General features: G+C 42.1%; 1 protein-coding gene across 1 annotated transcript; it reads left to right on the forward strand.

Moving 5' to 3' along the window:
* Nucleotides 1–7,623: 7,623 nt before the first annotated feature.
* On the forward strand, nucleotides 7,624–55,850 carry NFE2 (nuclear factor, erythroid 2). Its single transcript, XM_082244935.1, has 3 exons — nucleotides 7,624–8,276; nucleotides 51,099–51,272; nucleotides 54,458–55,850. Exons 2-3 carry the CDS (start codon nucleotides 51,228–51,230, stop codon nucleotides 55,502–55,504), a joined length of 1,092 nt encoding a protein of 363 aa, XP_082101061.1. The 5' UTR covers nucleotides 7,624–8,276; nucleotides 51,099–51,227; the 3' UTR covers nucleotides 55,505–55,850.
* Nucleotides 55,851–72,089: the final 16,239 nt, after the last annotated feature.

Genomic DNA, 72,089 nt, shown 5'->3' on the forward strand with positions numbered 1-72,089 from the left:
GAGGAGGGGTTTTGAGTGAAGATTAGAACATCATCCGCGAAAAGCGATACACGAAGTTCATGGTCACCTATCAGGATACCGTGAAGTGGCACGGCCTCCAACAGGTATCTGGAAAGAGGTTCTAGAGCCAAATTATAGAGTAGTGGGGACAAGGGGCATCCCTGTCTCGTTCCCTTGAAGAGTCTAAACTCGTCGGTGAGAGAACCGGCCACCCAAAGCCTGGCCGCGGGGGAGGTATACATCGCCTTGACAACGTGCGTGAAAGGTCCCGAGAAGCCAAAAGAGGACAGAACCTTGGAAAGCCATGCAAAATTCACGTTGTCAAAGGCCTTCTCCGCGTCCAAGGTGATGATCGCCAGATCTTTCTCCGAGTACACCCTAGCATGGTCTAGGGCCAAAAGGACCTTACGTATGTTAGATGCAGCTGATCTGTCCTTGGTAAAACCGGATTGCGCCGGGTGAATCAATGAAGGCATAATCAGGGCAAGCCTGGACGCGAGTATTTTCGATAGGATTTTGACATCCAAATTTAAAAGTGAAATCGGCCTATATGAGCCAGGTTCTAAGGGATCTTTACCTTTTTTCGCCAAAAGCTTTATAATGGCCTGATTACCTGTAGGGGGATAGGGGCCTCCGGACCAAACGGCTGAGTAGACCTCCAGCAGGGTAGGTCCCAACGTCTCTAGAGCACTCTTATAGAATTCTCCTGTAAAGCCGTCTGGGCCGGGGGCTTTGTTAGGGGCAAGATGTTTTATGGTGTCTTGTACCTCTGAGAGTGTCACCGGTGCGTTTAAGGCCTCCAACTGGGTCGGGGATATCTTGGGTAGTACTACGCTGTTAAGAAAAAAGTCTGCCTGAGTGTCATCATAAGGGTCAGGGGAATAGAGAGATTTATAAAAGTCGCGCATGATGGACTGCACTCCCGCGGGAGTGGACTCCACCCTGCCCGAGGCGCGCCGGAGAGAAGCTATATGTGTGGGTTTGTAAGGGGCCCTGCAGAGCCGCGCTAGTAGTTTGCCCGCCTTGTTCCCAAACTTATGCATAGTGGCCGTGAAGTGCGCTCTCTTAGTAGATTCCAATTTATCAGCCCAGGAATCAAAGGCTTGTTTTGCAAGGACCCACGCCTGTCTGTGAAGGGGGGAGTCAGAGGACAGCAATGTAGTTTGGGCCAAACGAAGGCGCTCACTCGCCCGGATAAAACTCGCCGAGGCGTTCTTCCTATAGGCAGAAGCGTAGGAGATGATTCGTCCGCGAAGGAAGGCTTTGCCAGCCTCCCAAAACAGAGTCGGCTGAGAGATGTGGGATACATTATCTGCCGAGTAGTCCTTCCAGGCCCGGGTCAGGAAGGCCTGGAAGTCTGAGTTGTTGTGTAAATAGCTCGGGAATCTCCACAGGTGGGAGTCTGCGTTTTTATCCGGGGGATCTAGCGTAATGGAAATAGGGGCGTGGTCAGAGATGACAATGTCATGGATTTCAGGGTCTTCGATCCTATGCGTGGCAGAAGTAGAGGAGAAAAAAAACACTTTCAATTTGAATGCAATATGGCAGACCCTTGCACTACATAGAAAAGGTAAATCTAACCATAAAAGTTGGATAGTGTGTATCCAGCTTAAGCGAGTAAGAGCAGAAAAGAAAATGTTTTTGTAGAGTTTCATGGAGTGTTTTTCCAGCAGAAATGCTCCTAAATGCTGCTATACTCTACTAATAGCTCCTAAATGCTACTAAAACACCACTACAAGAAACTTTTACCAGCGTTTTTTATTCAACGTTTTTTTACATAAAGCCTTAAGCTTGAATAAAAACAAAAATAAATGAATGAAGCCACCACATCCAAGGGCTGGTAAGCTATATTTTTGTTCTTGTGTGCTCTAAAAAAAACTTCAGCTGATATTGGGCTTTAGAATCTTCAGCAGGTGTAGCAAGCACAACCAATAGGAAGGAAGCAACAGGAATTTATGAAACAGCATTTATAGAAATGTCTTGAGATCCCATGGGAAGAACTGGAGTCCACACCTGGGCAATAGTTAGTCCAGCTTGGCTTCTGTGCCTACATTTTAGAAGAGAATAAAAGATAGGAATATTAATAAATATATGTATTTGTTATATATTAAAAGCTACATGTACAGATGTGTATTTTACCACAGCTTGAAAATGTTTCAACCAATCACACTTGGATTAACAAACAAATAAATATATTTATGTAATGCACAAGGAATCCTATCAGGCACAAACAATAGCAGTCACATTAACAGAATAAAATATCCATCTACATGCTGTAACATGTAACTATAACGTAACATAAAACAGGAGCAAAGGCTTGCATACTCTCAGCAGGGCCCAGATAAGTATTCTCAGTACAAGTTCTTACTATGCTGATAACAGAGTTTTATCTCTGGCCCACAGGGAGACATTTTTGCTCTACAGCTAGCTGTCCAGTTCTATACACAGCCGCAGTCTCACATACTGATACCTAATTAGTACTTCATACCCCCAAGAACATACTAGAAAGGTAATTTGGTATTGCTCGTTTTGGAAAAAAGCTGGTAAACTGTGTCAAGCCCGAGATTATAGTGTCTATCTGTGCCTCAGCAGAAGCCAGGGGGTGAGGAGGTGGTGTGAAGCTGATGGTACCAGAAATTCAGGTCATGTCCCATTGTAATACAGACTCACTTGCTGCAGGGACCAATATGAATGTGCTTCCCACTGAGTATGGCTGTTGTGGATGGAGCTGGTCTGCATTTAAGGCCTAGTTGACACGGGTGTACTACAGCTTATGCCCATGCGAGGGCTGTGTTTCCCACATGGGGATGCACAGGTGTTTCTGATCTACTTCACCGTTGCTGACCTTGGCCTGTGACCTAATTACTTTTATGCCTTTGTCCGCTGTCAATTGTCTCCATCTCCTGGCTTTTTCCCAGTGAATCATCAGCTACTATCAGGTCAGGCTATTAGACCCATAACAGGCACTCATATCTTGCTGCGATCCCACAGCCACTGTTCCACTCCCAGTCGCTCCTGAGCCAGAGCTGAAAGAGAGGCCTTCCTCTTCATGTCAGGCTCAATAACCAGGCACATGACAGGTTGCAGGGGCACTGCCACTGCTCCCAATTTTACATCCGTGCCAGTGTGGGTGCACAGCTCCGAACACACATTGTCTTCTTTCGGGGCTGTGCACCTGCGTGGATGCCAAATTGGGAGCAGCGGCGGTTTTCCAAGCAGCCTGCCTTATATCCAGTTATTGAGCCTGACGTGAAGAGGAAGCCATACAGCCACTGTGGACCAGAGAACACTGAACACCTGTGCACCCCTATGCAGGTAAACCTGGCCCTCGCATGGGCGTACGCTGTAGTACATTGTGTGGACGAGGGATTAAAGTTGATGCTACTATGCATATGTACTAGCGACACAATGGTATTACTTTTCTGTCACTACTGCACATATAGCAGGTATTTCCACCATTTTGGCTTATCCCAAAGAGTCTACACTACCCCAGAGAAAAACTGCCATTTAGTCACATTGCTGCTGTCTGCTATCACTAATACATTTTGGTTCCTACATGTCATATGATCTGTTGAAGAGGAATAAATAAAGCCGGCCATAGACGGTTTGAATCAAAAAGATTCGAATCATGTACGGGCAGGATGAATGTATTCAAGTTGATCGATCGATCAACCCGAGTACAACCAGCCTGCCCGATTTTACATGTGATTATTGCTAGCATCTGTTATAGCGATTAGCAGTAGTCACTGTGTTCTCCCCCCACCATGAGAACATAACAGCTCCACAGGAGGGATTACCCTATCAACACTGACTGTGTCGATGGTGGAATTAAGCGATCTTCTTTCCTGCAACCCATGTTTGCAGGAAAGAAAATCACCCCGTTTATGGTCAGGTTAAATAATTAGTGACAGGAAATTTCTTGTGGCAGGATAACCAGACACCAGAAAATGACCGCCCATTGTAGAATTCAGTCTTGCCTGCAAAGATGCATTTTCTTCTTGAAATCTATATTGTTAACTTTGCTTGACCTGATATCTGTGAGAATTACGCCTGTTCCAATTTTGGTACAAATTTATTCGTTTTTTGTTTTCCAGTTTTGTTTAAATGCCTGGCTGGCTGGCTGGCAGACCCAACCTCTGGATTGTTAGCTGACTGATTTGTTCACCTTTTCTGAAGCTGTATTTTGTCCCCACCATGCTTTGCTTTACCCATTGATACTGCACCTGCTAGTCTGGTTCTGACCCAGGCCTGTTTGGATAGTCCTTCTTCTGCACCTGGTTGGAGACGAGCACATTGTTCAGGCACAGTAATCCAGCACATAACTACCTGAGGTCCTCTAAGTAGGAGACAAGCACATAAACCCTCCCTGAAATATGAGATGGTGGAGGAAAGTGGTAACAAACTTTAAATCAGCAGTCATCCTCAAGTGTGGACATTGGCCCGTACAGGTGTTTGACTAGAATAACAGTTTTGCAGGAGTTAAGTATAGGTGTGTATGTCCAGCTGCAATTTCATTGGTCCAGCTTGGGACCATTGTATGTCCTTGGGAATATATATCTCACAAAAGTGTGTACACCCCTCACATTTTTGTAAATATTTTATTATATCTTTTCAAGTGACAATACTGAAGAAATTACACTTTGCTACAATGCAAAGTAGTGAGTGCACAGCTTGTATAACAGTGTAAATTTGCTGTTCCCTCAAAATAACTTAAAACACAGCCATTAATGTCTAAACCACTGGCAACAAAAGTGAGTACACCCCTAAGTGACAATGTCCGAATTGGGCCCCAAGTGTCAATATTTTGTGTGGCCAACATTATCTTCCTGCACTGCCTTAACATTTCTTGGGGAATGGAGTTCACCAGAGTTTCACAGGTTGCCACTGGAGTCCTCTTCCACTCCTCCATGATAACATCATGGAGCTGGTGGATGTTAGAGACCTTGCGCTCCTCCACCTTCCGTTTGAGGATGCCCCACAGGTGCTCAATAGGGTTTAGGTCTGGAAACATGATTGTCCTGTCCATCACCTTTATCCTCAGCTTCTTTAGAAAGGCAGTGGTCGTCTTGGACACACACGCTTGACACCATCTGAACCAAATACGTTTATCTTGGTCTCATCAGACCACAGGACATGGTTCCAGTAATCCATGTCCTTAATTTGCTTGTCTTCATCAAACTGTTTTCTTGTGCATCATCTTTAGAAGAGGCTTCCTTCTGGGATGACAGCCATCCAGACCAATTTGATGCAGTGTGCGGCGTATGGTCTGAGCACTGACAGGCTGACCCCCACCCCTTCAACCTCTGCAGCAATGCTAGCAGCACTCATACGTCTATTTCCCAAAGACGACCTCTGGATATGACGCTGAGCATGTGCACTCAACTTCTTTGGTGGACCATGGTGAGGCCTGTACTGAGTGCAATCTGTCCTGTTAAACCACTGTATGGTCTTGGCCCCCGTGCTGCATCTCAGTTTCAGGGTCCTGGCAATCTTCTTATAGCCTAGGCCATCTTTATGTAGAGCAACAATTTTTTTTTCAGATCCTCAGAGAGTTCTTTGCCATGAGGTGCCATGTTGAACTTCCAGTGACCAGTATGAGAGAGTGAGAGTGATAACACCAAATTGAACACACCTGCTCCCCATTCACACCTGAGACCTAATGAGTCACATGACACCAGGGAGGGAAAATGGCTAATTGGGCCCAGTTTGGACATTGTCACTTAGGGGTGTACCGACTTTTGTTGCCAGTAGTTTAGACATTAATGACTATGTGTTGAGTTATTTTGAGGGGGCAACAAATGTACAGTTATACAAGCTGTACTGTCTCTACTTTACATTGTAGCAAAGTGTCATTTCTTCAGTGTTTTCACATGAAAAGATATAATAAAATATTTACAAAAATGTGAGGGGTGTACTCACTTTTGTAAGATACTGTATGTATAATGCTCAAAAAAAAATCAAAGGAATAATTTGAAAACACTTTAGATCTCAATGGGGAAAAATATCATGCTGGATATCTATACTGATATGGACTGGGTAATGTGTTAGGAACGAAAGAATGCCACATCGTTTGATGGAAATAAAAGGTATCAACCTACAGAGGGCTGAATTCAAAGACACCCCTAAAACCCAAAGTGAAAAAATTATGTATCAGGCTAGTATTTTTTGCTAAAATTTCATCTTTTCTGACTGTTTTTCACTAGTTTTGCATTTGGCTATGGTCAGTGTCCAGTGGCGGCTGGTGCTCAAAAATTTTTTTTTGGGGGGGGGGGGCAGAAAACAGAAAAATTTAACTTTTTGAGGTCCATAGACATAGGCATTGATTCGCAGCAAAAAAAAGCGGTTAATTACTAATGGGGAATATCTGAATATATTGCATGGGGCAATTCCTGTACTAATAGGTAATATATGACTATATAGCATGGGGCAATTCCTGTACTAATGGCCCATTAGTCCAAAATATCTTGGGATGCTGACACCTTAAGAGTTTCCATCACTGCAATTAAGGGGCCAAGCCCAAACCCTGAAAGACAACCCCACACCATAATCCCCCCTCCACCAAATGATTTGGACCAGTTCACAAAGCAAAGTCCATAAAGACATGGATGAGCGAGTTTGGAGTGGAGGAACTTAACTGGCCTGCACAGAGTCCTGGCCTCAACCTGACAGAACAAACTTTGGGATGAATTAGAGCGGAGACTGCGAGCCAGGCCTTCTTGTGCACATTGGTGCCTGACCTCACAAATGCGCTTCTGGAGTAATGCAGACCAGTGCCATCTTAAGAGCATTAAAGGGCCCCGGGCAATGCAGTGCACTGAGGCCCTGCCTACACAATAAAAATGCAAATTATCGATAAGGCAATATTTATTGGTACAGCAGTGCCAGGCTAATGACAGCTTCCAATTTCGGTGGCTGGGTCCGGTGAACACACACACGGACGGGAGTCAGACTCGACTATCCTGTGTGCGCCTCTTCCCGTGGAGGCAGACAGGCATTCCTGCAGTTGTGGGCTCCCCCTTCAGTGGCCTGACAGCAGCGCAGGGCCAACAGGCGCTTGCTATCTGCTAAGTTCGGCAGCGGGATACACGCGGGAATCGGGACTAATGCTTGGCTGAGCCTGGGTCGCTGGGCAGATGGGGCCCCTTGGGCAAGTGGGGCCCCTGGGCAACTGCCCAGCGTGCCTATTCGATAAGATGGCCCTGATACAGACTACGGACTAAGACTAGTATGCCATTAAAGTTCATGTGTGTGTAAAGGCAGGTGTCCCAATGCTTTTGATAATATAGTGTATCTCTCAAATATTAAATTATTTTACTGACTAATGCACTTTTCCTTTTTATTACTACAGTAAAACCAAATAATTGGGTGGAATACTTTGCTTTCCTTTAAATACTATAGCAGTATTAGAAGCTAAAATATATCTACTATTTTAAAACTTTTCTGTACTGACTCTGAAACGCACACTAACATGTAATGTGTTCATTTTTATCTCACTTAAACAACTGTCCCTAATCTTTACTCTTGGACCTCAGTGCCTATGGAGGAGGGAACTGTGATCAGGAGGGTGGGGAGAACTAAGGGTGGGGAGAGGATGCCCCTGTCTCAAGTTTGTGGTTTTACATCCTAAAACAACCAGCAATAGCTGATATAGAACTATGTGCAAGCAACACTTGGACTGATATGTCCCTAACTTTGTCATGATGGGTACAGAAACGTAAGGGAGTATTGACCAATGGAGGGGAAAGCTATGGATACTGAATTATAAATGTGACATATCTGGATGAAAGGAAAGAAAAAACTGGTACACAGGGAAAAAGGCAATATTTTAAGAAGAAAAGAATAAGAAGAACGTAATAGTAAATACAAAAAGGGATCAAGACACAGAAGAAAGAAAGGCTGATACAAAGTCAAAAAAGGTAAATTATTTTAAGAAATCAAGAATAAGAAGAATGTAATAGAGAATGCAAAAAAGGACCAAGAAGCAGATACACAGTGAAGCTTAATGAGAGAAGGGTGACAGTGGATGGTAGAGATTAATTAATACACATAGTTTCAGAAGAGGAGATGCAGACAATGAACATTGCATTTGACATTAACAAGGTGACAATTATACATGGCAATCCTACAAAGGAAACCCATTACAGTTTGTAAGCAGTATTTAACCAAGACAGCTGATCGCTCTGTGCCTCTACCAACAAAGAAGGATACACTTCAGTGTGAATACGTCTGGATTCCATCAATTTGGAATTATTACATTTGACCATAGCAGCACCTAGGTAAGATAATTCTATGAAACAACTTCAAAGCTAGCTGTACCTATGAGATGAGAGTTGGATATTCTGACCACTGAGCAATCGTTTCAATGACTTGGAACCTCTATGTGTTCCGGTTAATGTACTGTATATGGAGGAGGGAGTTTGGACAGAACCACAGCCTTATTTAAAGTACACTTACACCTGTGGATTGCCATTCCTGGCTGCTGTGTGAAAATTCTAGCTGCCTGCCTGTGTCTGCCTCCACTACTTCTGAGTCAAAGACTTGGATCATTTTAGCAACAGATTCAATTCAGAGTTAATTAGGAATTCTTTGGAAATGGTTTACTAAAGGCAAATAAGTTGTTCTGTTTGCAAGAAAATTTTTCCATAACTAAGTGAATGTGCTGAAACTCCAGTTTGCTAGGAATATCTAATCGTGTGGTGTGCAAGAACAATTAACAAAATAATAATTTTTTTTCTTGCACACAAGTTAGCAGAGCTTCACCTCATTAAAATGTTGTGAGTTTGCACTCCATACATGGGTGATGGGAGATCACTGAAGAACTTTTGAGAGAATTTGTGTCACTAATATTGGTGTCACCAGTTTGCACTTTATTTTTACTTTGGACTATTTTTCGCCTCTTTTTTTTAATTTTAGACTTCAGTGTTATATATGATTCTGTATATGTTTTTGAGGCTGCACTTTTATTTTACACATTTTTCCTGAAGCACTGATATACTGCTTTTCAGTGCTAGCAGCCTACACAAACATTATTTTTTCACGGCGCAGATAATATTTTTCTTCATTAAAATTTCAAAGTGAAAAGCCTTAATTGCCATTAGTAAATCAACCACTTTAGCTCAATACTTGTTCTAGGTCAGTGATAATATTAAAGGCAAAGTTTCAGTATTACATCCAGGCAACTAGTATATTCAGAAAGAGGGATCAGCATTTGACAGACTACATATTAATTTAATATAAGGAAACAATAGTGGGTGACCAAACAATACAACCGTGTTGATTGTTTGTTTCCTCAATTGGAAGTGTCTTCTAGTACCCATAGATATGATCTTATCGCTATCTGGCTAAAATCAGCCAGATATTGTGAGGATTATCTCCTGTCTGTGGGCATTTTAAATTATGCAGACCAGTATGGCAAGGTGCCAAATTTAGTCTAGTATTTATTTATTTTTTGCTTTTTCTTTTCCCTTTATTTTCAGTTGGTGATCTGGCCAGTAACACACTTCCTGTCTTAAGCCTAGGGCCGAATGTCTCATGGCATCAACAGGTTCAATAGAAACTGGCCGACATTCAGCCCATGTGTATGCCAGCCAGTCCGCCGGACGTTCGGCTGGCTTCAGTCAAATGATGACTGAAAACATTTTGCTGACCGGAGTGGTCTTGGGGAGGGGGGGGCATCCCCCTGTCCGAACACAATAGAACAGCAGGGGAGATCGTTGAAGTGTCTATGAGGCTTTAGGGTGTCTCCATTCTGGATGGAGAGGCAATGGAGACACCCTTGGATAAATACATTGCTGGAGAGGGTGGTGTTAAATGGACTAGTAGATTGAGATGGACTTTACATAAGTAACTAACAAATTAAAGCCTAACTCCAGCAACATTCTTAAGCAATTACTAAAACCGTTCTTTATTTTTACTTTTGGGATAAAGATTTTACATAAATTAATAAAAGCTGATAATTGTAAGTATCCCTGTCAGTGGTAAATGGTTTGTCTTAACCCTCTAACTGCTAATCCTATTTGGACAGCTTGATCTAATGAAAAAAATACATACAGACTTACTGGCCGGATCAAACAAGGTGAAAAAAAAAAGCCAAAAAAGAAAACTAATTCAGCAATCCCATTTAAAGTGGTTTTAAAGGCATTCTCCCCCCCCCCCCCCTTTACACTTACTTGAGCTTGATCTTGATCCAGCAATGTACACAAGAGCAGTGGCTCTATCACCTCTCTCCCTCCTCATTGGCTCAGAGACAGCAGTGGGAGCCATTAGCTCCCGCTGCTGTCAATTACAACCAGTGAGGAGGGAGCAGGGGCCGCGCTCAGCCATGCTCTGTGTGTCTATGAACAGAGAAAGCCGGCTTGGGAGCAAGCCAGCATGAATGCCCCTGGAGCAAGTAGCTTGCTATGTTGGCCACTTAGTAGCCTCATTTAGACTACTGGTTAACAGGTTAATGTTTGTAACCAGTCTCTTCCATTCCCATTGCTAACAGTGTTACTAGGTGTACATCTGGTTCCAGGATATGGTTCTTATTTGTAATGTGTAACAATAATTCTTTCATTTACTTAAATGACTTTTTCAGTCTTGAATTCACTGCAAGTTTAAGAAGGCAGTATCAGTTCTTCGCCCCAATTTCCCATAAAGAAAGGGTTAGACAGCAACCACAGAGGCAACAGAACATATTATTTATTTTTTTACAGGTACATATATATCGCTGTCAATTTACAAAGGGCTTTACACATCTATCATGTACATTCACATCAGTCCCTGCCCTAAAGGAGCTTACAATCTAAGGTCCCTAACTTACATTCATACATAGTAGGGCCCAGGGCTTTTTTTCAGGGGGAACGAGGGGGAACGCAGTTCCGGCACCTCCAGAACTGAATGTATGTAATATCAGGTGCTGGGGTGTGCTGGAGGGTCTATTGATGCTGGCTGTTGAGGGATCTATTGTTGCTGGATGGGATCTATTTTTGTGTTGCTGGGGAGTTCTTCTGTTGATCACGAGGGGGTCTATTGTTGCTGGGGTGGGTCTTATGTTGCTGGGGATCAGTTGTTGCTGGGGAGGTATGTACTGTTGAGGGAGGGGTCTTTGTTGCTGGCTGTTGGGAGTCTATTTTTGCTGGGGACGATCTATTGTCGTTGGAGTGTCCATTGTTTCTAAATCTACTTTACTGTCTTTCTTGTTATCATTAACAAATTCCATACAAAATACTTAGCACCAAAAAATAATACTTGGGTCTGTATTGGATAAAAGGGGCGGTATTGGGAGGTGGGTAAGGGGTGGAACCAAGAAACGGTGCTTGGAGGTGGGTAAGAGGCAGAGTCAAAGGGTGACACGAAAGGGAGTTCCTGAACCTATTCTCTGAGAAAAAAAGCCCTGGTAGGGCCAATTTAGACAGGAACCAATTAGCCAACCAGCATCCAACTTGGTCATAGACATATGCTTCAGCAAGAATGATCCTTAAATGAACCCACACTTTACTGGAGTCTGCTGTTATCAACTTTCCAACAACTAATATCTTTAGAAGAAGTTCACAATTGTTGCCTCTGCATTTCCTTCACTACAGGTTTCCTTGAATATTCTTTGGGCATAGATCATACATATTTTTGTATAATGTCATTGAGTCATGGGACAAGTTTATTTATCATCTATAGGGATTAAAATTAAGCCATCATTAAAGTTGTTGTAAAGCCTTAAAGTTTTTAACCTTAATGCATTCTATGCATTAGGGTGAAAAACCTTCTGTGCTGCAGAATCCTCCCAGACCCCCCTTATTTTTACCTGAGCCCGATCTGATCCAGCGATGTGCAAGAGCACAGTGGCTGCAGCAACTGTCACTCTCATAATTGGACAGATTGATAGCAGCAGGAGCCATTTGCTCCCGCTGCTGTCAATCAAAAAGCTGTGACATGGGAGCAGGGGGCGGGGCCGAGTCAATGGACGGAGCAGTGGGACTCGGTAGTGAGCCCGCACAGCTGCCCTCATGGAAAGCATCTTTCCTTGGGGACACGCAATGAAGAGGAGGGGCCTGGAGCGTCGGCGTGGGACCCAGAAGGAGGGAATCAGGGCTACTCCGTGTAAAACCATTGCACAGAGCAGGTAAGTAAAGGCATGTTTGTTATTTTTAAAAAAAATACTTCTACAACCACTTTAAAGTTCACACTTAATACAAATCAATAGGGCATGTGTTTACATTGCCAAGTCACATTACTTCGAGTAAAAAAATAGTGTCTTTCACAACTTCCAGCCTAAGCAGTCCAAGTGTTTGGTCACCAATCCCTACTGCTGTGAATATATTGTCTTTCATCAGCAGTGAGTTAAGTCAAACAGGCTGCCCAAGTAATAGATAGTTCCAAAGAATATCAATTATTAAATGTTTTATGAATTATCACGTTGATAAAATGTATAATAAAACTAAGTGGATTTTTTTTTTACACATACTGTATGCTAAAAAACTACTGAGAAGACTTACTGCACTTAGTGCACTAGCGTATCCTAGTGCATAAGCACCCCAAACACGCACACACACACTGCTATAATTTCCTTTTCTTAAGACAGTGTACAAATACATTATCATTAGCCAAGTCCTCTGTGTCACAATGTTCCGAGCCAGTTATGCAATAACTGAAAAACCTGCATTGCCACTACTAGGCACATCTGTTTAGGCTTTTGTGCACAGTTAATAAATGAAACCGTGTTATGCAGTAACTCCTAGAAGCCAATAAGAAATCCAATTTTAACATCATAAAATAACTTGACTCCTAAGAACTGTTTCTTAGTTGTTTAGATTATGTTACTGCATACACTGGTCTAAAGTGATGATAAACAATCACCTTGTAAAACAACCCGTTCAGTTTAAAATAGAATGAAAGGCAGACCATTTTTGTCTAGATATAAGAACATTATAAAAACCTTTTTTCCCCTTTTTATTTAAGTGCTTACATTTCCTGGCTGGGGCTAGGAGAAGCAGCAGCACGCTGAGCTTCCCAGTGAATGGCTGTGCATCGGGGGCATGTCAAGACAAGTCTGATCATTGGAGGAGAGGACACTGAGTTCCCAGCACAGCTAGAGAACTGACCACGTTGTGCTCTCCTGCTTAGTGTGGTCAGTTTTTATAGGAAAGCAAGGGGACCAGCAGGAACACCAGGGATTTCACATAAAGGAAGGAATACAAAGAGAACAGGATACTTTCTCATACAGAATCTCACAAAAGTGAGTACACCCCTCAGATTTTTGTACATATTTTATTATACCTTTCCATGTGACAATACTAAAGAAATTACATTTTGCTACAATGTAAAGTAGTGAGTGTACAGCTTGTATAGCAGTGTAAATTTGCTGTCCCCTCAAAATAACTCAACACAGCCATTAATGTCTAAATCACTGGCAACAAAAGTGAGTACAACCCTAAGTTAAAATGTCCAAACTGAGCCCAAAGTGTCAATATTTTGTGTGGCCACCATTATTTTCCAGCACTGCCTTAACCCTCTTAGGCATAGAGTTGACCAGAGCTTCACAGGTTGCCATTGGAGTCCTCTTCCACTCCTCCATGACGACATCACTGAGCTGGTGGATGTTAGAGACCTTGCGCTCCTCCACCTTCCGTTTGAAGATGCCCCACAGATGCTCAATAGGGTTTAGGTCTGGAGACATGCTTGGCCGGTCCGTCACCTTTACCCTCAGCTTCTTTAGCAAGACAGTGGTCGTCTTGGAGGTGTGTTTGGGGTTGTTATCATGTTGGAATACTGCCCTGCGGCCCAGTTACCAAAGGGAGGGGATCATTCTCTGCTTCAGTATGTCACAGTACATGTTGGCATTCGTGGTTCCCTCAATGAACTGTAGCTCCCCAGTGCCAGCAGCACTCATGCAGCCCCAGACTATGACACTCCCACCACCATGCTTGACTGTAGGCAGGACACACTTGTCTTTGCACAAGCGTGTGTTGACGCCACACACTCTTGACACCATCTGAACTTAATATGTTTTTTCTTGATCTCATCAGACCACAAGACATGGTTCTGGTAATCCATGTCCTTAGTTTGCTTGTCTTTAGCAAACTGTTTGCGGGCTTTCTTGTGCATCATCTTTAGAAGGGGCTTCCTTCTGGGACGACTGCCATGCAGACCAATTTGATGCAGTGTGCGGGGTATGGTTTGAGCACTGAAAGGCTGAGCCCCCTACCCCTTCAACCTTTGCAGCAGTGCTGGCAGCATTCATATATCTATTTCCTAAAGACAACCTCTGGATTTGACGTGCACGTGCACTCAATTTCTTTGGTCGACCATGCCAAGGCCTGTTCTGAGTGGAACCTGTCCTGTTAAACCACTGTATAGTCTTGGCCATCATGCTGCAGCTCAGTTTCAGGGTCTTGGCAATCTTCTTATAGCCTAGGCCATCTTTATGTAGAGCAACAATTCTTTTTTTCAGATCCTCAGAGAGTTCTTTGCCATGAGGTGCCATGTTGAACTTCCAGTGACCAGTATGAGAGAGTGAGTGTGATAACACCAAATTTAACACACCTGCTCCCCATTCACACCTGAGATCTTGAATAGAGGAAAGGATTGGGACTTTAGATAAAGGTGGAAGCCAGAACGCTGGGATATATGAGCTATGGAAACATTTTATTTCTATACACCAGCAATTAACAAAGTACAACATATGAAATATCAATTCATGTATAATCAACACAATCAAAACACTTGGATCAGTCTGATATATGTGCAAGTACACAAATTATATGTATATATCAAGAGTATAGGGACTAATGGCACTCCGTATAGACCACACAGTCCATAATTATTCCATTGTTGCCATATTATAGATAGTCTGCAGGGTACAGTTGATAATTCTGAATTATCAACTTGCTGCAGCAGTCATGGACCTAGTTTGTATCGTGTATATAAAAATACACAAAAGGCACATGCGATGCCCTGCGTCCACAGGACCGCACATTGCCAATGACAGTCATCTTATAAGTAACAATAGGGTTGGACAACAATTTCCTCTCATAATTTGAATGTATGCGATTTTAGTCGACCAATAGATTATTGGAACATTTAGACTTTTTTACAGAGTTTTTGGCATCCACTCCTGAAAAGTGGTATTAAACCACGAAACACATAGAGCTACAATGATGTCATCAATTTTTCAACCATACAGGACTCCATCGCTACCTAATCATTTTTTACCGCTTACTTACCTTTTGTACGTTTATTTTATTTTTGTGTATTTTTATATACACTATACAAACTAGGTCCATGACTGCTGCAGCAAGTTGATGATTGAGCGTTCATTGCCATGGTGTACCCTGCAGACTATCTATAATATGTCAACAATGGAATAATTATGGACTGTGTGGTCTATACGGAGTGCCATTAGTCCCTATACTCTTGATATATACATATAATTTGTGTACCTGCACATATATCAGACTGATCCAAGTGTTTTGATTGTGTTGATTATACATGAATTGATATTTCATATGTTGTACTTGCTGGTGTATAGCAATAAAATGTTTTCATTGCTCATATTTCCCAGCATTCTGGCTTCCACCTCATTTAAAGTCCCAATCCTTTCCTCTATTCAAGCAATTAGGGATGGGGGCGCATTTTTCTGTGCTCCATTTAAAGTCCTAACTTTTTTTTTTTTAGTTACACCTCAGACCTTGTAACACTAATGAGTCACATGACACCGGGGAGGGAAAATAACTAATGGCCCAATTGGACATTTTAATTTAGGGGTGTACTCACTTTTGTTGCCAGTGGTTTAGACATTATTGGCTGTGTGTTGAGTTATTTTGAGGGGACAGAACATTTACAAAGTTTCATTTCTTTAGTGTTGTCACATGAAAAGTTATAATAAAATATTTACAAAAATGTGAGGGGTGTACCCACTTTTGTGAGATACTGTACATGTACATGGTACAGCAGGCAAATATCAGGAATATGAAATGTTGGGGTAACAAACACCTTAAATATCAAACAACACCTAATGTCCAGGTGAAACTGGGTATGAATGTTATTGCATAGTTGTATTGATTAATCTTGGACCAATATAAGTATGCCCATCTCATACTTGAGTGATTCATGGAAGTTGCAATCACTGTAGTAGTAGCTGCCACTACAGTGATAGCAGCAGTCTTTCGGATCCAGTGCTGAGCAGCTGCCCTTATACATAATAACCATAGGGGATTGCTCACTAAGACCCCGTTCACACTGGGGCGACGCTACTTGCCGGGGCGACCTCACAGGTCGCGGTGCGCAGCTCGCACCGCTACCTCGGAGCGGCCGGCACGGACTTCATAACATTGAAGTCAATGCAGGTCGCTCCGGGTCGCCCCAAGAAGCTCCGGACCCTTCTTCTAAGTCGGAGCGATTTGTGTCGCTCCTATTAGAACGGGTCCACAGCTTCTCTATGGCAGGCGACCTACGGCAACCTGTCAGGCGACCAGGTCGCCCCAGTGTGAACCGGGTCTTACACCATGCAAAGATTCCTCTATATATTTTTTTTTTTCAATCAATACTTGGTGTTCTTTGATTGGGCAAGATGGAAAGGATCCCCACCTTGTCCGATTAGAGAACACCTCTTTCGGCACTGAACCTGGATTACTGCTTCTATCACTATAGTGGTGGCAAGTACAAAAGTGAATTGCAGCTTTCACAGGAATCGCTCAGGTATGTGATATGTATACTTACATTAGTCCAAGCTGGACCAATGTAACTATGCATAAACAAATCTTAGGTACTTCAGCTTTAAAGCATATCTAAACCCCTTAAAAATATAATGTATTGCAATTTACCAGTTTTAGATGTGGTGGCTGCATTTGTTTTCTTTAAAAAGGAACTCTTTAACCACTTAAGCCCCGGAGGATTTGGCTGCTGAAAGACCAGGGGGTATTTTGCAATTCGGCACTGCGTGATTTTAACGGACAATTGCGCGGTCGTGCGACGCTGTACCTAAACTAATTTGACGTCCTTTTGTTCCCACAAACAGAGCTTTCTTTTGGTGGTATTTGATCACCTGTGCGATTTTTTGATCATGCGCTATAAACAAAAAAAGAGCGTCAATTTTGCAAAAATAACAATATTTTCCACATTTTTTTATATGAAATTCCCCCAAAAAAATGTAAAAATCAAAATTTTTTAACATTTTCGGCCAATTTGTTTTATGCTGCATATGTTTGGTAAAAAAAAAACGCAAAAAGCGTATTTTGATTGGTTTGCGCAAAAGTTATCGCGTTTACTAACAAAGGGAAAGATTTTTGTCATTTTTGTTGTTTTTTTTTTAACGCGTAATGGCGGCGATCTGCGATTTTTTTTGCGGTACTGCGACATTGGGGCGGACAGATCAGACCCTTGACTGACATTTTTGACACTTTTGGGGTTACCAGTGACATTTCTACACTAATCAGTGCTACACATATGCACTGTTACTGTAAAATTACACTGGCAGTGAAGGGGTTAACTTTATTTGAGAGGGAGGGGCTGTGTGTGTCCCTAGGGGCGTGATTCTAACTGTGATTGGCTGTGGCTTGAGCTGTAGGAACAATGATCAACGGTCCTACATAGTAGAACCGTATGATCATTGTTTCTACACAGGGGAGAATGACAGGCGGCTTGTTTACATCGGGTCCGCCGGTCACGCGCGCGGCGGGGCCCGTGACCGCGCGGGAGCGCGCCGCCGCAGGCACGTGCTCGCTCCCCAGAGCCTCACAGGCTAGTGACGTACCGATACGTCACTCTTCCTGTGAGGGGCTGACCGCCGCAGTATATGTACTTGCGGCAGTCGGCAAGTGGTTAAAACCCCTCCTCCCCTCTCCTGGTAAAAGAAACAAAATGCCCATGACAACTCCTGGAATGTACAACATAATTTTGGCCCAGGCCAAAATCCAGGAAGCAACTGAAGAGAATAAATATATTATACCTTCCTATCTATATACAAATGCTAGCAGTCTAATGATTAAATACAGTTAAAGGAAAAGTATAGCCAGTGCTATTTTATTTACACTTCTATTATGAATCACAGGAGTGCAGTTTGTACTGCACTCCTGTGACCCGTTTTCAGCCAACAGCAGGCTAAAGCCCTCTGTCGGCTGACGTCACAGACCCAGTCTAGGCTCTGAAACGATCCCAACCATATGGTCTGATTCTGCCCAGTAGCCTGGACCGGCAACTGGCTCAGCCTCTGCTGAAAGTCTGAGCCAGCCACTCTTACCCCCTCTACAGCTCAGATCTCCAGTGAGCGCTGGAGGGGCAGAGCAAGGAGCCAGTGACTGACAGTCACCGGCTCTCAGCAAACTGTAAACCAAGGGCTGAGCAATCAGCAGTGTATGATTACTCGGTCTTAGAGGAGGCGGTGAACGGATGCATCAGAGAATGGTGCTGCAGCCATCTATGTAAGTATGATTGTTTATTATTTTTTTTATCCCATACTTCTTTTTTAATGCTGATTGAGAGGATTTAGTTACACTATAATCTCACCAGGTGATCCTGCCAGTAAAAGTTTCTGTCCTAAGGTGACAACTCCAACTCACCATACTAAATCTATGACGGTGCAGTATTGTTACATCTCTCTCTTCTCATCTCTATAATATGGGGGAGGGGGGGGTCTGTAGTCCAAGGGAAGAACTGGGCAGGTCTGATATTACTGCTTGAGATTATACTGCAGAATAGACAGAGTGTGCAGTAGCTTGCAAGCTCCCTTGGTTTCAATGGTATCTTTAACAGACCAAAATGGAGAAAATAAGTGAAGGTTTTTAGGTTTACTTTAAAGCCTAACTTCAGACTTGATTTAACTTCAAATAGTTTGTTTGGACCAAGTCGGTCCAAACTAACTATTTCCTTCACTAATACATGCACCCACTGTACAAACTGTATGTAGCATCAGCAGCATAGTGTGTACAGAACTGTGTTCCAGGAGTGGTATGGCGACTTTCCATTTCTGGAACAAAATTGAGTCAGGCTTCTTGCTGCTCAGCCATTCACAGGAAGCTTTGTATTTTAGGAATGAATACAAGGCTCCCTCTGATTGGCTGAGCTGGAAATCATGACGTCTTCTGTCCACCTCAGAATTTCAGATGCAGCCTTGTATTAATTAATAAAAATACAAGGCTCCCTGTGAATAGATGAGCAGCGTTCAGCTAAAGTAGTTTTTATTCCGGGGATGGGACAGGAAGTCCCTGTACTGCTGCCATAAGACAGCACAGTATACTATATATAGCTGATGCTACATACAGTTTATACAGTACCCCCAGGGTGCAGATGTATTAGGAAAAAAAATTGTTTGTTTGGACCCGTTTATTCCACACAACCTTTTTAAAATTGAATCAAACTTAGAATTCAGCTTTAAGGTATTGCTTGCATGTGTCTCATTTTCTTTTTAATGGCGGGTTTGAGGGCCAGGATGATCTATACTGCACTGTGGCAAAGGTTCCCTTCATTTCATTTCAGTTTATACTTTTAGATACCATTTATTTCAGATTAACTAAAATCTGTGAAAAAAAACTGTTATTCTTTATAAGGACTAGAAGATTTTGGGGGTGTGAAAAAGTGAAGACAAACAAATATTACTTGTAAGAGCTAATATTTTCACATGCGAAAAATGTAGTAAACTGACAATTCAGGAGCACGTGGCATTGACAATACATGAAGCGATATGGTAACCTGACCTCAGCAACAGTTTACAGGCTTGAAGCCAATAGCTAAACTTCTAATTATTTTACTAAGCATTTATAGCCTGTATATCACTAGCGTAGCTGTAGTTTCTCCTTGTGTCATTTAGGAACAATGAAACTCCCATGTGGAAATAATTCTGTTCTTGAAGTAATACCATGGGAATCACAACGTAATGTTCTTCATTCTGGATCCTCCAAAGCAAAAATTTTACATGTCACTCCAGTCAAGATGGTATAATGGCTAACAAAGGATTGCTGGCCGAGACTAAGGGATTTGGGCACCACTTGGGCATTACTGAGAGAAATCATACACATGATCATATGTAGATTCTTATAGGATAAGCCAGGGAGTAACTGAGGGCCAAATGCTAGAGAAGGCGATCCGTTGAGAGCAGGAGTCAGAACTGCATGAGCATTCAGAGACTAGACAACTATGGAGCACATAGACCAAAGGATCATACAACTGGAGGTTGTATTACTAGAGAGTGGAAATGAGAATGTCTGGTCTTTGCTAGAACTTATGATGGTGGAATTGGTGTTGTAGGGCTAACACTTCCATGCTGTGGACATTACTGGTAACTCAACTAAGCCTAACAGACATTGAAACAGACACTGACAAACAAGCACTGGCAAGGAGCACAGTATAACACAAGGTAAAACTAGGCAAGGATGGACGAGAGGTAATGAACGAACACTGAGGGCTGATTGGAACGTTGGAAAACAGCCAATATCCTGAAGCAAGGAAACCACAGGGTAAATGTAAGGCAAAGGACAAGAAGGGTTAAACAGATAAGAGCATACACCAGACTGAGAACATGATAAAGACCAAAACCAAATGTTACCATGGGCATGAGATAGGAAATAGCAAGCAGGGCATACTATATACTCAGGACACTGGAATAAAAGGGTAGGAGCTATGAGTACAGGTCAAGAGCTGCTCAGGGGTCAGATGAGAATATTGTAGAACAAGGAAAATGGACACACATTTAAATGGTTAGCAGAAATGTGGAAACTCTGGCTGGACATGTAGGAATATAGCTGCCAGTCACTGAGGGATAGGCAGGAGGCATGAAACAAACAGTTGAGGGAAAGACAAGAGAGGTACTGTACGTGCAGTAAAGACAGTATACCAAGCAAGCAAAGAATACTGCTTCCATTATTTAGGTTTGTTCTTTATTTAGCAATGAACAGAATTTTACAATTGCATTAAAATATTTTGTTGATCATAATAAAGTAAATATTTCTATGCAGTTCATTATATAGCTAGTAATAGTTAGTCACATTCAATTGGCCTTGTTCTTTAACCTCTCATTTGGAAATAAATGGCAATGGAAATCTGTTTTTTTTATTATCAAAGGAAAATTGTCAAAAAATAGTAAAACAAAACCTAAAAACAGAGGGTTTTAATGTAAACTGTTAGATGGGGTCTATTTGGTTGTTTTACAGGCTTGCTGATAGGTGTGCTAGGAAATCTTTTGTTTGACTAAAGTACACTGACCCTGAACTTTGACCCCAATCTTTGACCCTTTGTTTTTGTCTACATTTTACTCCTTTAGCAAGGAGAAAACGTTACATTGTCTCTTTTCTCCATTTAAGTGAAGAAAAAAACACAAGGGATGGGCTACACAGTGACTGATCACTGTGACAGTCAATCAGAGACTATCACAGTGATCAGGAGATCAGGAACCAGGCCTCCCAGCTCCCGATTGTTAGTATGGGACCTGGGACTCTCAGTGAGAGCTCAGTTCCTGAGCTGTGCAGAGTGCTTCTAGCACAAACACAGCTACACATATATACAGCCTCACAAAAGTGGTATACAGTATGTGTGTACACATGGTGGGAAGGTGTTAATGTTGTAAACATTTGGCTGCTTCTGTGTTTCTGAACTGAAGAAGGTGCTTGGATAGACAGCAAAATATCTTCAACATAAAAGAACAAGTCCATCTGAATATAATTAACTACTATGTTTATACATATGGTGTATGTTTCTTACAGCAGAATTTATAGGGGAAGGGGTTGTTAATTTTGTGCATAATAAGAATATTAAACAAATTGTGCTTGCTCTGTCTCTGTGCTGCTCTCTCTAAATTTAATTCTATGGACTACATTTGGCATTTACAGTTTAGGGCAGATAATCAAAGACAAAAACATAAATTCAGTATAGGAATGCAAAACGTATTCAATCTATATGTAGACTAAGTGTCTCGTGTACAGAAATGTGGAAAAAGTTAGAATTGTTGGCCATATAAACTAGATGTTTGCTGTTTTCTGCTCTAAACTAGAAAATTGAGAGGTGATCTTTAACCCCATACTGCTGCCCCCTGGTGGCCCTTAAAGAGGGCTTTAATGGCCAGAAGGTGGTGCTTCTTGACTCCCACAGTGTTCACATGATTTGCAACCCATCCTGTTGCCTCCCCAGCAGAAGTCTTGATCATCAGCTGTCAGTCCCAGCACACATTTCTGCTGATTAAGAGTAAAATAAATTATCCTTAATTAGAGATAATTTATTGTACTCATTTACAAATGCAGTGGAATAACACCCTTACAGGATGTCTGCAATTTATAAGCTGACCTCAATGCACTGTTTTATTGGGCAACTGTGTGGCAAATGAGGTTTCATGTTGATAAATGTAAAGTTATGCACTTGGGGGATAAAAATATGCATGCATCATACATACTAGGAGGAGAACAGCTGTGGGAGTCAATGGTGGAGAAGGATCTGGATGTACTGGTAGATCATAAGATTAATAATAGCATGCAATGCCAAGCTGCGGTTTCCAAAGTGAGCAAAGTCCTTTCTTGTATTAAGAGAGGCATGGACTGCAGAGAGAGGGGTATAATTTTGCCCCTGTACAAGTCATTGGTAAGACCAGGGGTCAAGTCCTGGGAAAAAAAGTGTGGGAATTCACCCAAGATTCCGTCCGTCCACCCGCCCCCGCCCACACGCTCAAAAAAAAAAATAAAAGTGCACCCCTCACATTTTTGTAAATTTTTTTTGTTCTATCTTTTCATGTGACAACACTGAAGAAATGACACTTTGCTACAATGAGTGGAGGGGGGGGGGGACTGAACAGCACAGAGTGGAGGGGGGGACTGAACAGCACAGAGTGGAGGGGGGGGACTGAACAGCACAGAGTGGAGAAGGGGGGACTGAACAGCACAGAGTGGAGAAGGGGGGACTGAACAGCACAGAGTGGAGGGGGGGGCACTGAACAGCACAGAGTGGTGGGGGGGGACTGAACAGCACAGAGTGGAGGGGGGGAACTGAACAGCACAGAGTGGAGGGGGGGACTAAACAGCACAGAGTGGAGGGGGGGACTGAACAGCACAGAGTGGAGGGGGGGGACTGAACAGCACAGAGTGGAGGGGGGACTGAACAGCACACAGCACCAACCGAGGGAGCAACCTGCCCTCACATGAGGAGAGGAGAGGTCCGGAGTGGTCAGCGGCACCACTACCGGCTTGACATTCACCCCCCCCCAGTGCGCAGCGCACTGTACCTACCTTCCCCCAGTTGAGGAGTCTGTAGTTTGAATGTCCCGCACGCTCGTCCTCGGTCCTCCTCCTCCTCCTGCAGCAGCCGCTATAACAAAGTCCCGCCTCCTCTAATACACGTCACACTGATTCAATTTGCCGGCATTGGATCAGTGTTCCACCTATCACTGGAGCCGGTCTAGGAGGCTGGACTTTGTTACAGCGGCCACTGGAGGAGGAGGAGAAGAACCAGGGGAGGGGAGGACAAAGGCCAGTCCTGCAGGATTCGGCAGCTAATGGGAACGACGTTCCTGCTGTGGGAAATGTACATGAACGTCGTTCCCATGCGTTCCTGCAGGACTCGAGCCCTGGGTAAGACCTCATCTGGAATATGCAGTTCAGTTTTGGGCACCAGTTCATGAAAAGGATTTTGAGGAACTGGAGAAAATGCAGAAAAGGGCAACCATACTGATAAGAGGCATGGAGGAACTCAGCTATGAGAAAAGATTAGAGAAACTGAATTTATTCTCTCTTGAGAAGAGGAGATTAAGGGGGGATATGTTCAACATGTATAAATACATAGGTGGTCCATATAGGGAACTTGGTCAGACAAGGAGTCACTGCTCAAGGTGATGTAATTGCCTGATGACTCACACAGGTGCATGCCCCGGCTCGCCTCCGTGAAAACTTGATAAAAGAAAAGGAATTGGCAGCACTCCAGGTTGAGTCAAAATCCAAGGTAGACGCGTTTCACACACTGGTAATGATTAAGCACACAGTCAGTGTGTGAAACGCGTCTACCTTGTCACGATTGTCATATTTGGATGTCCAGTCAATAAATCTGGATTTTGACTCAACCTGGAGTGCTGCCAATTCCTTTTCTTTTATCATAGGGAACTTGGTGTTGAGTTATTCTAAGGTCATCACAGAGAACAAGGGGGCACTCTTTACATCTGGAGGAAAAGAGATTTCATCTTCAAATATGAAAAGGCTTCTTCACAGTAAGAGCTGTGAAAATGTGGAATAGACACCCTCAAGAGCTGGTTCTGTCCAGCTCAGTAGATTGTTTTAAGAAAGGCCTGGATTCTTTTCTAGATACACATAATATTACTGGATACTAATATCTAAAGGTAAAGTTGCAGGAAATATCCGATTGCCTCCTGGGGGATCAGGAAGGATTTTATTCCCCTGCTGGACACAGGTTCTGAGGCTGATTAAGGTGGTAATTAAACTCACTTAGGCCCCTTTCACACAGTCTTTCCGATCAGGTCCGCCTGTCAGTTTTTTCAGGCGGACCTGATCGGATGCTCCATGCATCCCTATGGGGCAGCGGATGTCAGCGGTGAGATCTCTGCTGACACCCGCTGCTATCCGATCCGATCCTGTCTGTAAAATCCATAATAAAGATATATCTTTACCCTGCATTAGTAAAGTCCATTCCAGGGCTGGTTTTACTGGGAGTCTGATAGAGCTCTGGGTGGGACAGACTCCCAAATCCGTGGACCAATGTTAAATGTTTTATTTGTAGGTCTTGATCAAGGCAGCTGGTCCTAGCTCTCAGAAAGCGTGTGTATGTCTCCATGTTGGTAGACCACTAGAAGCATGGCTGCTTATCTCTGAAACTTGGATACCAATGTTTTCTTTGTAAAGGATACTTACCTTAGAACAAGGACTTTGTCGGACTACGAACCAAATAGGGCTTGGTTTACATTGATGCAATGCGGGAAACCCTGCCAATCCACTGCGGGTTACCGCATCACAGGAATCGCACACTGCCATATGCGAACCGATGGGAGTGTCAAAACAAAGTTAATGAACCCCCCCAGATCGGTTCTTATATCGCGATGCGAACTGTCAATTCAGACAGGAATCTGGTGCAGACCAAATAAAGGGTCTTGCATGAGTTTGGTCTGAATGCGATGCAAATTCAGCCATGCAAACTGTATAGCAGAATTCGCATCGCACACACATCACATGTGATTTGCAGAGCAGTGCAGTGCAATTTACAGTACATACGATGTCTGGCATCGCTACAGTGTGAACCGGCCCTAAGGCTCAGTAGAGCAGAAGTTTACTTTCGTTTGTTTTCTGGAAGGAGACCGCTTCTTTTATTTATGAATATCCTGTGGATTACTGTAAATATGATGTTTTTCCTAAAGAAACTGAGTTTGTCCCTGCATTTAGTTTGACCCCCCCCTACAGTATATATATATATATATATATATATATATATATATATATATATATATATATATATATATATATATATGTGTGTGTGTGTGTGTGTGTGTGTGTGTGTGTGTGTGTGTGTGTGTATATGCATGTTAATTTTGATTTCCTCTAGTGGTTGAACAAAATAGACTTGTGTCTTTTTTCAGCCAGACTAACTATGTAGCAAGTGTAAAAATAGATGCATTATGAAGTAATTTACCTGGAAAACCATGTGGCAGAAAAATAATTTAGAGTACATGGAGTACTTAAAGCCAGCTCAGGGAAGTACGTATTTTAGGAATGGTAAGATATAATGGGGTTGATTTAGTAAAGGCAAATAGACTGTTTACTTTGCAAGGTAAGATGCAGATGCTCTACTGATTTGCATGTGATGGAGTAATCTTTACAAAGTGAAATTCCACCACATTCACTAAGCTCTAAGGTCATTTCTCTTGCAAATGAAACTACCCTTGCAAAGTAAAGATAATTTTTGCCTTTAGAAAATCATTCCCAAAAAAAGAGAGAACCCAGATTGTTCGCTAATCGCTATATATCCACATCCCAGCAAATCATGTACAACTTTAAACAGACTATGTAGTCATGGACTTTGTGTGGACATATAGAAGACAAACAGAGTAGCATAGAAACAATGTTATTGTATACCATTAAAAATCTATTACACAACATTAAAAATTACGCTTCACATTAGGGTTTCATAACATGCAAAGATTCAAACTACAGTTCACATATGGACTCAACGCATTTTGGGAATCCTTCTTCAGGAGAACATGTGACAGAATCAGTACACTGGAACCCACTCCTAATCTTTAATAGAGTAATATCAGCCAGTAGGATAGGCTGGAATTCATAACATGTGTATGTTTCCTATAGAGATGCAAAATAGTAAGCCAAGGTGAAGTCACTGCCTCCTGGGTGGGAAAGTCAAACTGCCAATGGTCTTGTACACATAATCCTTGACGTCGGCCACAGGCAAAAATGCGACCTCTCAGTGGGTGGGCTTTGGCACTGAGCGTGAATTATTGTGAATACAGCTGAGCCAAGAGTGCGCACCCTGCACAGTTACCGGCGGTTGACCAGCCAATCGTGGCAGCAACATGATCGTAAACTGCACCTCCCGGCATCCTAAACCCCTAATGGGGCAGGGAAGCGGCGGCGCCAAGAGGGTAAAATAGAAGGACCAGCTTCCCAATGGGAAACTATCCAGACCCAATGTGAGTAAATAACCATGAAGACAGCATGGTTAATCAAATTAGTCAAGGCACATATATTCCAAAGAGGGGGCTCTTGATAAGTATTAGAAACAAACTCACATCAATCCAGCCTGTATGCAAATCAGTTTTTTTACACGGTGGATCATATGACTTGAATTCATTTTGGAAAGTATTCCCATGTTTCTGCATAAACTGGTACTGCATGCCACTGCCTTGGGTTATGTAGAATATACTCTGATGTTTCCAGTAATGTTGCAATTGCTTTGGTATCTAGTAAGCTGGTCAGTCTGAAACTAGGAAAGGAAATGGAGCAATTAACCACAGAAGTGTAGTGTCTATTGCAAAGCAGTACAGTAGTAAGATGAAGTACAAATAACACCAGAGAGGTCACTTTTAAAACCGCAGACATTCAGACTTGTCCAAAAAGGGCTAAAAAACAATGCTACTGTGCCACAGTAACCCACAGTATCCACCAAACTAACCTTAGTTATGTCCAGTGACAAGGAACAAGTAATCAGTCCGTAGAGTTTAAAAAATGCTATTCTCCATACAGGTTCCAGGTCAGTGGTTCATTATTCACTGGGTAGTGAAGCCATGATTAGAATTACTGATCCATAGATAACTCATTTGCACCCCCTCCCCTACTGTAAATTAGCTCCTTACCGGCAGGTTCCCCAGGATGGTTCTAAAAACGCTCTTTCCACAACTGCAGCACTCTTTGGAGATCACTGTAATCTCCAAAGGTGGGCTGCACAGTGCTGCAGAGGAACCATACGGTTTGATCAGTAACCATGCTGAGTGGGTACCAATCAATGGTTTGGCATCATTACCACTTCACTGCCACACTGTGTTATGGCAGGCCAGTAAAAGGATAAACAAAAAAAAAACCCTTGGCTGTGATGGTGTCAATGGTTTTGTTTTCCATTATTGGTGTCCCTTCTCTATTTTATGTAGAAGTGATCTAACAGTAAAGCCACGTGATCGCTTCTACATGTTAACCTCCCTGGCGGTATGATTATGTCAGGAATTCTGTACCAAAAGCGGTACAATTTTTTTCATGGAAATTTGGCATTATGTATTATAGGCCTACAATTCTTAGTAATTACTGACTTAAACCTGACCAAAACAAGACTCTAGTAGACATCCCAGATGTGATAAATTTGAAACACAAACGCATGAATTATAATCTAATCAATAATATAATTTTATTATATAATATATAATATAATATATATATATATATATATATATATATATATATATATATTATATTATATAATAAAATTATATTATTGATTAGATTATAATTCATGCATTATATTATATATCTATATATATATATATATATATATATATATATATATACACACACACACACACACACATACATACATACTGTATATATATATATATATATATATATATATATATATATATGTGTATATATATATATATATATATATATATATATAATATAAATGTTATGTGTGTGTGTGTTTGTGTTTTGTGCAACGTTCAACGTTTGAATTTCCCTCCCTAGTTCCGCTCCCATGCAGTATTGCTGCTGCAGGGAACGGAACTAGGAAGTCATCACACCGACGGAGGATGGAAGCGGCGGGGATCTCAGATGGCTGGCGATCACAGCAATGGGAGATCATCGCTGGATTGCCAGGAGAAGGTAAGACACCGCTGCGCGCTCTGCACATCCACCCCGAGCGAGACTCGGGGATACCGATAACAGCATGGAAAATCCACCCCGAGTCACGCTCTGGGATACCGCTAGGCAGGTTAATGAGGTGCTGGCACAGTCTTTGTTTCTTTCCCTTCTGGTCACACGCTCACCTGACTACTGTGTAAGCTTGAGAGATTTTTGAAGGCTCCAAGGGTCAAGTGGGTGGAGAAAATCGGGGAGTAGATGAACCTGGAAGAGCTCAGCTCCAAGCATTTGAGGTTGAGCATTTTGGGCCATCATTTTAGCTTAGCTCAGCTCTGAAATGATGAGCTGTAATTGCTTTTCAACGTGTCACTTATTAAGTTTTGGGTATCTTTGTTTATTGGTGTTTAGCATACAGTTTTAAAGCATAGAAATACTTTATTTATGTATTAAGTCATCGCAGTCCCATCGATTTAACCTGTTCACAATGGCCCTGCTGTAATCAGGTCAGTCACTGTAATAAAGCTAGAATATATGCACTTTTTTATCGACCATATGGCACTGATGTATGTTTTAAAACCTACAAGTATTTGGGGATCTTTTTACGCAGGATAATGGGATAATATTAATTAATAAAATTTTTTAAAATAACATGAATTTATTATATAAATTGTGTTGCACATTAAGCAAACTAAAACAGTGCTTTTTCCTACATTTTATGTATTACTTATCATATACAAAATACACTATATTGTCAAAAGTATTGGAACGCCTGCCTTTACATGCAAATTAACTTTAATGGCATCCCAGTCTTAGTCTGTAGGGCTGAATATTGAGTTGTCCCACCCTCTGCAGCTATAACAGCTTCAACTCTTCTGGGAAGGCTGTACACAAGGTTTAGGAGTGTGTCTATGGGAATGTTTGACCATTCTTCCAGAAGTGCATTTGTGAGGTCAGGCACTCATGTAGACGAGAAATCCGGGCTCGCAGTCGCTGCTCTAATTCATCCCAAAGGGGTTGCACCATCCTATGAAGCCACCCTTGAATGCAAGGACTAGAGCTGTGTCACTCTACACTGTGTGCATTAACAGAAACACACAGCCCTATAGTCTGGGATGGCAAGGCACTCCTTCCTTCTCCAAGCTAACAGACTGATTGGAGGCGGCACTGTCCCGTGTTAACTGGAAATTCAGGAAAGCAGCACTGAGAGCAGGAACCAGCAGTATTTAAAGTTTGAAATTTTATGTGATTGAGTGAGAATATTAACAAATAATTTAATAGGTGATGTTTATTTTATCGTGTTAAATGTTTTAAGCTAAAAAGACACCGAAAGGTTTAAAGGGATTGTAAAGTCTCATTTTTTTTCCAATAAAAATAACAAACATATTATATTTACCTCCTCTGTGCAGTCGGTTTTGCACAGAGCAGCCTGGATCATCCTCTTCTCAGGTCTCTCTTCGGCTCTTCTGGCCCTTCCCTCTCTATGAGTGCCCCCACAGCAAGCAGCTTGCTATGGGGCACCCAAGCCGAATCACAGCTCCATGTATCCAGTCAGACATGGAGCTGTGGTTCGGCCAGCCCCCTCTCTCTTTACTCATTGGCTAACTGACTCTGATTGACAGCAGCGGGAACCAATGGTGCCGCTGCTGTGTCTTAGCCAATGAGGAGGGGAGTCCCAGATGGCTGAGACAGTCGTGGACATCGCTGGATTGAGAGGGGGCTTGGGTAAGCATTGGGTATGCTGCACACAGAAGGTTTTTTATCTTAATGCATAGAATGCATTAAAATATTAATTCTTCTGACTTTATAACTCCTTTAATACAACTTCAACCAATCATTAAAGTGAAAAAAACTTTTGTGTGCTGCTCCTCCCCTAAATATTTGTCTGAGCCCGATCTCAGCCTGGCGCTGTGGCCCAGAGCAGTGGTCCCAGTTAGCCATTGGCTCCTGCTACTGTCAATCAAATCCAGTGATGAGGGAGTGGGAATGGGGCCAAGCCACATTGTGTGTTAATAGACTCACACAAAGGCGGCTCATGATCGAGCCCGCACGATTGACCCCAAAGCAAGCTGCTTGCTATGGGGGCACTTGCTAGTGGGGAGGGCTCAGGAGCGCTGATGGGGGACTCCAGAAGAGGAGGATTAGGGCTGCTCTGTGCAAAACCACTGCACAGAACAGGTAAGTATTACATGTTTGCTATTCAATAATAAAAAAAAAAATCTTAAAAATCCCTTTAAGTGGGTCTAAAGTCATGACAATTTTTACCTTAGAGCATTCCTTGCATTAAAGTAAAAAAATGTCCACTATTTGCTCCTTCCTCCCACCTGCCTTAACACCTACCTGAATCCTCTCTTGATCCAGTGCTATGCATGTCTGTGTCTGTCATTTTCATCTCACCAGGCTCACTAACAGCAGCAGGAGCTAATGGCTCTTGCTGCTGCCAGTCAAATACTGTGAGGAGGGAGCGGGGGGCCTGGCCGAGCTACGCTGTGTCTGTGGATGCATACATCCCTGGTCGGGAACACACCTGCATAAGTGCCCCCTCACACACAGCTTGCTGAGGGGACACTCGGTGCAGAGGAGGATTAGAGAGTGCCAGTGGGGGACCCCAGTAAAGAAGGATCAGGGATGCTCTATGCAAAAACCACTGCACAGAACAGGTAAGTATTAGGGATCGACTGATTAGCGGCAAAGCCGATATATCAGAATCGGCCACCTTGGTATTACCAATATTTCGGGAAAGTGCTTGTACCGGAGTAATGCCTGCAGCTAGAGGCTTCACCCGGTACCGGCATCCATAGCTGACAGTCGGCTGTCTTGTAATGACAACCGATGCGGCTGAAAAGCCGCTCCGCTGTCATTACAAGGATCGGGAGGGAACACCCCCCCCCCCCCCCCTCCCGCCACCTTCACTCTCTAATCAGGTCTCCATGCAAAAACCCGGAAGTGATGTCATTACATCAATTCCGGGTAATGGCGCCAGATTAAAAAAAAATGATAGCATTCAAAACAGCCAAACTTGGCGTTTTGAATGATTTTAAGTGCAGATGAGGGGTTTGGGGTCTTTTAGACCCCCAGATCCCTACACAAGAGTAACTGTCAAGTAAGAAAAAAAAATGTTTTAAATGTACGAAAATATCAGCCAATATCGGCCGATACCGATACGTGATGACCAAAATATCGGTATCGGCAATGAAAAAACTATATTGGTCGATCACTAGTAAGTATAACAAGTTTATTATTTTAAGAAAAAACAAAGCCTTTATAACCACTTTAATTACTTTGTATATCTCCAACCCAAGGTATTCCTTATTTTACATTTCATACTAAAGAAATCTGCTAATACTAGATTGGATTTTGTCCAGTGTCTGGTATATTTTTATTCATACTTTATAAACTTGAAATGGCACAGTTTTTTCTATAATCTTGTATAATAGTGATATAATGCATATGTACTGGATTCCCTGTAAAAGGCACCTTAAACATCTGAGCACCAAAGAATGTGAAAGTACATGTTCTTGGCACACAACGCCAAGAGGAGTGAATGTCCTCCGATAATGTGTTATCTAGTCAGTGCAGCACATACAAAGGAAGGGAGGGAAACAGCATTTGCTATAGAAGGGAAACTATGGATGGTAATCCTTTGAGGACAATAAAATAGTCCAGCAACATTTCCCAACATCAACGGTATCTTTGAGCGTAATAAAACAGTGAATGTAGATTTTTCCTCCACATATAGGTTTCCTTAATAGGGCTTACAAATTTTTTATATTTATAATTCTCCTCATCTTGTGCTGCCAGCTCCAATATCGGTTAACAGAATTGAAAAAACGTGCGCTATCTCTAAAGAAGCTAAAAAAGCTATAACAAAATTAACAAAACATAAGTGCTAGTGCTCTGTACAAGCGTACACGGCTGATCACTAATGCTTCTTCAATATTTGAGCCGACAACAGTATATGAGAAAAAAAGTCAGCTATTCCAAATGTAACATTTGTAATAATATACTGTAAGTAAACATGCAAAAAAATATACAGTATCTCACAAAAGTGAGTACACCCATCACATTTTTGTAAATATTTTATGATATCTTTTCATATGACAACACTGAAGAAATTACAGTTTGTTACAATGTAAAGTAGTGAGTGTACAGCTTGTATAACAGTGTAAATTTTATGTCCCCTCAAAATAACTCAACACACAGCCATTAATGTCTAAACTGCTGCCAACAAAAGTAAGTACACCCCTAAGTAGAAATATGAAACTGGGCCCAAAGTGTCTATTTTGTGTGGCCACAATTATTTTCCAGCACTACCTTAACCCTCTTGGGCATGGAGTTCACCAGAGCTTCCATGGTTGCCACTGAAGTCCCCTTCTACTCCTCCATGATGACATCATGGAGCTGGTGGATGTTAGAGACCTTGCACTTTCTTCACCTTCCATTTGAGGATGCCCCACAGATGCTCAATAGGGTTTAGGTCTGTAGACATGCTTGGCCAATCCATCACCTTTACCCTTAGCTTCTTTAGCAAGGCAGTGGTCATCTTGGAGGTGTGTTTGGGGTCGTTATCATGTTGGAATAATGCTCTGCTGCCCAGTACATGTTGGCATTCATGGTTCCCTCAGTGAACTGTAGCTCCCCAGTGCCGGCAGCACTCATGCAGCCCCAGACCATGACACTCCCACCACCATGCTTGACTGTAGGCAAGACACACTTGTTTTTCGTACTCCTCACCTGGTTGCCGCCACACATGCTTGACACCATCTGAACCAAATAAGTTTAATTTGGTCTCATCAGAGCACAGAACATGGTTCCAGTAATCCATGTCCATAGTCTGCTTTTTCTTCAGCAAACTGTTTGTGGGCTTACTTGTGCATCATCTTTAGGAGAGGCTTCCTTCTAAATGACAGCCATGCAGATCAATTTGATGAAGTGTGTGGTGTATGGTCTGAGCACTAACAGGCTGACCCCCCCCTCCTTCAACCTCTGCACCAATGCTGGCAGCACTTATATGTCTATTTCTCAAAGACAACCTCTGGATATGACGCTGAGCAAGTGCACTCAACTTCTTTGGTCGACCATGGTGAGGCCTGTTCTGAGTGGAACCTGTCCTGTTAAACCGCTGTATGGTCTTGTCCATCTTGCTGCAGCTCAGTTTCAGGGTCTTGGCCATTTTTGTGTAGGGCAACAATTTTTTTTTTCAGATCCTCAGAGAGTTAGTTCTTTGCCATGAGGTGCCATGTTGACCTTCCAGTGACCAGTATGAGGGAGTGAGAGCGATAACACCAAATGTATTACACCTGCTCCCCATTCACACCTGAGACCTTGTAACACGAACGAGTCACATGACACCGGGGAGGGAAAATGACTAATTGGGCCCTATTTGGACATTTTCACTTAGGGGTGTACTCACTTTTGTTGCCAGCGGTTTAGACAATAATGGCTGTGTGTTGAGTTATTTTAAGGGTACAGCAAATTTACACTGTTATACAAGCTGTACATTCACTAATTTACATTATAGCAAAGTATCATTTCTTCAGTGTTGTCACATGAAAATATATAATAAAATATTTACAAAAATGTAATGAGGGTACTCACTTTTGTGAGATACTGTATATAGTAAAAAAATTATTTAGTGAAAAATAAAAAAAATCTAAATTCCAGAACACAAAGTTCCATAAAAAGAACTCTAGTGTGGGTTAATCAAAATCAGTCCCAAATGCTGTGGTGAGCTGAATGGATGTTGTTTCAAAGCCTTCAAAGTGCTGCATACATCCCCATCATGCTCAGAAATATGAATGGCCAGACCTCAGCAGTCAAAAAGCATGTATATAGCCTCTGCTGAATGGCATTGATCTATATCACCTTTTCTCTAGACCCTGGACTGTCGGAGGCTCACAGCTCATAGATAAGATGGAGATAAAAATGGAGGACCAATAGTGCATTACCTTTTAAAAACTATGTTCATTAAAAAGAATCGCACTTACAGAAAATTTTCTTGACTCTAGCACAAAATCTTGTTGTGGCATGGCTATTTGCAGTAAGGACCGTGCGCACTGACAAAACTGCCGCCCATCCACCAAGTGTGAGTTTGTGAGGACGCTTAGTGATGTTGGACAAAATCTGGCTCACAAATGGCATTAAAATTCACCCAAAAGTTAGTAGTGTGTTAGTAGTAATGTTAGTAGGGATTAAGTCAAAGTTCTATGCAAAACAAATGTACATATTTGCCAGCACACCACCGATTGTCATTTACATCCAATTCTTTTATTAAAGAATGATCACATCACAGAAGACAGTGCAACGTTTTAAAGCCGCGCATGACACCTTCGTCAGGCATGTGATGGGTCCTGAGCAGTTCTGAAATGTTGCACTATGTCTTCTGTGATATGATCATTCTTCAATAAAATAATTGGACTTAATTGACAATCCATGGTGTGCTGGCAAATATGTACATTTGATCTGTGATGTTTTCAGTTCCAGCTGGTTGTTGCTGCAGCACCTGCTACTTTTTAAGCATTATTCAGGAAACTGTACGATGGCAATATCGATACCCGGTTCTATACAGGTCACACAAGTTCCTTGCAGTGTTCATTTTGTCAACTAAAATATTTTCGTCTACTAAATTAACACAATTTTAGTCAACTAAAATATAACTAAAACAATTCAGGTGACTAAAATATGACTAAAACTAAAATGGCATTTTAGTCAAAAGACTTTGACTAAAACTAAATTTAAATTTGACGTCAAAATTAACACTGCACTACCACATAAGAATAAGTAGCGGGCACCTACTAAGCTGCTGAAAGAAAAAGAAAAAAAAAAGAAAAAAATGCTTTTTTTTATTTAATGTTGGTAATATATGCAGGTAATATGTGTAATGGCATCACAGCCAATAGAGTTTACAATTTTCTTTTGAGTTTTTTTTATATTTTAAAGTTGCACTTCTGTTTGTCAAAAAGCAATTTTTTTTTTAAAATTTGGTTTTATGTATAAAGATGCTATATATTACAACGGCTAAATTTGTGTCTGTAGTGCATGTTTAAACCTTAATACCATAAATAATAGCATGATATTAGATTTTTACTCCAGGAGTATATAATGAGTTTGACAATTCTAAAGAAATTGTAAGGGTAAATGGTGTAGCGCTTATATAATAAAATGAACTCCACAGTCCATATTTAAATAAATCAATCAGTGGAAGGAAAACGAGTCCATTCAGAAAGACGTGCTCCCAAAGGTGTAGCCAATTACTTCACACTCCAACAGATCTGTGCAGAGAGACCACCACCAAGAGAAAAGATGGCCCCCTTACCGCAATATATGGATCCCCACTACAGAGATCAGATCCAGCTCAATTCACACATCTGTACGACCCTTGTAGACAGTACCCGGCTCCTAGAGATATCCAGATCAGCTCCGATCATAAAAGGCACAGGTATGGGTGCATATGTGAAGAAAGAGGGACAACTCCCAAAGTGAAGTACAGTCACGAGTGTGTTTATTGATGCACTAGTATAAAAATTGGCAACTCACATTTCGTAGCAGATTATACAGCATGTCTCGCTCAGATATCGCCTTTAGGATCTGGTTTCCAACCAAGAAAATGGCCGCCGGGTCCCCTCGTGTGTCCCAGCGTGGCGTGCGGCAGGCTCCTCCTACGCGTTTCGTCAGTAAATGACGTTGTCAGGGGGTGTGGCCTGCGGTAAACCTTTTATACGCTGGACGGGACGGAAGAGGCGGAACTTAGTGTAACGATCCGAAGCCGGAAGTCGAGCATATGCGCTCCAACGACCGGAACTTCCGGGTCAAAGTACCAATAATCTACATCCTGGTGCCGGTCGCTTGCAATCCAGATCCCCGGAAACATGCGCTTCACCGGCAGGAACCAGGAAGTCGTACAATCCACAACATTCTGCAGCAGATGTCAGTTTAACAAAAACAACACACCGAACATATATCAGAATATATAGAATGTGGATTGCGACTTAACATAGGTACATATACTTAATCCTATAATACAATGGGGATGCCATAAAATCACATTGTTATGCGACATGACAAATTCCCCATTCATGGTCAACATCGATATTAATGGGAATATATATTTCACTCTTGGCTTCCATAATACCAATGATGTCCATACTTAGTGACCATATAGTGCTATAATGCACAAAGGTAGCACCACCACAAAGGATCCACTAGGGTTCGCAGCGCCATCCTCCGGTCACGAAAGCAGACCCCAAAGGCAATCTACCAAATACAGTGCCAATAATAAAAACAAAAACTAAAAATACAATACAAAATACATAAACAATAAAGGCAAAAAAGTTATAAAAATCTTGAGGGCATCACTTACTAAAACAATAAGATAAAATATACCCCAGACTCATACACAATATTTAAAATTCCAAAGCAGGTGGCTATGATGAACGATCTGACCATGGGACATCGAGAGGACACATCAATTATGCATTATTGATGAACGCATTGATGTCCCAATCGATGTTTAACCCATGGGGGGCATACGTTTTCAATCGATAAATCCAGCTGGTTTCCAGCTGGGAAACGCCTCTAGTGCGATTAGCACCCCTCCAACTGCCAGAAAACTTGTCAATACCCAAAAACACAGTGCCTTTAGGATCTCCCCCATGGCAAAGATCATAATGCCGCGAGACACTGTGCTTTGGGAATTTCTTTATGATATTTGCCACATGCTCCTGCAGGCGCACATGCAGCATGCGAATCGTACGACCCACATATTCGCAGCCACATGGGCAGCGCAACAGGTAGACCACATGCCGCGTGGTACAAGTAATAAACGGCTTAATTTTAATGTCTTGTTGAGTAGAATTGGAGAAAAAGGACTCTACCCTCCTCGTCCTACAAGCATTGATTTTACAAATGGCACAATGTCTGCAGGGATAAAAACCCCCTCTCTGCTGAAAGAATGAAACAGTTTTAGGCGGATCTATGATATTGGGAGCCACTTGTAGTCGTAAAGGGGGAACCCCTCTAAAGATGATCTTAGGGGCTACCGGCAATACAGATCCCAATACACTGTCATTCTTCAGGACGTGCCAATGCTTACGGATGATCTTTTTGACCGAGAAGTGCTGAATAGAATAAGAGGAAAAAAAGGCATATTGAAAATCCTCATTCGCATCTCGCACTCTCGGTTGCAACAGATTCTCCCTATTACGGTCATCTGCTTGCACAAGAGCCCTCTCAAGGTCCTCCTCCTTGTACCCTTTCTCCAAAAACTTGGATTTTAAGGTGTCTGCCTCCCGCAGAAAGTCTGACCTATTAGAGCAATTCCTCTTCAGTCTGAGGAACTGACTGACAGGAACAGATTTAAGCCACGACACATGGTGGCAACTAGATGTGTCAATAAATCCGTTCCTGTCAGTCTCTTTGAAAAAGGTGGAGGTCTCTAGAACATTACCCGCAACCTTAATCCTGAGATCCAAAAAATGGATCTCAGAATTGCTACTTTCATGGGTAAGTCTGATCCCCCTATCATTGGCATTGAGCTCCGAGATGAATGAATCCAGAGATTCAAAGTCACCATCCCAAAGGAGGAGGATGTCATCGATGTACCTCCGCCAGAGGGCAACCTCCGGTCTCGGAACGTCACCGATGACATCCTCCTCCCATTTGGCCATGAACAAACTTCGCGCCCATGGCCACACCCTTGTTCTGTCTGTAGAAGGTGCCCCCAAACCAGAAGAAATTGTGGGCCATGGCATAATCAAGCAGGGCCAGAATGTACTGACATTGGAAATTCAACATACTACTTTGTCCCAAAAAGTGCTCAACCGCTTCCCTCCCATGCCGATGCGAAATCACCGTGTAGAGTGACGAGACATCGGCAGTAGCTAGAATATAGCTATCCTTCCACTCTATGTCTTTAAGGATGTTGATTACCTGCATAGAGTCTCTTAGGAAGGAGGGTGTTTTCATTACCAATGGCTGCAAAAAGAAGTTGATGTATTTACCCATGGGTTCACCGCATCCTTATGCACCTTGGGCAGGTAGTACATAATGGGTACCCTTGGAGCAGATGGCACTAAAAAGGATTTTTCTTTCTTAGTTTGGAGTTTTCTTTCAACCCCCTCCTCCACTAGTGCCATAAGCTCCTTTTTATAAGCCACAGTTGGATTACCCCTAAGGGGGATATAGGTCTCCCTATCTGACAACAACCTGTCCATTTCCCTATTGTAGGCGGAGGTGTCCAAAATGACTATTCCTCCCCCCTTGTCTGCTGGCCTCACAATTATATCCTCCCATTCTTTTAATGAACGCATTCCTCGTTTAAACATGCTGGTCTGATGCACATTTTTCAGGCTCAGTTTGTCCAGGTCCTTAGCAACCAGATCCCGAAATACCATCAGGGAAGGGGCCAGGGAACCAGGAGGGTTAAAAAGTGAAGCATTTGCAAACGGTGAGGCTTTCACTCCCATAACGTATTCTGATCTGGGAGCAATTGGATTCCCCATAAAATGCCTCTTTATGCTCATCTTCCGCACATACTTGTGTAAGTCGATGAACGTGTCAAACTTACTCAGAGGTCGGGGGGGCATACTTCAGAACATGATTAAGCACATACTTCTCCTCATTAGAGAGGGAAGCCGTGCTAAGATTGAACAAACCCTGGTCCTTCAGCGCCGCCTTCTTTTTGTTGCGGACCCTCCTCCCCCCTCTAGTCCCTCTCTTCCTTCTTTCTGCCTTTTGCTCCTTGGGGTCCCCTCCTGAAAAGGGGTATTGGATGGCCTGTAGGGTCCATATCCCCCAGGTGGATTAGAGCGTGTTGGTTGGGGAGGGTTATAGCTCTGTGTGTTGCGGGCCTATTGGTAATCCATTTTCTGATAGTAGGGTCCCCCCGGCCGAAAGGGAGGTATGAAATTCCTCCCTTGTGGGTGAGAGGTGATGTACTGGGCCCCACCCTCAAAGTTATCCTGCAGGGGTAAGAACCTGTTCTCAGAGGTCGGAAAGTCCCCTCTTGACTGAGAGGCTGAACTTCCCCTCCCTCTACCCCTTCCTCTCCCTTGTCCCCGTCCTCGTCCACGCCTTGGTTGTACCCAGGCATTGGAGGTTGGATGGGGGTGGTTAAACTGCTCTGATGGTGACGTAGTATCCATTGGAGTACTAGGTGGAATAATGGCTTGAGCATTTTGTATCCCTACCGGACCAGTGGGTCCTCTGTTAATCTGCCATTTAAAGACAAGTTTATTTTTGTAGTCCCCACTATCCCTGAGAAATTTCTTTCTCTTCTTATTTTTCTGCTCAATATCCTCCTTCTCCAAATGTTTTTTTAAAGAGTCAGATTTTTGTTTATAGGAGTCTTTAGTTTTAAATTCCTCTAGTTTACTCTTAATAGTATTAATCTCCTCATCCAATTTCTTTAGTTTAAGCCGTTTTTTAGATACCATAAACCGTAGAAGCTCCAACCCGGCTTTATTGAAATATTGGTACCATTCATCGGTGTCCAGGACATCACTTTGCGGTGATACTTCCCACCTTAGGCTCCTGGGCACCATACTCTCTGCTAAGTATTTTTCAAAGAATGTCACATCCCACCCCGTATGGAGCTCTGTGGTCATGACATTTTTAAGCCTCAAAAAGAGACCATTCATGTCATCCAGAGGCTCCTCCGAGGTGGAAAAAATGCCATCCAGATTGATGGAATACGTTTTTCTGTATTCAAATATATCCATGGTGGAAATTGGATTCCTTCAAATACACAGTACCCACGTCCTATACACACAGAACTGTACCAGTTAAATTCCAATTGTGCCAAATAAAGAACGAGCAGCAGCACGTGTACTAATTATTACAAGAAATAAAATGGGGGTATTGCTGCGCTAAAATGAAACGTTAAAACAGTATTAAATAATGCTTATACACTTCACAGTGAATACAAGCTCAAACACTCTGAGTAAAGCTGCCAACACCCGATCATGAATTAGAAAAAACAGATATATTCTAGCTACTGCCGATGTCTCGTCACTCTACACGGTGATTTCGCATCGGCATGGGAGAGAAGCGGTTGAGCACTTTTTGGGACAAAGTAGTATGTTGAATTTCCAATGTCAGTACATTCTGGCCCTGCTTGATTATGCCATGGCCCACAATTTCTTCTGGTTTGGGGGCACCTTCTACAGACAGAACAAGGGTGTGGCCATGGGCGCGAAGTTTGCGCCAATTATGGCCAATTTGTTCATGGCCAAATGGGAGGAGGATGTCATCGGTGACGTTCCGAGACCGGAGGTTGTCCTCTGGCGGAGGTACATCGATGACATCCTCCTCCTTTGGGATGGTGACTTTGAATCTCTGGATTCATTCATCTCGGAGCTCAATGCCAATGATAGGGGGATCAGACTTACCCATGAAAGTAGCAATTCTGAGATCCATTTTTTGGATCTCAGGATTAAGGTTGCGGGTAATGTTCTAGAGACCTCCACCTTTTTCAAAGAGACTGACAGGAACGGATTTATTGACACATCTAGTTGCCACCATGTGTCGTGGCTTAAATCCGTTCCTGTCAGTCAGTTCCTCAGACTGAAGAGGAATTGCTCTAATAGGTCAGACTTTCTGCGGGAGGCAGACACCTTAAAATCCAAGTTTTTGGAGAAAGGGTACAAGGAGGAGGACCTTGAGAGGGCTCTTGTGCAAGCAGATGACCGTAATAGGGAGGATCTGTTGCAACCGAGAGTGCGAGATGCGAATGAGGATTTTCAATATGCCTTTTTTTCCTCTTATTCTATTCGGCACTTCTCGGTCAAAAAGATCATCCGTAAGCATTGGCACGTCCTGAAGAATGACAGTGTATTGGGATCTGTATTGCCGGTAGCCCCTAAGATCATCTTTAGGGGGGTTCCCCCTTTACGGCTACAAGTGGCTCCCAATATCATAGATCCGCCTAAAACTGTTTCATTCTTTCAGCAGAGAGGGGGTTTTTATCCCTGCAGACGTTGTGCCATTTGTAAAATCAATGCTTGTAGGACGAGGAGGGTAGAGTCGTTTTTCTCCAATTCTACTCAGCAAGACATTAAAATTAAGCCGTTTATTACTTGTACCATGCGGCATGTGGTCTACCTGTTGCGCTGCCCATGTGGCCGCGAATATGTGGGTCGTACGATTCGCATGCTGCATGTGCGCCTGCAGGAGCATGTGGCAAATATCATAAAGAAATTCCCAAAGCACAGTGTCTCGCGGCATTATGATCTTTGCCATGGGGGAGATCCTAAAGGCACTGTGTTTTTGGGTATTGACAAGTTTTCTGGCAGTTGGAGGGGTGCTAATCGCACTAGAGGCGTTTCCCAGCTGGAAACCAGCTGGATTTATCGATTGAAAACGTATGCCCCCCATGGGTTAAACATCGATTGGGACATCAATGCGTTCATCAATAATGCATAATTGATGTGTCCTCTCGATGTCCCATGGTCAGATCGTTCATCATAGCCACCTGCTTTGGAATTTTAAATATTGTGTATGAGTCTGGGGTATATTTTATCTTATTGTTTTAGTAAGTGATGCCCTCAAGATTTTTATAACTTTTTTGCCTTTATTGTTTATGTATTTTGTATTGTATTTTTAGTTTTTGTTTTTATTATTGGCACTGTATTTGGTAGATTGCCTTTGGGGTCTGCTTTCGTGGATTGCAAGCGACCGGCACCAGGATGTAGATTATTGGTACTTTGACCCAGAAGTTCTGGATCGTTACACTAAGTTCTGCCTCTTCCGTCCCGTCCAGCGTATAAAAGAGATTGGTTTACCGCAGGCCACACCCCCTGACGACGTCATTTACTGCCGCACGCCACGCTGGGACACACGAGGGGACGCGGCGGCCATTTTCTTGGTTGGAAACCAGATCCTAAAGGCGATATCTGAGCGAGACATGCTGTATAATCTGCTACGAAATGTGAGTTGCCAATTTTTATACTAGTGCATCAATAAACACACTCGTGACTGTACTTCAGTATGGGAGTTGTCCCTCTTTCTTCACATATGCACCCATACCTGTGCCTTTTATGATCGGAGCTGATCTGGATATCGCTAGGAGCCGGGTACTGTCTACAAGGGTCGTATAGATGTGTGAATTGAGCTGGATCTGATCTCTGTAGTGGGGATCCATATATTGCGGTAAGGGGCCATCTTTTCTCTTGGTGGTGGTCTCTCTGCACAGATCTGTTGGAGTGTGAAGTAATTGGCTACACCTTTGGGAGCACGTCTTTCTGAATGGACTCGTTTTCCTTCCAATGATTGATTTATTTAAATATGGACTGTGGAGTTCATTTTATTATATAAGCGCTACACCATTTATCCTTACAATTTACCCTTGATCTGTTTTTTCTAATTCATGATCGGGTGTTGGCAGCTTTACTCAGAGTGTTTGAGCTTGTATTCACTGTGAAGTGTATAAGCATTATTTAATACTGTTTTAACGTTTCATTTTAGCACAGCAATACCCCTATTTTAATTCTAAAGAAATGCTTAAATAATGCATTACAATTTAACTAAACCCATTAGATTTTAGTCTCCTAAAATGTGCTAGAGATTTAAGTCGACTAAATTACTACTAAAACCAAAACAATTCAAATGACTAAAATACAACTAAAACTAAAATGGCATTTTAGTCAAAAGACTATAACTTAATTGAAATTTGACATCAAAATTAACACTGGATCCTTGACAGCATAAAGGTAAAACCATGCCTTGATTGACCTGGATATATATTTTTAAGCTTTACACACTCTTGTACTATTTCCCTCCTGTGAAAAAAACAAAAATTAAACCCGCGCTACACAACGTGAAAATTTAAATAAAGATAAATACAATAATAGGCAGCTGCTGCAGACACTAAGAAAGTCTTAGGAAAATATGATGAAAACGAAATTATGCAGCGCTAGCTCAAAATAAAGTGTTGAGTGCTGTGATATAAATACAATAATCAGTATGATCAAATATAAAAAAGTGCTAAGTGCTTATAAATATCTGAGCAGTAACAGATAAATATATAATTAAATATGATAGTGCACAATAAACAAATAAGTGGTTAAAAATAGTCCAAATAAATATTCAGTGCTTGAAAAAAGTCCTTATAGTGATCCAATTAAGGTGCCAAGGTGCCAAATAATTAAGGTGCTTGCAGAGTGATATGGTGCCCCTCAAGGTTCCCCACTCACCAGATTGCAGATAATCATAGACCTTCAAAATTATTGCACATTGCCCGGGATCTTTACAGGACCAGAACTTCTCCTATGTAGCCTTGGAAATTTTTTGGGTCAGCTTCCGCTTCCACCGTTAAACAAAAAAATGGCCATACATGGTGAAGTAAGTATGAGCAATTTTATTCCCAAAAAATATAGATGGGTACTCACAAGCAAGAATATAACTCAGGCATATACAAGGAACTCGTGTGGCGCCGCTCTCGGCGTGCGTTCCACACACAGGAAGTTCCTGACCGGAAGTGACGTTTGTTTTGGTCCGCAGCCGGAAGTGCGTCATTTTTTTTAACGCGTTTCGCCGTCAATACAGCGTCTTCAAAGACATCACTTCCTGTTAGCGGAGGCTCTTTATATCGTAGCCTCTCGATGCTAATTTCCGGAATCTGATTATTTAAACTTTGGAAATCGATCATAAACCATATATCTTATCCAATGGCATTGTTATAGTGGAATTACTCATCTATAACCTTTGTTATTTAATTGATATATCTATAATATTCATGAGCGATTGTTACGTCCGGGCATCACTTCCTGTACACAATGCTTATTTAACCCATTGTTTATCCTGCTGTTTTACAATGTTAAAAACATCAAAGATATAAATATTTTATTGTGTTCTCATTATATGATTATTCAATTTTTAATACTAAGTTAATTGATGATAATAAAAATAATAAAAATTCATTAAAATTAATCTTAAATTAAACAATATAAAAATAAAAAATATATAAAATTATGATAATAGAAAAACCTGTAATATGTTCCTATAAATAATGGGACAATTGATATTTTAATAATATGATATGCATAAATCATGAAAACCATTATATAAATTAATATATAATCTTGAGTTATAAAAACATGTAAATATATGTGTGGAGAGGAAAAATGGTCATTAGAGGAATATAATAATATAATAGTATATATAGTCAATTCTGAATTTCTATACTAAAACTAATGAATAAAATGTTAATTAAAAACAGTTGAGAGGAGATTATATATATATATAAGCATTTTATTCTTAAAGGAATAAAGGATATTTTGGGAGGGTTACCAATTGGATAGGAAACAGTTGACATCTAAGTCTACGTTCAATCCTTTTGGTTTGAGTGTCTCCAAACGATGGATCCACTGGGTCTCGTTTTGTGACACTGCTTTTTTAAGGTTACCACCCCTCCAGTGGGGTTCTATTTTGTCTATGGCACAAAAGGACAAAAGGGTGGGGTCACTATGATGGAACAATTTGAAATGGTGGGAAAGGCTGTGGTTTTTAAACCCTTTCTTTATATTGGAGACATGTTCTCTCAGTCTCACCTTCAGTTCCCTAGTGGTCCTACCCACATATTGTAGTCCACATGGACAAGAGAGAAGGTAAGTCACATGTGTGGATGAACACGTTATAAATTTATTGATTTTATACATTTTACCATTAAAAGATGATTTAAAATTCATATTTTTCCTTTTTCTAAACCTAGAGGTGCGGCAGATCATACACCTGCCGCAACTAAAGAACCCATTCTGATCCCAGAATGTGCCTATTTTTTTAGGTGGATTGACCACATTATGTGCTAGTTGTAATCTGAGGGTTTTAGGCTTGGTATAAATGAACTGTGGTTTTGAGGGAAGTAAAGTTTTAAGAACATTATCTTTTAGTAAAAGGTGCCAGTGCTTTTTTTAAAATCTTCTCCATTTGGGTGTGCTGTCTTGAAAAGCTGGTGAGGAATGCCATACTATAATCTCTATTAGTCTTTTCTTTTTTCTTGAATAGATCCTTACGTTCAATATTTTTAACTTTTTTCTTTATTTTCTCCAAATCTTTTTTCTTATATCCCTTTTCAGAGAATTTATTTATGATTACTTCTGCTTGTTCATCGTAATCACTTTCTTTGTCGCAATTCCTTCTTATCCTCATTAGTTGACTGCTAGGAATTGTATTGAGCCATCTGGGATGGTGGCAGCTACCTATGGGGATGTAGCCATTGGCATCCACTTCTTTAAAATAGGTTTTTGTAAAAAGTTTGTTAAAATCTTTAAAAATACAAAGGTCCAAAAAATTGATACCTTCCAAACTATTTGTGTGGGAAAAAGAGATGTTATATTTATTGTTGTTCATAGATGATAAAAATTGATCTAATGTATTCTGGGTACCCCTCCATATAATAAAAATGTCATCTATGTATCTCTTATAGGTGATGAGTTCCTTAGGTCTGTTTTTAAAAATTTGTTCACTCTCCCATTTCCGCATAAATATGTTTGCTATGGAGGGAGCATATTTTGCTCCCATGGCGACTCCTTTCTTTTGTCTATAGTATTCTTTCTCATGCCAAAAAAAATTGTTGCTCATTGCGAGGTCAAGTCCTTGTAGTATAAATTCCTTTTGTTTCGTTTTTATTTCCGTCTGGTCCAGGGCCCATTTTGCTGCTTGTAATGCATGATCCTGCTTAATGTTTGTATAGAGGGAGTTGACATCTACTCCCACTAGAATGTCACTTTCCTCTGTTTTAATATCTTTTATAATTTCCATAAGGTGTTTGCTATCTCGCAGGTAAGCCAATCCTTTCTGTGCTAGCGGCTGAAGAAAACAGTCCAGATATTCTCCTAGACGTGATAAAAGGGAATCCACCCCGCTCACAATGGGCCTGCCAGGTGGTTGTTCCTTGTTTTTGTGTATTTTGGGCAGCTGGTATATTACCGGTACTCTGGGTGCATCTGGTACCAGGTACCTACTTTCCTTCTTGTTAATAATATTTTCTTGGCGTGCCCATTTAATAAGTCTGGTAAGTTTAGCTTTGTATTTCTTAGTAGGGTTCCCTTTTAATTTTTCATATGTCTCAGGATCATTGACCAGTCGGTTTAATTCATTCAAGTAGTCATTTTTATTTAGGATTACAAGACTGCCTCCTTTGTCTGCGGCCCGTATTACTATATCTTTTCTTTTTTCCAATAATTTAAGACCTCTTTCTATGTCTTCTTTTTTCCTGGAATTTTTTATTTTCAGACTATCCAAATCATTTTCTACCATAGCTTTAAAAACATCTATAAATTGATTATTTAAAATTTTGGGGTTAAAAACAGATTTGTTTCTCAATTGGGTATAAGTGAACTCTCCTAAGGGTGCAGTGTTAGATGTATTCTTCCCCGCATAATATTTTTTAATATTTAATTTTCTCACAAATTTTTGGAGATCGATATAGGTATCGAATTTATTTAAATTTTTTTCTGGCGCATATTTTAATCCCAAACTTAAAACTTTGAGTTCATCCTCTGTGAAAGTGGCAGTGCTTAGATTAAAAATTCCTTCTGTTAATTTGTTCTTTTTCTTTTTCTGCCCTCCTCTACATCCTCTCTTTCTTCTTCTCTTTCCTCTCTCACATATTGTGTTTGTTCCATCTGGGGCCAGGGTCTCCAATCGTCTCTCCGGTCCAGGTGGTAGGGGTTCCCCCCTCCTCCTCCTCTGTAGTTGGGTGCTCCTCTTCCTCTCCATAGGGGTCTGCCTGATCCCCTCCTTTGAAAATCCCCTCTGTAATTATTGTATCCATAGTTGCCTCTACCTCCTCTGAATCCTCCATTATTTTGTGGACGTCTTGCTCCACGTTGTCCACGTTGTCCTCTATAGTTATTATTATATCCTTGTTGCTGGGGATAATGTTGTTGAGGATATTGTTGTTGAGGATATTGTTGTTGAGGAGTTTCATTCCTTAATGGCATGAATCTGTTATTCGTAGGAACATTGTACATTGGGGTGTTTGGTTCCGATCTACCGTATGGAGTAAAGTTGGGATTCTCAAATCTTTCCTCTCCATATTCTTCGTTCTCATTGAGATTCACTCTGGGGGTCATGGCAAGGGGATATGGGAGACCTCTTTCTGGAGATGAGTCTCTAGAGGCTCCTTCTTGAGGAGGAGCTTCTTCTTGCCATTTGTAGATTTTATTAGATTTGTAATCATTTGAATCTCTTAAATATTTTTTCATTTTTTTCCTTTGTGTGTCCCTATCAACTTTTTCAACAAATTCTTGTAGGTTTTTCATTTTTTCTTTGAAATCTGTAGTTTCCTCTAAGTTCACAAATTTTGCCTTAATACCGTTAATATTGGCCTCCAATAATTTTAATTTCTTTGCTTTCCTAGAGATGAGTAATTCTAATAGTTTCCTCTCCATAAGGTTAAAGAAACCAAACCACTCCTCCTCCAGGGCCTTATCAGTAAGGCCATCATTGGGGGCCAGGTCCCATCTTAATCTCCTGGGGGTCATACCATCTTTAATGTATTTGTTTAATGTAAAAATGTCCCACCAGGTTCTGACCTGTTTATCCATATAACCTTTCAGTAATTTAAAATCCTGGTGCATGGTCTGTCCAATGTTAGTAGATGAAAAAAATTCATCTGCATCTACTTTCTTGTTGTTCATAAAATTAAATATTGCTAAGTGAGCTGCTGGGGGTGATTCCATAATGGAACAAATGAATGTGAAAAAAACAAAAATTAAACCCGCGCTACACAACGTGAAAATTTAAATAAAGATAAATACAATAATAGGCAGCTGCTGCAGACACTAAGAAAGTCTTAGGAAAATATGATGAAAACGAAATTATGCAGCGCTAGCTCAAAATAAAGTGTTGAGTGCTGTGATATAAATACAATAATCAGTATGATCAAATATAAAAAAGTGCTAAGTGCTTATAAATATCTGAGCAGTAACAGATAAATATATAATTAAATATGATAGTGCACAATAAACAAATAAGTGGTTAAAAATAGTCCAAATAAATATTCAGTGCTTGAAAAAAGTCCTTATAGTGATCCAATTAAGGTGCCAAGGTGCCAAATAATTAAGGTGCTTGCAGAGTGATATGGTGCCCCTCAAGGTTCCCCACTCACCAGATTGCAGATAATCATAGACCTTCAAAATTATTGCACATTGCCCGGGATCTTTACAGGACCAGAACTTCTCCTATGTAGCCTTGGAAATTTTTTGGGTCAGCTTCCGCTTCCACCGTTAAACAAAAAAATGGCCATACATGGTGAAGTAAGTATGAGCAATTTTATTCCCAAAAAATATAGATGGGTACTCACAAGCAAGAATATAACTCAGGCATATACAAGGAACTCGTGTGGCGCCGCTCTCGGCGTGCGTTCCACACACAGGAAGTTCCTGACCGGAAGTGACGTTTGTTTTGGTCCGCAGCCGGCTGCCGACGCACTTCCGGCTGCGGACCAAAACAAACGTCACTTCCGGTCAGGAACTTCCTGTGTGTGGAACGCACGCCGAGAGCGGCGCCACACGAGTTCCTTGTATATGCCTGAGTTATATTCTTGCTTGTGAGTACCCATCTATATTTTTTGGGAATAAAATTGCTCATACTTACTTCACCATGTATGGCCATTTTTTTGTTTAACGGTGGAAGCGGAAGCTGACCCAAAAAATTTCCAAGGCTACATAGGAGAAGTTCTGGTCCTGTAAAGATCCCGGGCAATGTGCAATAATTTTGAAGGTCTATGATTATCTGCAATCTGGTGAGTGGGGAACCTTGAGGGGCACCATATCACTCTGCAAGCACCTTAATTATTTGGCACCTTGGCACCTTAATTGGATCACTATAAGGACTTTTTTCAAGCACTGAATATTTATTTGGACTATTTTTAACCACTTATTTGTTTATTGTGCACTATCATATTTAATTATATATTTATCTGTTACTGCTCAGATATTTATAAGCACTTAGCACTTTTTTATATTTGATCATACTGATTATTGTATTTATATCACAGCACTCAACACTTTATTTTGAGCTAGCGCTGCATAATTTCGTTTTCATCATATTTCCCTCCTGTGTTTTTTTAATTTAGCCACCTCTTTTTTCTTCCAATTGCAGTAATTCCTTCTAGGGTGTACTCATACTAGCACTCTGAGACCCCGTTCACACTGGGGCGACCTGTCAGGCGACCTGGTCACCTGACAGGTCGCCTGCCATAGAGAAGCTGTGGACCCATTCTAATAGGAGCGACACAAGTCGCTCCGACTTAGAAAAAGGGTCCGGAGCTTCTTTGGGGTGCGACCCAGAGCGACCTGCATAGACTTCAATGTTATGAAGTCCGTGCCGGCCGCTCCGAGGCCGCAAGTCGGATCGCCCCAGTGTGAACGGGGCCTAAACCGGTCCCGGGCACTGTTCAGCCCCTTGGGCGGGTTTGCTTGTGTAGTGTTAGTGCTCCAAATCATGCCTGGGACTGCTTGGAGTACGTGGTCTCGGCTGCTGTGTATTTTGGATCTAGTACTGCTGCAGTGTGAGTGCAAACAATGCTGGAGCACGGAACTCTCCATAGAGAGCTGTGTTAGGAAACAGGGATTGCTGGTCTGGTTAGCAGGGGAATGTGCCCAAGAACACTTTCTAACAATCCATTGTGAGTGAAAACTTGCGGGGGAGTAAGGAGGGGGACAAGTGGACCCTGGAAGGTTTCACTTAAAACAGTCCCAGTGTGGGTGCACCTCACAGTGGGCCATACATTAGTCAGTTGTTTTTTTTTCCCAATAAGTTGAAAAAAAAAACGGACCTGACTCCCTCATCTACACATTCAATATGGATCCGGGAATCCTCCCCGCTGTATCACTGTATTCTGATAACATTTTCCCACCGTCAGTATACACAGATCAGTGCTGCAGTCTATGGCTTGCCAACTGTCACTTTTCTCCTGCCAGTAAATGTCAGTGACAGGAAAGGGTTGCCAGTTAAAAATATGATTGTGACACTTAGCTTAGAACTGCACATGTGCAGTTCCGATCCGGAGCCAGGTCAAGACCATCCGAGTGCCTGCTACAGTGTGGCGGCACTTGTGGGGACGGGTCTGGCAGAGACGGTGCCTGAGCGTGTTGTGTAATGTCATGGTGCAAGGGAGCTGAGCGGAGCGGCCGGGGCCTAGTGTGTGGGTCTGCTGGATGGGAATAAGGCAAGCCCAGAGTGGGACTGTAAGTTTGTTTGGACTGGAGTGGATTGAAGGGACCATCTGGCATGGAGAGAGACTGTCACTGTGACTCGGGAGGGGACATGTCATGTCGGTGAGGTGTCATCATCCTCTGTGCTGCTTCACACTGTTGTCAGTGTCACTGTGAGCTACTTACTTACTATTTTGAAAATAAAATAAGAAATATGTTTTTTTGCCTTAATATCTACCCTAAATCACATTGCTAATTGCATATTGTACTTGTTTGCAGCCTAAATACTGACATTTGCACTTAAAACTGTAATTGTGTAACTTTTGGCAGTAAAAATGTCCCTGTGCCAGTAAATTTTGGGTTTCGTGTCAGTAAATTTAAATCTGTTAGGTTAGCAACGCTGCTTGCAGTGCCGATCCAGCAAGGAAATACCAACAAGGCGGTAGAACAGATGTTGGTTGGTGGATCATCTTCTGTTCAACCACGGTGGCCACACATGAATTTAAATTTCACCTGTCCCTGCTGAACCAACCTAATTTTGATCCATGTATAGGCAGCCTTATAGAGTCAAAGAAAAAAGGCAGGGATCAGCCAACACAGACACAAGCTAAGTAACTATATGATAATAGGTTTTTATGTATTCTTTCTCAGCACAATTATTATGAAAACATATTACTTGCATCTTTTCTTTTCTTCAAAGGTATTGCAAATCGAGAAATATTGTGAGCTTTCCTGGCTGTTTAACTTTACTATGCTTGGTGCCCTCTACATAAAATGCAAATCTGACACACTTTTTCTATAAGTGGGAGAACAGTGCACACAAGGAGACATGGATCTTACTTGGCAAGAGATCATGTCTATTACTGAACTACAGGTAAGTGGAAATGATAAGGCTATGCAAAAATATATTTTAGCTTTGGGTAAATTGCAGATTAGCAAAACCAGCTTATTGTATCTCAGTGTGTAAATAGATAGAAAATTGGCTCAGAGGCTGTATTCATAAAGTTGTGATTAAAGATTCATACTCCGAATGGACCAAGGTAATTAGCGGTTTACCCCAAGGCTCAGTGTTGAGACCCTTACTTTTTAACCTATTTATAAATAAAATAGAGTTTGGAATTAAAAGAACTATTTCTTTGTTTGCACATGACATCAGGCTATGTGGGTCAATAAGGTCATTATAGGACAGTGATGGCGAATCTTTTTGAGCCTGAGTGCCCAAACTGCAACACAAATCCAACTTAATTATTTCAAAGTGCCAATACTGCAATTAGCGTAAGAGGGGGCTGAGAGAGAGAGAGAAAGAAAGTGAGGGGGTGTGAGAGAGGTGTGTGAGAGAGAGAGAGAGAGAGAGAGGGGGGTTGAGAGAGAGAGGGGGGGGGTGAGAGAGAGAGGGTGTGAGAAAGAGAGAGAGGGGTGTGAGAAAGCAGGGTGTGAGAGAGAGAGAGGGGGATGTGAGAGAGAGGGGTTTAAGAGAGAGAGAGAGGTGTGTGTGAGAGACAGGGGGGGACCGAGTGAGGGGTGAGAGAGAGAGAGGGGGTGTGAGAGGGGGGTTGAGAGAGGAGGGTTGTGAGAGAGAGGGAGGGGTTGAGAGAGAGAGAGAGAGAGAGAGGGAAAGGGTGTGTTAGAAAGGGTGGGGACAGAGAGAGAGGGGGAGACTGAGAGAAAGGGAAGAGAGAGAAAGAGATGGGGGCGTTAGAGAGAGAGGGGGGTTGAGAGAGAGAGGTGTGTGTGAAAGAGGGTGACAGAGAGAGAGGGGTGACAGAGAGAGAGAGGGGGGAGAGAGAGAGAGAGGGGGTTGAGAAAGAGAGGAGGGGTTGAGAAAGAGAGGAGGGGTGTGAGAGAGAGGGTGGGGTGTGAGAGAGAGAGGAAGGTTGTGAGAGAGAGGGAGGGGTTGAGAGAGAGAGAGAGGATGGGACAGAGAGAGAGGGGGTGAAAGAGAGGGGGGCTTTAGAGAGAGAGAGGGGGCTGAGAGAGAGAAGGGGACGCAGAGGGAGGGAGGGAATGGGACACAGAGGGAGGGAGGGGGACACAGAGGGAGAGGGGGATGGAGAGAGAGAGAGAGGAAGGGCAGGCTGAGAAAGAGAGGGGGAGCTGAGAGGAGAGTGAGGGGGGAGATGAGAGAGAGAGAGAGACCTCTAGCTCTGTTCTTGTCTGCAGTCCCTGCTCTGCCCCCCCGTCCCAGTCTTTGTGTGCAAGTAGTCTGTGTATGATTGTGCCCGGTACCCTCCATGCCAGTCTCTGTTCTTGATCTGGGGGTGCTCTTTGCTCTGTTCCTTCCAGCTGCTCCCTCGCTGCCTGTCTCTCCTGGCTGTCCTCATCTTCTGAACCACCTCCTTGACCTCCTGCGCCCGCTGCTCGTCTCTTCGGGGGTCAAGGAGGCAGTAAAGCTCTTCTCTTCCTCCTGGGCTCTCAGGCCTGTTAACCTTCCCCACAGAGGCTGCGGGCTGCCCACTCGCTTGCCATGTGCAGATATATTCCTGCACCTCGACCTCGCCGCTGTTTGCTGCCACGCTCCCGCTGCCACCAAACCCTCCATAGACTCTCTCCCATCTCGTCAATCTATTTTCTATCAAAGTGCTTCTTGCTGTGTTATTCTGTGTCCTTGCACTGTCTTCCTCTTTCCCCCCCTCACTGCTGTTAGTTTGAAACACACAATGCACATTAGTTGCATTCATGTGCACTGTTTTATGCACACTACAAATTCCATGGTCCATAGTCCCTAAGCCAGGGGTCTTCAAACTATGGCCCTCCAGTTGTTCGGGAACTACAATTTCCATCATGCCTAGTCAGGTCTGTGACTGTCAGAGTTTCACAATGCCTCATGGGACGTGTAGTTCCACAACAGCTGGAGGGCCGTAGTTTGAGGATCCCTGCCCTAAGCCATCTCAAGAGAGAGCAAGAAAGGATGGCTATTTTCCTACGTACAGCGGAATTATGAAGAATAAACATAGGCACCCTTTAACATCATACAACTACACATGTTAAACAGTGCCTTGGCTACCTTATCTCTAATATCCAAACAAATTCACCTTTCCTTTATATCTTAAGAACCCAATCCAAAACCTTGTATATACAAAAAAAAAAAAGAAAGAGGGGACGGCAACATTATCTAGAAAAAAGTTGTTGTGGGGCCCGAGATTAGTCTGATTATTTATTCAAAAAGGGGGCGAAACTAAGATTGTTGTTCAATCCCGAGGGGTTTGGTTGCCTCCAATTCCCAGATCCACCTGGTTTCATGTTAAAGAAAAATATAAATTCAAAATCGGGATGGAGGTGCTTGATCCAGTATCATTCGCCTCATTTAAAGTCCCACAACTTTTCCCTCTGGTTTCATGTTAAAGGACCAACTTGGCAAAGTCACCCCCCCCCCCCCAGTACTCCGGGGGACGACCATTAGGACCCAACATTTAAAGAATCTAGGGTCTCTATTATGTTCTAGACACACATGCCTGGCCAGAGGGAATTTGAGGTGATATGTCAAAGATCAAAGATCTCATATAGGTGATCCTGTAATCTCTTACGTATTGTGTGTATTGTCTTTACCAATGTAACATTATTGTTACATTAGAGGTCCTCTGGTTTCTTCTGAATACTGAATTGTTTTTTGTTTGAATAGATTGGGGAAAGGTTAAAACCTCTATTATATGTCGGTGCTATATAAATCCTGTACGCTTTAGGCAGATTTAAAGCTAAAACCTTAGTTAAGTTTTGTATAGGGTAGGGAATTGTTTTAAAGTACTGTCCCATGAACACACCAGAAAGTGAGAGGAAATCTCTCCAAAGAGAGTAAAATTCCTCTCTTACACAGGTGTTATGGCAACATTGTTCCTATTGGAAGACCTTCCCTGTATTCCTGTGCTGGTGACAATATTTTTGGCTCTTCATTCAGTGATAATAATTACTATAACAAACAGTGAGGATGAGTCCTATCAGTGGAGAAAGAGACAGCAATAAAAGTCCAATTGGTGTTTAATTATTACTACAAAGTATCCCATGACTTGCATGACTGAAACCCTTCATGGACAAATATTTATTATTCTTTCTTGTCTTATTTAGGGGCTGGATATGCACCAAGATTCTGCTTATAATGCTGAATACGGATGTCAGCCACCTACAGTGCCGTTTTATGGATGCAGTCTTGCAAATAACCCAAGGGACAGTATAGTGCCAAATGCAAGCCAGGGCATGCCAAACTTAGATCGGCTTTACCTGGACCCCATTTCTCCTCAAGCTCAGCAAGTGCCCACTCTTTCTTTGGTTTCTGAATATGGTCCAACATCCTGCACAGGAATTTTCATGTCAAATGTCTCTCAAATGGGTGGCATAAATCAATATGCTTCAAAGCTGGTGTCTACAAGTGGGATGAGTGGCCAAGACCATGTAGCTATGCCAGAGGCTTGTCTAAATGGAGTCCATTCCCTACACCAGCCCTGTAAAGGCCAAGATGATTTTGAATCAGATTCTGGCTTATCTTTAAACTTCAGTGATGGTGAATCAATTGAAATAGAGAACATAGAAACACAGAAGCTGCAGCCAGACTTTATGGAAATAATTCCACCACATGCCTATCAAAACCAGTATCATTTGGCTACAAACCTAACACAGTCTTTTATGGAACACAACCTGTGTGAAACCCAACCCTATATTACATCTCGAACTCAAGAACTGGTCTGCAGTAGGGATGAGCGAAGGGCAGTTGCAATGCAAATTCCATTTCCCATAGAAAGAATCATCAATCTACCTGTGGAGGACTTTAATGAACTTCTGTCACGCTACACATTAACAGAATCACAGCTGGCTTTGGTCAGGGACATTCGTAGACGTGGGAAGAATAAAGTAGCTGCTCAAAATTGCCGCAAGCGCAAGATGGAGAACATCGCTATCTTGGAAAAGGAGATAGATCAGTTGAGAACAGAGCGAGAAGGACTGCACAGGGAACGAGAGGAGGTAGAAAGGATCATGGAAGAAGTGAAGACAAATTTAAAAGTGCTTCAGCAGGAGTTATATGGCATTTTACAAAATCAGGGCAGTCCGTTTTATCAAGAGGATCTTTTGTTCAAGCAGACACCAGATGCCAGTAGTTCTTTCCCTACAAATTTGTAACATATTTTTAAAATCATGTATGTTGACCTGAATCAAATAATAGAATGGCTGCCAAAAACAAGTTCTGTAAGAGGCTACGCAAGCATTCTAGCAGGTAGTCTATGTTAGCGAAAAAAGAAAAAAAAAACTCTATCCTTTTCCTTTTGCATTGTGAAATTTAAATGACTGTAGATGAACTTTAGTTATGACTGAAATATTGCAAATTATATGCAAGCTAATCTGCCATTGTTTCATATGTTTCATTATTTCCTTAAAAAAGTATCTTTTTATTTTGTTTGTGTGTAAAAATGTAACCTTAGTACAACCCAACTCTATGTTTATTGAGAAATACTATGTAAACATTTGTCACATATCGGTAAAGCAAACTTGCTGCAATTTATCAGATATATCCAATATATCAGATTTTTTCAACAATCTGGCTAAAGTAAACATACTATATATAAGTGGTCATTACATTCCAACATAATTATTGGTCTGGCCATTGACCTATTATGCGTTTTTATGTTTTTTTTGTTTTTTTGGGCCAATTTGTTGTTGGGTGGATTAAAAACCGCAAAACGCAAATCGTGGCAAAAACACACTACATGCTTTTTTGCAGCTTTTCCATTGAAGTCTATTGAACCAAAAATGTACCTTGTGTTTTTTAAAAAAAGTCCCTGACCCTTTCCAAAAAAGCTGTGTCTGAAAAAAGCATAGATGCGAACATGTGCAATAGGAATAAATAGTGTTGCGCAAGCTCACAATAGTAAAGAAATGCACTAATGCTAATCAATTGTGATCAATATTAAAACAAAATTATGGGAGAAATGAATAAGACAGTTGCCCCTGTTGGCACCTTAAAGGGACCAGCACCATAGATTGATAAAGCACATCTGTGAAGACCAAGATAAGGTTGTGATCTGAGGGACATCTAACCACCTATGGAATTGTAATGATAGGTCGTATTTGATTATCTATTAAGGTGAAAGTTCTGGGAGCACATATGTGTCGCAAGGCAGTGGAAGCACACCATTTATTTTTATAATATTGCGCACCGATTTATTCTTTTGAAGAAAGTGGACTTTTTTAATACATCAAAGATAGAATCATCACGCACCATATTTTTTTATATAATGCGTTTATAGACTACACTTGGTTTATACACCATATATGGGTTTCACTTTTAATGATCCTATTCATTTGTCAATTCATGTTGTTTTAATATTGATCACGATTGATTAGCATTAGTGCATTGTTTTTTTACTATTGTAAGCTTGCGCAACACCATTTATAACTATTGATTTATTGGCTTGTGGAAACACAGCAGGTGTTCCCAGCAACTCTATATTACTTATTCATTCATACATTATTATCAATTTGTACAAAGGTAGCGCAGAGGTCATTTTTGTTTCATTTTCACTGTGTCCCATTAGAATCCATGTTAAATGGGCTGTAGTGCATTTCTACAAAAAGCATAAAAAAACGCATAGGTGTAAACAGAGCCTTAAGTAGGGAGATAGAGGAATGCTGTGCTGTGGAAATATATGCAAATCTCTGAGATCACGATTATGATGTGAATCAATCACCTCCTGACTGTATATGCATAATTTTATGTGTTGTACACATAATTGGCTGATAAGATAATTGCAAGAACAAGTAGGTGTAAAGTTTTTCTTAATAAACTGTTTGGAGGGTGCTTACAAATATTAAACCACAACTATACCCACCTTGGCTTCAGCGATGCACCATCCCCAGATCTCCCCACCGGCTGCTAACATCTTCGGGCAGCTGGCTTCCGGGTCTGGATCGCCGGCCGCTGTCATTAGCCTGGCCATGACGCTTGATCAAGTTCCATCAGATTTGGCATTGCCAAATTTGTATAGTGAGCTGTTCTTGCGCAGCTTACTTTACAGGGTCGGGCAGGCAGGTAAATAGTTTTATTGCAGAAGAGACAAATCATGTCTCTTCTGCACTAAAAATTCTGCCTGTCCGCCATTTTTTATTCCAAGCATAAAGTTACACTATAGCAAGCGATCTAATACAGAGAATCAGCAAGGGTGGAACAGCATTTATAATGTTTAAATCTGGATGTTGGAAATGCTATTGATAAGTGCCTTTGCAAAATCTAAATACAATAGTCTGGTACCAAAGTTGAGGATACAATGATTAGGGAAGAAAGTTTGTACATAGGTAATAAACTGGTTAAAAGACAAAGGGAATTTTTTGATGAAAATAAATGAGAGTAGATTAGCAGGTTAGTGTGCCACAGAGATCAGTGCTGGGTCCAATTTTTTGCAATGTGTATATTATTGAGGAGGCTTAAGAAATATGTAGCAATATTTCCAATTTTGCTGTTGACACGAAATTATGTAGAATTTGTAAAAATTAGCAGGATAGTGATATTTTTACATAGGCATCTTAACAAAACAAATAATAAAAGGTAAAGTGATTGTAAAGGTAAACGTTTTTGTTACCTTAACAACCTCAGCTTCGAAAAGTTTTACTCCCTTCATGACCAGGCCATTTTTTGCTATTTAGCACTGTAGTACTTCTTTAACTGGTAATCGTGTGGTCATGCAATGCTGTATCCAAACAAAATTTATATAATTTTTTTTTCACACAAATAGAGCTTTCTTTTATTGGTAGTTGATCACCATTGAGGTTATTTTTGTTTTTAAACAAGAAAAGACCAACAATTTTGAAAGAAAATACATTTTTTTAGTTTCTGCTATAAATAATATCCAGTAAAAAATAAATAAATACATTTCTTCATAAATTTTGGCCAAAATGCATTCTGCTACATGCCTAAAATTCCCAATAAGTGTACTGTATATTGATTGGTTTGCCTTAAAGTTATAGCATTTACAAACAATGTATACCGGAAAATGTACTATCAAATATTTACCGTAATTTCCCTTTCCTGATGGACTCCATGGCAGCATATGTTTGGGTAGCCCCACCTCCACTCCCATAAATTTTCATGCTGAGCCAGAGGACATGTTCTGTAACTATGCTACTCATGACACTGGGAGGGAACTCTTGCTGCTATGAAGTTCATTAGGAAAGGAAAATTAGGGTAAGTATTTATAGGAAATTTTCAGTTTTCCTGACAGACTCCATGGCAACATATGTTTGGGAACTAACTAGTCCAAAAAAAAACAAGGGTGGGATCCTGAAATAAAGCAGGGTTTTAATCATAGCACTCAGCCAACGGAAACCTTATGAATAGATATTACCAGTATAAGGAATACATGTCACCCCCCTACAAATATTCCTTGCACCCTTTCACAGGGAGCCCACAATGTGTGTTGTCACTGCTTTTGTAGGAACCAAGCCCTAAGCTCTATGAGCCTATTGGCTAGCTGGAATGACCAATCCAGTGATGATTCTGGATGATATCTCCGTCCTGCTGGTTCTGCTAGAAAGAGTGACAAATATGTCCTAAAACTTTGAGCCAAACTGTAGCTCGAGTGCATACTCAAAGTATCCTAATATCCATGGCATATTTGTTATCCTTAGTGGTCCTGCATATGGGAGGATGCCTTCCTAGCCTAAACCTTTGATCTTGGCAAATTCCCAGGCTAATGAGATAGCCCTTAGAGTGCATGTCTTCATAGCTCAGTCTTTACCCAAGCTGGGCTAAAAATAAATCTCATCTGGAGGTGGCAAAGAAGACTAGAGCAAGTAGTAAATCCCACCTAGAGAGTCTTGGCTCTGCCTTGAGTCTCATATGCAGCCCCTCATCAAAGTATTGGATGAGTAATGGATAGCCCACCCATGACAGGGACTGCAGAGATCTGCCCTCTAAGAGAGCTTAAGATCAGTTGAAGTCCAGAATGTACCTGACCAGAGGACTGAAGCAAAATAAAACAACACAGTCCAAACTGAACAAGCTTTATTCAAATCCTTTTGTAGGCTTTATACATATTAGCTCAGCGAAAAAACAGCAAAGCCTGATCAGCCTCTTCCTCCCAGGACAAGAAACTGGAAGAGATGAACAAGGGTGGAGTATTGCACTATGCGACAGATTGGCCTGTTTGGCCAATGGGCAATTACTGCAATATTTACCATGGTCTTTAGCAGCAGACCCCAAAAAACTGTATATAGATCGGACTGGAGGAAAAGCATATGGTTTGTGATCCCTACCTCTCTCAGTGGACTGACCCTGCAGGTTGTGACCTGCCTCCTGATTTAGGACACCACTGAGATGTTGTTCAGCTTTGTTGAAGAGTAAAAAGCCTGCTGTCAGGTGACAAAAGGCAAATGGAGCATAAAAGATGGCCAGAAAACCAGAATGTTCAAAACAACTTCCTGACTTGGGAGTTTCACTGGCAAACTAACTTCCTGACAGGGGAGTTCCACTGGCAAAAGCTCTGCAGCATAGATTTATTACTGTGCCAGCACCCAAGGCTTTATCTGCCTGTTGTAAGACATGAAAAGCTGGGTACATGATCAATATTTGGAGAAAAGAAACCTTTCAGGACAGGAAGCCTTTTCTATTGAGCCAAGCTCAATATAGGGAAGGGAGAGACCATGGTCCTGATCATCAGACATTAAGACGCTCATAGATGAAGGGAGGAAAGCCAGGATTACCCAGCATCCTACCGTCAGTATTGCTCTAGTGGCAAAAACAATTAATCCTGAACCGTGGTGAATTAGGCTCTCAGATACAGCCGATCTCTTGTAGGGTTCTGAGAACTCACTCTGTATTCTTGACAGGGTTCACTGTCTACAGAAGGAGTGGACCGAGAATCCAATCAGCAGACATATAAGCTGCACATAATCTTGGCCAATGTAGAAACAGTGGTATGTCAGAGAAGACAGAGCTGGGAGTTGGAAATAGGCATCCCTCTGAGCAATATTAAAATCACATCTGCTGGAATTGGAATTGCCATCCCTAGAGGCAGTAAGATTGATGTTGGCTAGCAGAACTTATCTATTGTTGCTGGAGCTAAGGATTCCTCCTGACATAGAGGCTTGAAGGTGACTGATTGTCCAACATTGCCTGAAGTGCTTGTCCGGAGAGTCCAAGCTTCCAAGACCAAAGCTGTACCCTCCTATCAGAAGAGGAGCAATCAGGTACTTCTAAGATATGTATGATTTGCACAATCTGAAAAAGACCAGTAAGCAACCTCTCCCCCAGAAGTGGAGCTCTTTGCTGACTTCTTGGTTGAGGACTCTCTTCAATTGTTTCTGGACTCCAAGCCAGAACTGCAGGAGCAAACCCTCTGTGGAGTTAGACACTGACTCTTGAAGTGCAGTCTTCTTTCGTTCAGCAGACATTTACTCTGAGGCAGGAAGCCAGACTAAACACAGCTCTTTGCTATCAAATGAAGCTAGCCCTTGAAGGGGACAATTTAAAATCTCGCAATGCGGACAAGATTGTCCCACTTGTCAGAATTATTCTCAGCTCTTTGCTTTCAAATGAAGCTAGTCCTTGAAGGGGACAGTTTAACCACTTTACCACCGGAGGATTTTGTTGTCTTCCGTTAAGGCCACTTTTTGCGATTCGGCGCTGTGCGACTTCAACTGACAATTGCGCGGTCGTGCGACACCGTACCCAAACGAAATTTACGTCCTTTTTTTCCCACAAACAGAGCTTTCTTTTGGTGGTATTTGATCACCTGTGCAATTTTTACTTTTTGCGCTATAAACAAAAAAAGAGCGTTTATTTTGAAAAAATAACAATATTTTTAACATTTTTTTATATGAAATTCCCCCCAAAAAAGATGTAAAAACCAATTTTTTTAAAAATTTTTGGCCAATTTGTTTTCTGCTACCTATGTTTGGTAAAAAAAATCGCAATAAGCGTATTTTGATTGGTTTGCGCAAAAGTTATTGCGTTTACTAACAAAGGGAAAGATTTCTGTCATTTTTGGTGTTTTTTTTTTTTTAACGCGTAATGGCGGCGATCTGCGATTTTTTTTGCGGGACTGCGACATTGCGGCGGACAGATCGGACCCTTGACTGACATTTTTGACACTTTTGGGGGTACCAGTGACATTACTGCAGTAATCAGTGCTATATATATGCACTGTTACTGTAAAAATGACACTGGCAGGGAAGGGGTTAATTTTATTGGAGAGGGAGGGGTTAATGTATGCCTGGTGCTATGCTGAACAGTCCGATCTGTCACTCCCTGTCACTATGGAGATCCGCCCGCTTGTGTTTACACAGGCGGGCGGATCTCCACACTAGATCCCCGGCGATCGGGGCAGAGCAGCGGCGATCGCCGCTGCTCCTCCCCTGGCCCGACTCCCGCTGTGAATGAAAACAGCGGGAGCGAGCCTCCGGCGGCGCGCAAGCGCCGCCCAGAAGGGGGAGTGTCTGACGACATAGTACTACGTCGTCAGACGATAACGAGCCACTCTGCCGCAGTAATATTACTGTGGGCGGTGGTAAAGCGGTTAAACTGTCACGCATGTAACTGTTTAAACACGCATGTCAGAATTATTCTTTAGGGTAGAATTAAAGTGACTGTAAAGTCTCAAGTTTTTTTTTTAATGTTAAACTTACCAAATATATAAATAATGCAGCGCCAGAGGTAAATATATAGTGAATAAATGACAATCACAAAACCACAATAGCAAATAAATAATTATGCCCAATAAATAATTATTTCCGCACTACAAGTATGAATAAATACCAATTAAATATTAAATCACAAGATAAAATCATACATAAAAAAAAACAAATAATGAATGTGAATGATGCAACACTAAAAAAATTATTATAAAAGTGATTAATTTCCAGTTGATAAAATCAATATATGATAGTGGATCCCACTCTGTGCTCACATGCAGCTAACCTTAATGTAAGACTCATATATTCCAATGAGTCAAACACGCTTTTACACCTAAATGGTGTCAGGTGTGGTAAGGCAGCAGTATTTTCCCTCCTCCTCTTTACTTAGAGATATGAAGGCATAGATTTCAATGATATATAGGAGACAAAAAAAGAGTACCCTCTAGTACTCTCTGTAAAAATGACTTTATTAAAAAATATGCAGACAATTGAACACTCTCGGAGAAGGCGCTTGAGCAGTGCAGGCTATTTTCAGCTCCTCTATCGCTCTGTTCCTCTCTTGCGAGATCGACCCGACAGCAGCTTTCGCGATCAGGCTCCGCCCCGTATACATTACTTCAATCAAACGACTTCGTCAGCAGGGGTGGAGCCTTCACAACGTCCCATTGATTCAATTATCACTACCCCGGAAATGCCCGCCCCTCTGATTGCCGTTCACTCCCTCCATCCATCACATTCCAGCCCTCGCAAAACCGGAAGTAATGACAGCACATACAGAGGAGTCACAGCCAGGGGACCCATTGAACTATTCCGATCCCAAATAAAATATATAAAATAGCATATTATTAGTACTAAAATTGGCTAATATCCTAAAATAATCCTTTTCTGTATCATTTAAAAAATCACATATAAGAATCTGGAGCCTGCTCACATCCGACGCTTCACGGGTCAATTCGGAATTATAAAATACATATGCAACTAATTATGCACCATGCTAAATAAAAACTAACACACTCAAATAAAAACAATAATCTGGCAAAGCTAAATATTATAAATGAATCAATAAATATATTTGTTCAACATTAAATAGATTACATACCCACATTCCTAAATATAAAATCGAATTAAACAAAAGAGCCTACTTGTCACTTATAAAACAATTTAAATCAAACTTAATATTTAACCCCCTAGGCGATAAAACTTTGGCCTCTTTCTATACCCCAGAATCGGAGTGAACTGGGGTCTTTATTGGTTCAAAAAAAGTGGGTATATATGGGACTTTAAATGAGGCAATGACTGGGTAGGGTCATATGCCTCCATCCCTGATACAGATAAATGAGGAGGGAGGTTTGGGACTTTAAATTAAGCACACAGCTATAAAGTGATATAAAAAATCAATGTATAAAATGTTTATTGGTACATATACACATATTGAGTTGTTTCAAAATACAATGAATAAATAGTATTGCTTATTAATCGCACATAGTACATATATATATATATATATATATATATATATATATATATATACACTAAGACATATCGCCACACCATCGTGTTGTGGGTGTTATAAGTTGACCTAGACTTCGCTGTCAAGATGCATTGATGGGTATTGGTTGTATAAACAAGTAGTACATCAGATAGTGGTAATTGCGTAGCATCGAGAAGGGCTCTACGCGTTTTGTGGGTTCTTTCCACTCATCAGGAGCCGATGCAGGGTAAATAAACTTGTACCTGCAATAAAGTATATTTGTAGTCTAGTATTAAATACAGAGAGGGGAAGAAAACTGAAAAGGGGGATAGAAGCCTCCCCTGGTTACTCACAGGTCAGCTAAAGGTTCCAAATGAGGTGCTGGAAGCCGAAGACATGGTGGGGGACTCATCTCCGGGAGCTGTGGCAGTGGCCAGCGGCATGAAACCAACACAAACAAGGGTGGATGGACTACCATTGGAATGGGGTCCCCATTAAAAATCAAAAATGGTGCTGAATGTGTCTGAAAGGACATTCTGTGGGGAGTAATAAAATACATGTCAATGTAAATAATGCACGTCTGATGATATAATGAGGACTGAAGCCCAAAAGCAAGGTGTCAGTAGGAGTAGACCCAGGTGAGAAGTAGAAGTAGATAATGACATAAAATGAAAACATATAGCTCTCACCAAAGGAAGGAATGATATGAGAAAAACATCAAGAGATCAGTGAAAACAAAACAGCCAGAGTGAACAATGTAATCAAGTGATACCTGAATCCTGGGTGAGAGAGCATGATCCAGACAGGTGTGTAGTATAGCAGACAGCAAGAAACAAGAAGTGAGTGCCTAACCTGAAAGTGATATTTGTAGTGAGGTCATGCCACTAAACTACTCCCAAACGCCATGCTATTGGTGTGCTAGGCAAGGGGATACATTATGTGCAATTGTGCCCTTTTTAATATTCTTCACATGTTCACCTATCCTAACGCTCAAACTTCTGGATGTTCGACCTATGTACTGGAGTCCGCAACCGCACTCCAACATATAGATTACACCCGTGGTCGCACAAGTAATAAGATCATCAATTTTATATTTTCTTCCCATACTTCTAGATACAAAATCCTTCTTTTTTTTATATTTCCTACTGCGTGCCGACATGCTGAGCATTTACCACAGGCATGGAAGCCAGTAATAAAAGAAAACAGTCCATCCTTCCTATTGATCGGGGGGTCAACCACTCCAGGTGCTAACTTATCTTTGAGGGTAGGTGCTTTCTTATCAATAAATTTAGGTTTAGCAGGTAAGACTGAACTTAGCACTTTATCCCTTTTCAGGATTTCCCAATGTTTGTTAATGATTCTTTCCACTTGTTTGTGTTGAACATTGTAATCCATACTAATTTTAAATTCAAAATCACTACATCCTCTTTTAGTGTTATTTACTGCCAACAGAGATCCCCTATTTAGTGACCATACTTTTCTTTTAACCTGATCAATATTCTCTTTGGTATAACCTTTTTCCAATAATCTATTCCCAAGGATTTCAGACTGAACTAGATAGTCAGATTCTTAGGAACAGTTACTTCTTATCCTGATAAACTGACCTTCAGGGATATTGCATAGCCATGTTCTGTGGTGGCAACTATCCAATGGTAAATATGAATTTCTGTCCGTAGGTTTGAAATGTTTATGGGTATGCAGTATCCTTTATCTTTAGATATTTCTGTATCAAGGAACACTACCCGTTGGTCACTCACTGTCCATAATAATTTGATATTTCTATTATTGTTATTCATTATGTCCCTAAAATGATTAAAGGAAAAAATATCACCCTTCCGCACTATCAGAAGATCATCTATGAACCTTCTGTAGCATAGAAATTCTTTTGGTCGCCCTTTCAGAATTTCCTCCTCTTCCTAACAGGCTATAAAGAGGTTTGTTACACTTGGGGCAAACCTTGCACCCATAGTTACACCTCTCACTTGCAAGTAGTACTTGTGATCGTACCAAAAATAATTGTGCTTCAGACAAAATTCAAAACACTTCAACAAATATTTTCTATGTCGATGTGTTAGGTCTGAGTTCTGTAAGGCCCATTTCGTCTGAGTTCTGTAAGGCCCATTTCGTCGATTTTATGGCTTCAGAACGCCCAATTATCGTATATAGTGAGCCAACATCAGCCGTGGCTAATATTCAATCCTCAATACCCTCTAGTTATTCAAGACATTGTATAATATGTTTTGTGTCCCTAGTGTAAGCTTCTGCTTAAGATACTCTAGGTTGTAGAAAAAAATCAATATATTGACCAAGTCTGGCACACACTGATTCAATCCCGTTAATGATGGGCCTACCGGGAGGTTCGAATAAATCTTTGTGAATCTTCGGTAAAAAATATATAATGGGGATCCTGTATGCTGAGGGGTTCAAATATTGAGCTTCCTTTTTGTTTTATGGTTATCACTTCTAAAACCTTTATCTAATAATTTAACTAATTTCCTTTTAAATTGAACAGTGGAATTCCTATTCAATAACTGATACGTTTTCCCATTAGACAATTGTCTTTTCATTTCTTCCCTGTAATAAGTCTTATTCATTACTACTAATCCTCCCCCCTTATCTGCCAGACATATCACCACCTCCTTCACCTTTTCTAAGTCTGCTATACCTTGTTTAATCCAATGGGGATAAGGGATCTTGCAGACTTTTAAGTTCTCTAGATCTTCCGACACCATATTTTGAAATACCTCAATAAACTTGTTATCGGCATTTTGGGGATTAAACACGGATTCATTTCTTAAGGTGGAGTGATGGTCTATTTCCACAACTGGTGGTCTATTGTCTTGTTTTGATCAAAAATACTTTTTTTGATTTAGGGTGTGGACGAATTTTTGAAGCTGTACAAAGGTGTCAAATTTATTGCGATTTTTAATAGGTGCATATTTAAGGCCCTTATCCAAAATCTCAATCTCCTGATCACTCAATCGTTTGTTACTAATATTATAACTACCTGTTCCTATTGGTATTTTCTTTTTTTGGAGTTTTCTCCCTGCTCTCCTTCCTCTTTTTCTCTTATTTTGCCTCCCGAGATGTTTCCATTTGGCCCTCGATAGGCCCATGGTCCCCCTGTTTTCCCCAAAAAATATTATACTTACCTGCCCTGTGCAGTGGTTTTGGATCCTCCTCTTCTCAGGTCCCTCTTTACTGGCCCCTCCATCCTGTCGAGTGCCCCCACAGGAAGCAGCTTGCTATGGGGGCACTAGAGCCGAGCTGCAGCTCTGTGTGTCCATTCAGACACAAAGCTGCTGTTCGGTCCCACCCCCTCTCTCCTAATTGGTTAACTGGCTTTGATTGACAGCAGCGGGAGCCAATAGCATCACAGCCAATCAGGAGGGAGAGTTCCGGATGGCCGTCATGGACATCGCTGGATAGAGAGGGGGCTCAGGTAAGTATTAGGGGGTGCTGGGGTGGCTTCTGCACACAGAAAGCTTTTTATCCTAACGCATAGAATGCATTGAGATATAAAAACCTTCTGCCATTATAACTCTGCAGCTGCAGACAGATATATCCCCTAAGGACAAGACCAGCACGGAGTCACTACCAGAAGACGCTGCAACCCCCAAGGACACACCCAGTCATCATGACTGAGTATACCTCTGAAGGACACAGCATCCTCCAATGGCAACTCCATGCATACGGCTAAGCTCATGAAGGCCATGTCGACTCAATTGGTGACTCATTATGCCCTGAAGTGTCCTGAAGTGTCATGGTTGGGGTTTGAACTGAGCAACCCAGTGCTGCAAGGTGTTGACAACTAAGACATTCTGCTGCTCTGTCCTTCTGTTCAATTTGCACCACTCTTCTAGAATGAGGTTCTAGCTTAACTCCTTGCATTGCAGGTACCTCCTTGCATTGCAGGTACCTCTGCAGGACCTTACATTTTAGGCATCCTAACAGCCTTACAAAAAGAAGGTACAAAAACCTGCCTATAGATCATCCTCATCTTCCTTTTAGGTATTGTTTAAAGAGGGATAAATTGGCCAGTTGACTGGTCCTGCAAGGAAAATCCTTGTACAGGGAGAGTTGTAACAGACTGTTTTAGAGTGGACTACCTGTGACAACCTGTTGGTCACTGTTGTCTTTCTCCCTGGATGCCTGAACAAAGCAGGAAATTCATACACACTTTTGCCTGCCAAGGCACAAGACTCAAGGGCCCAGTTTACAGTGTTCATAATACATGCAGATCTGGAGAGACTTAAAAGCAACTGTCCATTAGTTAGCTTCCCATACACCAGCTTTAAGAGGCCCACAGAAGGGCTCACAATCCAGGAAACACACTGCTCCCCTCCAGTTTAAACCTGCATAGAGCAGCCACAGCATAGAAAGATTAGACTGCCGGCTGCACAAGGACCTGTTGCAACAAGAAATAAATGCCTGCTAAACAGAGACACTGCGCACATCTAAGGGAGAACTCCACATTGTTAAGAAAATAAAAAATATAACATGTACAATTGCTACTCCAGTCATGTAGCAATTTAAAAAATTACCTTCCCAATTCAAACTGCTGAACTTTCTTAAGCTGTCAAAAAAGACAATGTAACGGTTGTTTGTTTGCTAGGTGAGAAAAACCCATAAGGCCCCTTTCACACACTCCGTCCGTCAGACTTAGTCTGTTTTTCTCAGGGGGGGATCGATCCGCCGATCCCCCGCTGAGCAGAAGGATGACAGCTGTGTCTCCGCGCTGTGTGCGGAGACACAGCTGTCAGGTCCCAATGCATCTCTATGGGGTAAATCGGATGGGAATGGACCGTCGTTCCGTTCTCATCCGATCCGATCCGTTGGACGGATGGAAAATAGGGTTTCCATCCGTCCAGATTTGACAGATCGGATGTCAGCGGACATGTCTCCGCTGACATCCGATGCCCCATAGGGATGCATGAGGGGACCGTTCAGATCCGCCAAAAAAACGGACAGGCGGATCTGAACGGTCCGCCTGTGTGAAAGAGCCCTAAGGGGTAACTACTGCTAAAGGAATACTGACACTGCAGCTTCTCACATCAGAGCAGGATTAATGAAGCAGACCCTGCCATACAAAAAGCAAACCAAGCTTAAACAAACAGTTATGTGCTCATGACAGAAAAAAAACACAAAGGTAGGGCTCTTTCACACGGTCCGCTCCGTAGGCGGATCCGTGTTGCTCAGCGGGGATCGATCCGCGATCCCCGCTAAGCCCGGCGGATGACAGCTCAGTCTCCGCTTGCAGAGCGGAGAGGGAGGTGTCTCAGCCCCCGCTGCCCTCTATGGGGGATCGGATGAGAGCGGACCGCTTGTCCGCTCTCATCAGATCCGATCCGCTCCGATTACTGAACGGATGGAAAAATAGGGTTTCCATCCGTCCAGATTTCAAGCACAGGATCGGATGCAGATGGCAGCGGGTGTCAGCGGAGGTGTCTCCGCTGACACCCGCTGCCCCATAGAGCTGCATGGAAGATCCGATCAGATCCGCCTAAAAAAACTGACAGGCGGATCTGATCGGATCGCCCGTGTGAAAGAGCCCATAGGCAACTGCACCAAACTTTGATAAAATCCTGCAATGCACATCAATCACCCAGAGCATAGTCATCTCCATATGTTTTCATTTTGTTTGTTTTTTTGTTTGTTTTTTCATACACTGAACAAAATTATAAACGCAACACTTGTTTTTGCTCCCATTTTTCATGAGCTCAAAGATCTAAGACTTTTTCTATGTGCACAAAAGGCCTATTTCTCTCAAATATTGTTCACAAATCTGTCTAAGGCTCCATGTACACGGGACACTGGAAATGGCCGTTTAGGAGCAGTTGGGCGTTTTTTTCAGAAGCCCCTGAACGCAGCTCCATGTTATCTTATCTTTCCATGTACACCTGGTCATTTACAGTCATTTGCAGGCAGTTGCGTTCAGGGACTTTTTTTAGAACGCAATTATTTGCGTTCGAACGTGTGTTTGCACAAATGCGTCTGAACGCGATGACCCGCGTTTAGCGTTCGCGTTTTTCCATTTTAAAGGGGAATAATTTTTTTGACCTCTAGGAACGGTTCTAAACGCAAACGCCTGCTAAACGCCCGCTAAACGCGGGTGCAAACGCGACAAAATGGACGTTTCAAATGTCCTAAAAATTCCAGCATTCAAAGGGACTTTTAACAACGTCCCGTGTACATGGAGCCTTAGGCCCCTTTCACACAGGCGGACCGTTCAGATCCGCCTGTCTGTTTTTTTTGGCGGATCTGAACGGTCCCCCCATGCATTCCTATGGGGCATCGGATGGCAGTGGAGACATGTCCGCTGACATCCGACCCAATCCGATCCGTCAAATCTGGACGGATGGAAACCCTATTTTCCATCCGTCCAGCGGATCGGATCTGATGGCATCGGGTGAGAACGGACTGACGGTCCGTTGACATCCGATTTCCCCCATAGAGATGCATGGGGAACTGTCAGCTGTGTCTCCGCACACAGCGCGGAGACACAGCTGTCCTCCTGCTGCTCAGCGGGGGATCGGCGGCTCGATCCCCCGCTGAGAAAACGGACTCCGTCCGACGGACGGAGTGTGTGAAAGAGCCCTTAATCTGTGTTAGTGAGCACTTCTCCTTTGCCGAGATAATCCATCCACCTCACAGGTGTGGCACATCAAGATGCTGATTAGACAGCATGATTAATGCACAGGTGTGCCTTAGGCTGGCCACAATAAAATTAGGCTGGCTACTCTAAAATGACAGTTTGATCACACAGCACAATGCCACAGATGTCGCAAGCTTTGAGGGAGCGTGCCATTGGCATGCTGACTGCAGGAATGTCTACCAGAGCTGTTGCCCGTGAATTGAATGTTAATTTCTCTACCATAAGCCGTCTCCAAGGAGGTTTCAGAGAATTTGGCAGTACATTCAACCGGCCTCACAACTGCAGACCACGTGTAACCACAGCAGCCCAGGACCTCCACATCCAGCATCTTCACCTCCAAGATCGTCTGAGACCAGCCACCCTGACAGATGCTGCAACAATCAGTTTGCATAACCAAAGAATTTCTGCACAAACTGTCAGAAACCGTCTCAGGGAAGCTCATCTGCATGCTCGTCATCCTCATCGGGGTCTCGACTTGACTGCAGTTCATCGTCGTAACCGACTTGAGTGGGCAAATGCTCACATTCAATGGCGTTTGGCACTTTGGAGAGGTGTTCTCTTCATGGATGAATCCCGGTTTTCACTGTACAGGGCAGATGGCAGACAGGATGTATGGCGTCCTGTGGGCGAGTGGTTTTCTGATGTCAACGTTGTGGATCAAGTGGCCCATGGTGGCGGTGGAGTTATGGTATGGGCAGGCATATGTTATGGACAACGAACACAGGTGCATTTTATTGATGGAAAAACTACCACAAGAGGACACAGTTTTAAATTAGAGGGGCAAAGGTTTAAAAGTAATATGAGGAAGTATTACTTTACTGAGAGAGTAGTGGATGCATGGAATAACCTTCCTGCAGAAGTGGTAGCTGCAAATACAGTGAAGGAGTTTAAGCATGCATGGGATAGGCATAAGGCTATCCTTCATACAAGATAGGGCCAGGGACTATTCATAGGATTCAGATATATTGGGCAGACTAGATGGGCCAAATGGTTCTTATCTGCCGACACATTCTATGTTTCTAATTTGAATGCACAGAGATACTGTGACGAGATTCTGAGGCCCATTGTTGTGCCATTCATCCACGACCATCACCTCATGTTGCAGCATGATAATGCACGGCCCCATGCTGCAAGGATCAGTACGCAATTCCTGAAGCTGAAAACATCCAAGTTCTGGCATGGCCAGCATAGAGATTTGCAAAGATTTGTATGATTGGGTTTTCATTAATCCCAGGTCGGCAAGTGGCATTGAGGCGCTCAATCCAGAGGGTCTCCCTCTGGAGAATGCGTCAATCCCAGTTGCCACCCCGTGATCCTGTGGGACAACCTCGAGCACAAAGAAGCGGGCCTTATTGGTATTGAATCTGTGGTACAGGTCCAAATGTCTGCTGACTGGGGTGACCATTTTACCGCTAGCTGAAAAGTATACGTGGTCGTTAATACGTTGGCGAAACTGGCGAATAGTCTTGCCAACATAAAACGTACCACAGGTACAATACATCAGATAAATTACCCCCTGGGTACCGCAGTCCGCTCTGAATTTGGGGACAAGTCTCTCACCATTGGGGAGTAAGAAACTGGCTCCCTCCTCTACCCAGGGACACAGGGCACATGCATGGCATTTGTATGTTCCCCTAGGTTTGGAGCTGACAGGTTTGACTCGTTGGTAATGGCTAGATGTAAGTTGATCTCGCAAGGAGGTCGTACGTTTGAAAACAATTTCTGGAACCTCATGGATATATTTTCTTACAACTGGGTCCTCAAGTGCCAGTGTTGTCCAAGTATATTCCTAAGTACATTCTGGTGACTAGAATATTTAGTTATGAACTTGACCGTAGGTCTCAGAGAGCTATGTCGTGTTTTGAACAACAAATTGTTTCTAGTCTGTGATAGGGCTCTATTATAGGCCTTATGAAGCATACTTTTGGTATAACCCCTACAAAGTAGGCGGGCAC

This window comes from Pelophylax lessonae, assembly GCF_965119305.1.
Source record: "Pelophylax lessonae genome assembly, chromosome: 2".
NCBI classification, from domain to species: domain Eukaryota; kingdom Metazoa; phylum Chordata; class Amphibia; order Anura; family Ranidae; genus Pelophylax; species Pelophylax lessonae.

Excerpts from the sequence above, each read along its gene's own strand:
- NFE2 (XM_082244935.1), top strand. The coding sequence starts at position 51,228 with ATGGATCTTACTTGGCAAGAGATCATGTCTATTACTGAACTACAG. Across the intron at positions 51,273-54,457 it reads TGTCTATTACTGAACTACAG|GGGCTGGATATGCACCAAGA; the intron begins GTAAGTGGAAAT and ends TGTCTTATTTAG.